The sequence below is a fragment of the Zea mays genome, chromosome 3 (assembly GCF_902167145.1).
Source record: "Zea mays cultivar B73 chromosome 3, Zm-B73-REFERENCE-NAM-5.0, whole genome shotgun sequence".
Lineage (NCBI taxonomy): Eukaryota > Viridiplantae > Streptophyta > Magnoliopsida > Poales > Poaceae > Zea > Zea mays.
In genome coordinates this window covers 161,765,092-161,836,489 of record NC_050098.1, presented here as the reverse complement: position 1 = coordinate 161,836,489, position 71,398 = coordinate 161,765,092, and the positions used below count along the sequence as shown (strand labels likewise).

At 48.9% G+C, this 71,398-nt stretch overlaps 3 protein-coding genes and 2 pseudogenes across 3 annotated transcripts; 3 read left to right on the top strand and 2 right to left on the bottom strand.

Moving 5' to 3' along the window:
• Positions 1–29,090: 29,090 nt before the first annotated feature.
• LOC103650841 (uncharacterized) lies at positions 29,091–32,147 on the bottom strand. The gene is made up of 2 exons (XM_008676431.2): positions 30,196–32,147; positions 29,091–29,131 (listed from the first exon to the last, which is right to left on the bottom strand). The coding sequence occupies exons 1-2, from the start codon at positions 30,528–30,530 to the stop codon at positions 29,110–29,112; spliced, it is 357 nt and encodes a 118-aa protein (XP_008674653.1). The 5' UTR covers positions 30,531–32,147; the 3' UTR covers positions 29,091–29,109.
• Positions 32,148–34,123: 1,976 nt separating this feature from the next.
• LOC103650840 (uncharacterized) lies at positions 34,124–35,863 on the bottom strand. The gene is made up of 2 exons (XM_008676426.3): positions 35,244–35,863; positions 34,124–34,179 (listed from the first exon to the last, which is right to left on the bottom strand). Exons 1-2 carry the CDS (start codon positions 35,576–35,578, stop codon positions 34,158–34,160), a joined length of 357 nt encoding a protein of 118 aa, XP_008674648.1. The 5' UTR covers positions 35,579–35,863; the 3' UTR covers positions 34,124–34,157.
• A 4,612-nt stretch (positions 35,864–40,475) lies between these two features.
• Positions 40,476–42,596, top strand: LOC103650839 (40S ribosomal protein S7). The gene is made up of 6 exons (XM_008676424.4): positions 40,476–40,540; positions 40,667–40,906; positions 41,040–41,113; positions 41,217–41,340; positions 41,901–42,083; positions 42,287–42,596. Exons 2-6 carry the CDS (start codon positions 40,832–40,834, stop codon positions 42,407–42,409), a joined length of 579 nt encoding a protein of 192 aa, XP_008674646.1. The 5' UTR covers positions 40,476–40,540; positions 40,667–40,831; the 3' UTR covers positions 42,410–42,596.
• LOC115101001 (nucleobase-ascorbate transporter pseudogene) lies at positions 43,861–46,243 on the top strand (annotated as a pseudogene).
• On the top strand, positions 46,360–46,542 carry LOC111591248 (uncharacterized; annotated as a pseudogene).
• The last annotated feature ends 24,856 nt before the right edge of the window (positions 46,543–71,398 follow it).

Sequence of the window (71,398 nt, the reverse complement as noted above, 5' to 3'; positions counted from 1 at the left end):
TTGTCCCTGGACCCAGATGTCGGGGCTCAGTATCCTTGTACGTGCCCCCCTTGAGCTATAAAAGGGAGGGCACACGGCGTTACAGGGCAGACCCAACTTAGGCTCAAGCTCACTTAGACTCTCAAGCTCTCAAGCTTAATAGATCACAAAGTGGAGTAGGGTATTACGCTCCGGCGCCCTGAACCACTCTAAATCCTTGTGTGTTCTTGTGTTCTTCCCGTTTCTACCTAACAGGCAAAACGCTTAGACCCCTCCTCATCTTAGGATTTAGGGCGGGTGCGTTCCGCCACCCGGCCGGAGAATTCCCTCTTCGACATTTGGTGTGCCAGGTAGGGGGATTAGGCTTTAGGTTTTTGCTTGATTTTTTGCTCGTCGCCATGGTCCACATCGTCGAGCACCAAGATTTCATGCCCGAGGACTTCATGCTGGAGGAGGAGGCTGCCTCTTCCACACCACGGGCTACCAACCTCACTACGCCTGGTGCTGCTGCTGTGCACTCTACACGGCAGCATACTCCCGCACAAAAGTCCAGGGCGTCTAGGGCAGCGCCTGGGGCGCTGTCTGCGGCCAGAGAGCTGCTGCGCCACCCTCCTAGCTCCACGGCCTCGCCGGGGGCCATGAAGCAGTGGCGGGACAATGTCAACCGTCTGCTCGGCATGGCGCATTCTGGCTCAGCCAGGTCCAGGCCTCGGTCGTCCCGGCGCCAACACGAGGCGTCGGCGTCAGTGCGCTCCCCCTTGGTGAGGGCCGCACCGACTGAGGACCTGCGGGCGGAGCTCAACCGCCGGCGTGCGGGAGAGGACACTCCAGTCTCTCTGGGAGGTCTAATGACCTGCAGACAGAACTCAACCGCAGGCGTGTCGGTGAGGATGCCCGCGTCTCTCTAGAGAGGGCGTGTGAACGCCGACAAAACGTCGAGGGTCGCAACCTCGACTACGACTTCGCTGCGGTTGCACCGCAGATTCCAACGGCGCCCGGATCCAGGCGGGTGTCCCGTTGGCCGGCGTGGGCTGCGCCGCACTGGCGGATCATCTCCGCGCGGCAACCTGGCCATCCAAGTTCCGACCACACCTACCGGAGAAGTATGACGGTACGACAAATCTGTCGGAATTCTTGCAGGTTTACGTCACCGCCATTACAACAGCCGGTGGAGACACCACCGTAATGGCGACATACTTCCATGTTGCCTTGTCTGGGCTAGCCCGGACTTGGCTCATGAACCTTGCCCCAGGATCAATCTACTCCTGGGAAGAGCTCTGCGCGAGGTTCATAGCGAACTTCGCCAGCGCTTATCAGCAGCATGGCGTGGAGGCCCATCTCCACGTAGTGAGGCAGGAGCCTGGAGAAACTCTCTGGGCGTTTATCTCCCGCTTCACCAAGGTACGAGGCACTATTCCTCATATTTCAGATGCTTCCATCATCACCGCTTTTCGCCAGGGAGTGCGTGATGAAAAGATGTTGGAGAAGTTAGCCACGCACGATGTGGAAACTGTCACCACACTCTTCGCTCTGGCCGACAAGTGTGTCAGGGCTGCCGAGGGCCGGGCATCGCACTCGGCACCACAGACCGGGGTCACCCAGACGGGTGGATCGGGTGCCGTCTCCCAAGACAGCAAAAAGAAGAAGAAGAAGAACCGTGGCCACGAGAAGCCGTGGACTGCCGCTCCGATCATCGCAGCGGCAGCCGGGGGCCGGAGCGAGCATAGTAAGCGCCCCCGGCCGCAGGGTGTAAACAGCGGCACATGCCCTGTGCACCCCAACAGTCGCCACAGCGCCTCAGAGTGCCGCGAGATAATCAAGCTCACGAAGCACGTCAGCGAGCGGCGCGAGCAGTCCTCCAAGGATGGCTCCCCACCCCGTCGCTGGCCTGGCAAAGAGAGGGTCGACGACGGCGAGGTAGCCGCGGGGGAACGAGAGCTCGGGTATCAGTCACCCGAGGGGGACCTCAAGGACGTCTTCACTGGAGACTCCGATTCCGGTTACGACGACGACCGCCGCAAGGAGTTGTACGTGATGTACGACGGGAGCTGGGAGCTCACCTCCCGCAGGAACGTCAAGTCCCTGCGTCGAGAGGTCCTTTCGGCGGTCCCGGGGGTCCGGAAGGTTGCTCCGCATCAGCGGTGGAGGAGCACCACTATCTCCTTCGGGGCATCCGACTGCCTCGAAAACATGGCAGGGGCCGGTGTACTACCGCTCATCACCGCTCCTGTCATCGCCAACATGCGGCTGCACCATGTTCTGCTTGATGGATGGGCCGGCCTCAACGTCATCAGTCATGCTGCATTCAAGCAGCTGCAGATCCCAGGGTCCTGGCTGGGACCCTCTCGCCGATTCTCTGGAGTGGGCCTACAACCGGTGTATCCCCTTGGGAGCATCACACTCCCGGTTACATTCGGGACCGAGGAGAACTTCCGCACGGAGAACGTCGTGTTCGACATCACGGAGGTTAACCTCCCCTTCAACGCCATCATCAGCAGGTTGGCGCTGTACCGGTTCATGGCCATTGCCCATTACGGGTATTTGGTCCTCAAGATGTTTTCATCGGCCGGGGTCCTCACCGTGCAGGGCGACCGCGCCGCTGCGCTTGCAGCTGAGGAAAAGCTGCACGCCCTAGCGGCAGAAGCTGCTCGCCCAGACGACGGAGGGAGGAACCCCCCGACCTCTGGTACCAAGGCGCCTACCAAGGTGCCAAAGGTGCGGCCATCTGGAGCGGACGTTGTCCCCGTCAAGGCCGTCCAGCTCAGCGCGGGTTCCTCCCAGACCACTCGTATTGCGGGTGATCTGGAGGAAAATTAGGAACTCGCGCTCGTCGCCTTCCTCCAGGCAAATGCCGACGTGTTCGCATGGGAGCCGTCGCAGATGCCTAGGATCCCCAGGGAGGTGATCGAGCACCATCTGAAGATCAACCCTGACGCCAGGCCGGTGAGTCAGAAGCCTCGCAGACAGTCCGTCGAGCGGCAGGACTTCATCCGAAAGGAGGTCCGGAAGCTACTAGACACCGGCTTTATCGAAGAGGTCCATCACCCAGTGTGGCTGGCCAACCCAGTCATCGTCCCCAAGGCGAATGGGAAGCTTCGGATGTGCATTGACTACACCAGCCTTAACAAGGCTTGTCCCAAAGACCCGTATCCACTTCCGTGAATAGATCAAATCGTGGATTCCACCTCCGGGTGCGACCTTTTATCTTTCTTAGATGCTTACTCTGGTTTCCATCAAATCCAGATGTCTAGGGAAGATAGGAAGCATATCGCTTTTGTCACAGTGGATAGGCTTTACTGCTATGTCCTGATGCCCTACGATCTAAAAAACGCCTTGCCAACATTTGTGCGGGTGATGAGTAAGACTTTCGGGGACCTGATCAGGGACAAGGTGGAAGTATACGTCGATGACATCGTAGTCAAGTCCTAGAGAGGGTTGACCTTAGTGGAAGACTTGACCCTGGTTTTCGACAGGCTGCGGGCAACCCGCACAAAGCTGAACCCGGACAAGTGCGTCTTTGGTGTCTCCGCAGGGAAGTTACTGGGGTTCCTGGTTTCGTACCGGGGCATTGAGGCAAACCCGGAGAAAATCAAGGCGATTGAAACAATGCGGCCCCCGGCCCATATCAAGGACGTCCAGAAGCTTGCAGGTTCATTAGCCGCCCTTAGCCGCTTCATTTCGAGGCTGGCTAAGAGGGCGCTGCCCTTCTTCAAGCTGTTACAGAAGTCCGGTCCATTCTCTTGAACCGAAGAGGCAGAACAAGCCTTCAAAGAGTTGAAGCAGCACCTAGTGTCCCTACCAGTTCTGGTAGCCCCAGAGCCCGGGGAGCCGCTGTATTTATACATCGCCGCGGCTGTAGAAGCGGTGAGCATGGTGCTAGTCGTCGAGAGGATGGCACAAGAAGACCGGGAACCTGAGGGCTCGGGACCGGCTACAGGGTTCCGGACCATTCAGAAGCCGGTCTACTACGTCAGCGAGGTCCTCCACGAGGCAAAGACCAGGTACCTTGAGACGCATAAGCTTCTCTATGATGTGCTTGTTGCGTCCAGGAAGTTGCGCCACTATTTCCAGGCACACAGGGTCGTGGTGGTGACCTCCTTTCCATTGAGGGCCATCCTCCACAACTCTAACGCCACAGGCAACATCGCTAAGTGGGCAGCAGAGCTCGCTGAGTTCCAACTGGACTTCTAGCCTTGCCACGCCATCAAGAGCCAGGTCCTGGCTGACTTCATCGTGGAGTGGACGCGTGGGGGTCCGAACCCCGACTCGGGCCCCACACCTGTGGAGCCCAGGGATCCGGTCTTCACCGAGCCCCACTGGACACTCTTCTTCGACGGATTCGCCTGTCAGCAAGTTAGCGGAGCTGGAGTGGTCCTCATCGACCCAAGCGAAGATCAAGTGAAGTACATGGTGCACCTTGAGTTCAAGGCCACCAATAACATGGCGGAGTACGAAGCACTGATCTTCGGCTTCTCGGCGGCCCTATCCCTAGGGATCCGCCAGCTTCTGCTGAAGGGGGACTCCTAGCTGATCATCAAACAAGTCCATGGGGAGTGTAGATGCAACGAGCCCAGGCTCGCAGCGTACCTACTCCATGTGAGGAAGGTGGAAAAGGACTTCACTGCCCTGGAACTGCAACACGTTCCTCGGGCTGATAACTCGGCGGCAGATGACCTCTCCGTGAGGGCATCAACTTGGGCACCCGTGCCTGAGGGCATCTTAGAAAGACGGCTACTAAGACCCACCGCCCAGCCGGCCGAGCTGAGCGAAGGGGGTGAGACTAGCACCTCGAAGCTGGCGGTCCCGGTGGCGTCCCATCTACAGAGCCCACCGAAGGCCGTTTGTGCTATAGGAAATCTTGCCAGTCCCTTAGTGCCACAGTCAATATCTCAGAGTGGTTCTGATGCATGGATCTCCGAGATCTGGGACTACTTGAAGGAAAATATCCTTCCTGAAGACCATGTGTCCACAGAGTGCATAGTGCGGTTGGCTAAACGCTACGCGGTGGTGGAAGGGGATCTCTACCACCATGGCGCCAACGACATTCTCATGTAGTGCATTACCCAGGAGGAGGGCCATGAGTTACTCACGGAGATCCATGGAGGAGAGTGCGGAAGTCATTCATCATCCCGCACATTGGTCGGTAAGGCCTTCCGGCATGGCTTTTACTGGCCAACAGCTCTCCAGGATGCAACTGAGATGGTAAAGTCCTGCAAGGCGTGCCAATTCCACGCAAATCAGATACACACACCAGCTCAGGCTCTACAGATGATTCCACCCTCCTGGCCATTCGCCGTATGGGGGGTGGATATCCTGGGACCATTCCCCAGGGCCATCGATGGGTACTGGTTCCTCTTCGTCGCCATCGACAAGTTCACAAAGTGGCTGGAGGCCACCCCTGTGGTCAATATCACCTAGGGTGCTGCTGTCGCTTTCCTCAAGTCGATCGTCTGTAGATTTGGGGTCCCAAGCCGTATCATTATGGACAACGGGACCCAGTTTACAAGTCGGATCTTCCAAGAGTATTGCGAGGACATCGGCACCCAGCTCTACTTTGCGTCCGTGGCTCATCTAAGGAGCAACGGCCAAGTGGAGAGGGCAAACGAAGAAATCCTCAGGGGACTCAAGACACGCACCTACGACTGCTTGAAAAAGCATGGTGCAAATTGGGTCAACGAGCTTCCGTCCATGCTGTGGGGGAATCGAACCACACCCAGCCGAGCTACAGGGGAGACCCCGTTCTTCCTGGTCTACAGGGCCAAAGCCTGCCTTCCCCCAGAAATCCTTATGGGCTCCCCACGGGTCTAGGCTTTCGATGAGTCTATGCAGGAACACCTACGACGAGAGGACGTGGACTTCATCGATGAGCGCAGATGGCAAGCAGCAATCCGAAATGCACGGTACAACCAAGCGCTCAGGCGTTACCACCAGCGGTTCGTGCATAGTAGGGAGCTCCGGGTCGGGGACCTAGTCCTAAGGCGAGTACTGAACTGAGAAGGGCTCCACAAACTCTCCCCCAGCTGGGAAGGACCCTTCAAGGTGACGGAAATATGCCGACCCAGGTGTGTCCGCCTTGCTACGACTTAAGGAGAGCCTCTTCCCAATCCTTGGAACATAGAGCACCTCCGTAAGTTTTTCCCATAGAAGCAAGCCTGGGGATTCAGTTTTCTTCCTTTGTAACTAGGTGGTGCATATATGTACGCCAGCCCGACGAGGTCCGCCCTCATAAACCAGGTCTGTTGGCCTACACTCATGAATATCAAGTTATAAAGAAAAGATTCACCCCCAGATTTGCTTTTGTGATGGCCTTATTTTGCTTCAGTTTACGAGCATCATTTTTTGTCTAACCCACCCATACAGTTCCCACCCATACTGGTATAATGACATCCGAATTGAGTAGCCATGCCTGCAGTTTGGGACCCCTCGGTAAGGGGGGGTCCGGCAGCCTGGGGGACAGTTCTAGAGAACGGGTGCTTGTCTCCTGGGGTGGTCCGGAGATGTGTAGCCGCTTAGCTTGGTTTCGTACCCTAAACCTGCACGCTCCACCACTCTATGACTGGTACCCTAGTATTTGGAACTATAGTCATGTGCGCCCGGCAACCTGGGGTTCGGTTCTAGAGAACGGACACACGTCCCCTAGGGTGGTCCGGAGCTGTGTAGCCGCTTAGCCAGGTCCCGTACCCTAAGCCTACACGCTCCGCCACTCTGCGACGGGTGCCCTAGTATTTGGAGCTGTGATCCAGGGGGTCTAGACACACAGATTGACTCCTCGGTCTAAATCCTGCGGGTCCTGTCGCGTGAATCAAAGGATAAAAGATACCAGTTAGTGGGTCCTATGGGTGCACTAATAAAGCTTCCTAGCCAGGGCTGTGTGCAGATCCAGGTCCCAGTCGAGACTACATCCTGGGGGCCAAGTCACCAATTATTTCTTAAAGTATACTAGCATCCAGCCTCGACACGAAGAGCCTACACCCCAGGGGGGCCAAGTACCAGGGAGAAGTTGGTAACGACGCACACAGCAAAGCAAAGACAAGTAGCATACAGATAAGTTCTGTCACTGTTAAATTAGTACTCCCCAAAAGTATCTTACAAAACCAGGAAATATTACAAGCCGCACCCCAGCGGAACCCTTGCCCTGTTTCTGCGGATCTAGCTACTAATCATCGGCAGGATCCCGCTGGAAGCGCTCGACCACCACCTCCACAACATCTTGTATGCCCTCCTGGGCGGCGTCTTCGGTATCGGCCACCGGACCGGCGATCACCAGCTCCAAGGAGATGGCCGGGTTGTGGCTCCGGAAGCACGTCAAGATATACTCGACCACCGCCCGGCAGAGCCTTCCGGCCTCGGCCTCCAGGCAGGCACCAAGGATCTGGTCCAAGCGGCGGAATCCAGCACTGGGAGCGCGTCGGAGATGGACGTCGGTGGCTCCGACACAGGGATGGGGCTCATCCCAAGCGGCACCAGAGCCGTGCTCGCCTCGCCGGCCCATGCGACGATGCGCTGGACCCCGGCGTGCTGCTCCGCCTGGAGACCTTTAAGTGTCTTCTGCATCTCCTCCACCGCCTGGGAGCCCGGCTGCCTGTGCCGCCTGTGCCGCCTCAAACTGGCGGACCCGCTCTTCCAGCGCCCGCTCCTTCCCCTCCACCTCGACCTCATGATCAGCCAGCAGCTTCTCCCGCCTTTCAAGCATCTCCTCCCTGAAGGTGAGGTCCTTCTCCTACCAGTCGAGATCCGTTGCCCGCTTATCTAGGGAGGCATCCTTTTCCTTGAGGTTCTCCTCGGCCAGGGCAAGGTTGCTGGCCCTGTCATCCAGCTCCTGCTGTAGCCTCTACAGGCTCTTCACAGCCGCGGTCTGCTGGGCCCGCTGCTCCTCCAATATTTTGTTGAGGGCACTCACCTTCGCCTGGAGCTCCTCTATGCCTTCCTGCAGCTGGTCCAAGTGCTCCTCGTTCTTGGCCAGCCTCTTCTCCTTCAGGGCCACCTCCAGCTCTCGGGCAAACAGCTTCTAGAGGTCCTTCCTGTAGTCCTTACGGTCCCGCTCAAGCTCGGACCGCTCGGAGACGAACTGGCGGGACGCTGCCTTGGTGCGCTCCTCTAGCTGGGTACGCCAGTCACTAAGGCGCTAGTGTTCAGCCTCGAGCGCCTCCCAGTCCCGCAGAATCGCCGCTTCAGTCTCGTGAAGAGCCTGATGGGCGCGAGACAACACCCGGGGGAGGGGAACCGGTGCTGCTTCTGGCTCAGGGCCGGACCAGAGCCGCCGCCCAAAAATCACCTCTGTCTCCTCCGGAGTGGGCGGCAGGATGGAGCTGGACGCACCCCCCGCGTCGGCCTCGATGGTGGGGGCGGGCGCAGCAGGGGCCTCCTCTGGTGTTGCCGACGGTGTACTCGATGACATCGCCATCGTTGAGGCTGTGGTAGCCATCGGGATAGTGGGGACCTCTCCCGCCGCTACTGCACCGCTTGACATTGGAGCCGCTCTGGCCGGACCCCTAGTAGGAGCCTGGGGACCCGGTGGCGCTGTCTCGGTGGTAGCGGCCGAGGGCGGGGGAGGCACGACCTTGGGGCACAGGGGGAGGAAGCCCTAACGAACAAGGGATGGGTTAAGACCTGTCGGCATGTGAAATAGACTAATCAAAAAGAAAGGGGCTCCACTCACTTGGGGCTCTAGACCTTCCAGCGACCCTGGAAGTGGGGCGACCGTAGTTTCTACTGCTGCTGCTGTTGCTGCTGCTGCTGGTACACCTAGGGGAGACCATCCCTAGGTGCTGTTGGCGGCGACGAGCCCGACGGTGGTGGTGGTTGTGGTGGCAGCAGACCCAATGGCTGTGGTGGCGGAGGACTGGCGCGCCTCTGCGTGCCCTGGGCCTGGGAGCCAGACTCCTCGGCCCCGCTAGCAGTCCTTTAAAGCTTTTGGGAGCCGGCCTCCTCGGCCCCAGCGGGGGGGGGGGGGGGGGGGTCCAAAACAAACGATCCGTCGGCACGATGCACCCGACGTCTCCTCTCCTCCTCCGACATCCCAGCGTCGCCTGGGGCGGAGGAGCTACTTGTAGCCCCTTTGCCCTTGTCCAAGGGGCGGGGGCATGAGAAGCTCCGGTAGGGGCGCTGGGGGCCATGTCGGCAGTCTGGGGCCCCCCAACCAGCGCATCGAAGATTTGGATCCCGCGATGGGGGTTCCGGCCACCGGTCTGGCGAACCGCGACGCCGCACTCGTTGAGGGTCGATAGCGTGGCCAAATTCACCGACCTCAACCCTGCATTGTCGCAGAGTGCTGGGATGCCCTCGGGGAGGATTAGAGACTTAGGGACGAAGGACTCACCTGTAATCCCCTTTACTAGAACCTCCAATTCCTCCCAGGACAGGTCGGTCCCCGGCCCGCGTTGGATCCGGCTGATGTCGTTTGAGCCAGTGAACCAGCAACATAGACGCGCCCTCTGCTGCAGCGGCGTGATCCGGCGCTTCAGAAAGTCACCGACCACGTGCATCGACGTCAGGCCGCCCGGCGCCAAGCTCTTGATCCTATCCAATACGAGCTGGAGCTCTGGTGCCAGGGATGGCTTGGTCCTCCACTGCTTCCGGTCGACTCTTGGCACGTCGCTCGGTAGGGCGAGGCGGTCGTTGGCCTCCGCACTGGCAATCACCTAGTCGCTGCGCCAGTTCTCCCACCTTGTGCCGCTAAGGGAGGGGATGTAGGTGCCGACCGAATCCGACCTTGTCTGAAAGTAGTAGGCGTCGAGGTGGTCCTTCGCCTTCCCCAACTTCACCAGCACAAAGAAATGGCGGAAGAGGGAGGTGCAGGGCGCCACCCCCACGAACATCTCGCACAGGTGGGCAAAGATGGCCACCTGGAGGATGGAGTGGGGGTGAGGTGCTGAAGCTGGAGGCCGAACTCCTCCAACAACATCAGGAAGAAAGGCGGGATCGGCAGCGCCAACCCGCAGGAGATGTAAGAGGTGAACAAAACGAACTCCCCGGCGGCGAGGTCACCGAGAAGGAGGGCGCCAGCGCGGATCCTCCCGGCGAGCGCCAGCGCACTCCATCCAAGCAGGTGGCGCACCACATCGAGCATCGCCTCGGTCTAGAAGCGGTCAGGTTGGCCAAGCAAAGTCATGGCGTCGGCAATGGTGCTGGTATGGCACAGAAAGCTCGAAGGCGAAAGGGCGCAGCGAGAGGAGAAAATGCGAAAGCGTAACTGCTGCACGCGGGGTGAATCCCTTTTCAAGGAAGACTCTCCCGCTTGCGCCCATCTCGCCCAAGCGCACACCAAAGCAACCCAGCCTCTGACACGGGGCCCAGGCCCACAAGTCATACAGCTGGTGTGCGGGTCTCTGAGTGCTGAGAAGGCGAACCGCCACGTGAGAAGCGAACCGCCGCCCGTAGTAGTGCGCCTCTCCATCTCCACCGGAAGCAAAGGCCCAGTCTCTGACATGGGGGCCCGGGCCCATGAGTCATCCTCCTTGGGCGCCGGTTCCTGGGTGCTGGGAAGTCGAGCCACCACTCACGCCAGTACTGCGCTGCCTCGGGGCCACCGCAGAAGACAGAGAAGGTAATTTTTTCAAACCAATGCAGCGGTATCGAGGCGCCTCGCGCGTCGCCCGGTGAAACCATCATGCGTGGGGGTCGCGGGTCAGTCAGCCACGGGGACAGACGTGGAAGTTGGCGTGACCGAAGGCGGTCTGGCAGGGATTACGTCAGCGAACGTACAGAAGTGGCGCGCCAATCGCCAACCAAGCTTTGGCCCCACCTGCAGGCTCGTATCCTCCCCTGAGGTGGGCCCAAGGGCCACTGTCGGTACCCTGAAACAGGGGTCCCCTTTACTACAGTGTGAAGGCACGGTGCCCACGCGACTATCTCTAGTGGCGTGGAGAACAGCACCCGTCGCCACCACGTGGACGGCTCCAAGGCCACCACATGGCCAGAGAAGACAATATCCTCCGAGGTATCAACGGCGGGTCTGGACCCCCATGAGAAAGTGTCGCCCCATGCATATACGGACCGGACCTCGGGGCAGGGTCCGAACCTCTGCGGGTACAGACCGGACCCCCGGGACGGGTCCCAGATCTCTCTGTGTGGGGTCCGGGCCACCCTCAGTAGAGTCCCGAGATTCTGGGACAAAGAGTACCCGGACCTTACTCAAGGCCAGGCGGGGGTCCGGAGCTGACACGTGTCCGGACCATACCGTGTACGCTTCTGCTCCTCGCCCAGGCGGAGACCCGATGCTGCCATGTGGCCCACTGCCCGTGGCGTAAGCCAGCGGGCGGAGCCTCACGTAAGGCCTCTGGGCCGCGCATCCTCTGCATTTATTGCGGATATGGCGCGTCGCCTATCAAACTGGTAGGCGATGTGCCGCCTGAGCATTTAATGAGCCCTGTCACTCCACTGGCAGGCGATGTGCCGCCTCAGCATTAAATGTGCCCTGTCCACTCCACTGACGGGCGACGACCAAACCATCCTGCAGGCGGCGTGCCTGTCCATTCCGTTGGCAGGCAGTACGCCCGTGCTGTGGCATACACTGTGCTCATCATGGCTCGCACGTTACCGAGGAAACAACTGCGAGATATTAACACTGTATGCGCTACGGGCATGATGGCGCTCGGAGTTTGCCCTGGCGTTACAGGCATTAGTTGCTTCCTTCCATTTGTCCCTGGACCCAGATGTTGGGGCTCAGTATCCTTGTATGTGCCCCTCTTGAGCTATAAAAGGGAGGGCACACGGCGTTACAGAGCAGACCCAACTTAGGCTCAAGCTCACTTAGACTCTCAAGCTCTCAAGCTCAATACATCACACAGTGGAGTAGGGTATTACGCTCCGACGACCCGAACCACTCTAAATCCTTGTGTGTTCTTGTGTTCTTCCCGTTTCCACCTAACAGGCAAAACCCTTAGGCCCCTCCTCATCTTAGGATTTAGGGCGGGTGCGTTCCGCCACCCGGCCGGAGAATTCCCTCTCCGACACCGGTGGTTTGCCTAATGGGATGGAAAGTAAAGGAGTGCGTTTAGAAATGCGGGGATAGCGTAAGGGGATCTTACTAAACTTCTTGCGCTCATGGCGCTTAGAAGTGACAGACGGTGTGTCGGAGCCGGAGGTGGATGGCGACAAAGAGTTGGTCTCGTAGTAGACCACTTTCTTCATCTTCTTTTTCTTGTCGCCACTCCGATGCGACTTCTGAGGAGGTGATCCCTCCTTTAGCTTATTGCCGGACTCTCTCGATGGAGTCTTCCCGTGGCTTGTGGCCTTCTCGCCGATTTCCATCTCCTTCTTGGCGTGATCTCCCGACATCACTTCGAGTTGTTAGACTCTAATGAAGCACCGGGCTTTGATACCAATTGAAATTCGCCTAGAGGGGGGTGGATAGGCGGAAACTAAAAGTTACAACTTTAAAGCACAACTACAAGCCGGGGTAAGCGTTAGAATAAAACCGAGTCCGAAAGAGAGGGAAAACAAATCAACCAAGAAATAAAGCAGATGAACACGATGATTTGTTTTACCGAGGTCCGGTTCTAAAGAACCTAGTCCCCGTTGAGGTGGTCACAAAGACCGGGTCTCTTTCAACCCTTTCCCTCTCTCAAACGGTCACTTAGACCGAGTGAGCTTTCTCCTTAATCAAATGGGTCACTTAGACCCTACAAAGACCACCACAACTTGGTGTATTTTGCTTTGATTACAAGTTGCTTGAGAACAAGAATGGAGGAATAAGAAAAGTGATCCAAGAACAAGAGCTCAAAGAACACGAGCAAACCTCTCTCTAGTCACTATTTGTTTGGAGTGGACTTGGGACTTGGAGAGGCTTTGATTCTATTGTATTTGTGTCTTGTATTGATTGCACTAGCTCTTGTATTGAATGTGTAGTCTGAAAAACTTGGATGGCTTGAGTTGTGGTGGTTAGGGGGTATTTATAGCCCCAACCACCAAAACAGCCGTTGGGGAGGGCTGTTGTCGATGGGCGCACCGGACAGTCCGGTGTCGCACCGGACAGGCACTGTTCACTGTCTGGTGCACCTTCTGGCACTGCTCTGACTCTGCGCGCATTGTTTATGTTGTCAGCCGACCGTTGGAGTCGACCGTTGCTCCGCTTGGCACATCGGATAGTTCGGTGGCACACCGGACAGTCCGGTGAATTATAGCGGAGAGCGGCCTCAGAAAACCGAAGGTGAAGAGTTGGAGTTGATCGACCCTGGTGCACCGGACAGTCCGGTGCGCCAGACCAGGGTTCTCTTCGGTTTCTTTTGCTCCTTTCTTTTGAACCCTAACTTGTATCCTTTTATTGGTTTGTGTTGAACCTTTAGCACCTATAGAACATATAATCTAGAGCAAACTAGTTAGTTCAATTATTTGTGTTGGGTATTTCAACCACCAAAATCATTTAGGAAAAGGTTTGACCCTATTTCCCTTTCAACACTATCTTGGAACGGGGCTTGTAGTCCTTCCCCTTCCTCAGTTTGAGGATTTGTCGAAAGCTCTTAATGATAAGAGCCATCCCCTTGTTGTTAAGCTTGGAGGCGTCGATTGGGAGTCTAGTTGGTGTAGACTCTTCCTTCTTTTCTTTCGTTGCTTTGAATTCAATGGGTTGCACCTGGGGTGTGGAGGTGGCACCTTGCTCCAAGTTGACAATGTGTTTGGAGTCTTTGATCATAAGTTCAAAGCTCACAAACTTGCCAATAATCTCATCGGGGGACATTTGTTTGTATCTAGGATCTCCATGGATTAGTTGAACTTGAGTAGGATTACAAAAAACGAGAGATCTTAGAATAACCTTGACCATTTCATGGTCATCCCATTTGGTGCTCCCGAGGTTGCGCACTTGGTTGACCATCGTCTTGAGTCGGTTGTACATTGCTTGTGACTCCTCTCCTTTGTTGAGGACGAATCGACCGAGTTCTCCCTCGATCGTCTCACGCTTGGTGATTTTGGTCACCTCGTCCCCTTCGTGCGTCGTCTTGAGGACATCCCAAATTTCTTTGGCATTTTTCAACCCTTGCACCTTATTATACTCCTCTCAACACAAGGAAGCAAGGAGAATAGAAGTTGCTTGGAAGTTAAAATGCCTAATTTGGGCGGTCTCATCCGAGTCGTAGTCCTCGTTGCCCACCTGTGGTGCCTGCGCTCCCAACTCAACAATATCCCAAATGCTTTCATGGAATGAGGTTAGATGGTGCCTCATTTTGTCAGTCCACATACAATAATCCTCACCATCAAAGTATGGTGGTTTGCTTAGGGGTACCGAAAGTAAGGGAGCGTGTTTAGGAATGCGAGGATAGCGTAGAGACATCTTACTATACTTCTTGCGCTCTTGGCGCTTCGAAGTAGTAGACTCGGCGCCGGATGTGGAAGGTGATGAAGGGTCAGTCTCGTAGTAGACCACCTTCTTCATTTTCTTTTTCTTCTTGTCACCCTTCCTATGTGACTTGATGGAGGAAGTGGATTCCTCCTTGTACTTGTCACCAGACTCTCTTGATGGAGTCCGTTCATTGTTCTTCCTTCCCGGGCCTTCGGCCTTGTCGCCGGTGACTATCTCCCTCTTGGCGTGATCTCCCGACATCACTTCGAGTTGTTAGACTCTTAATGAAGCATCAGGCTCCGATACCAATTGAAAGTCGCCTAGAGGGGGGTGAATTGGTGAAAGCTGAAAATTATAAACTTTAAACACACATTAAGGTCGGGGTTAGCGTTAGAATTAAATCGGAGTACGAAAGAAAGTTATCCTTGCTTAGAGTTGCTCAATCAATGAGGATAAGGTTCGGGAGCAAACTCAAAACAATGTGAGCAAGAGAACTTTTAGAGAGATGAAAGAAAGGGAAACAAATCAAGTGTAGATCAACACAAATGAACACGGTGATTTGTTTACCGAGGTTCGGTTCCAAAGAACCTAGTCCCCGTTGAGGAGGCCACAAAGGCCAGGTCTTTTCCAACCCTTTCCCTCTCTCAATCGGTCACACAGACCGGTCGAGGCTTCTCCTTAATCACTTTGGGTCACTAAGACCCCGCAAGGATCACCACACACTTAGGTGTCTCTTGCTAGCTTTACAAAGCACTTAGAGAATAAGAATGAGAAGGAGAAAGCAATCCAAGCAATAAGAGCAACAAAAGAACACAAAACACCCTCTCTCAAGTCGCTAAGCAATTGAGTTGATTTGTAGGATTGGAGAGGATTTGATCTATTGATTATGTCTTGGAGTGTAGTCTTTTGCTCTTGCAATGAATGTGAAGTTCAGAAAACTTGGATTACTTGAATGGAGTTGGTTGGGGGGTATTTATAGCCCCAACCACTATTCTAGCGGTTGCTGTCGATGGCGCGCCGGACAGTCCGGTGGTGCACTGGACATGGCACTGTTCAGTGTCCAATGCGTGTCACGTCTGCTGTCCGTTGGGGTTTGGAGAGGTTGACCATTGAACTCCTATGTCTTCTAGCTGCACCGGACAGTCTGGTGGCACACTGAACATGTCTGGTGCGTTCTAACTTCCTGCTCTGACTTCTGACCACGCACTGTTCACTTTTGCAGTTGACCATTGCATGCAGGTGACCGTTGCTCCGTTGGCTCACCGGACAGTCCGGTGAATTATAGTGGAGCGCCTCTGAGAAAACCCGAGAGTGACCAGTTCGTTGGTGCCTTGACCTAGGCACCGGACGGTGTCCGGTGCGCCACTAGCAGCACCAATACTAGTCATTGCTCCAAACTTGGTTGAGTCCCCAACTTAATTTCTTTCTTGGTTTATGTTGAATCTTATGCACCTGAGATAAATGTCATCTAAGCAAACTAGTTAGTTCACATGGTTTGTGATGGACGTCAAACACCAAAATTGATTATAGGAAATGTTTTAAGCTCATTTCCCTTTCAGGCCCTGCTGTCCTTTGATATCTCAAGGGTAGGGCCTCATAGGGGATATATGTTTTCTACAAGAAAGAGAGAGAGAGAGAGAGAGATTGGCTCGCATGGGTTGTCATGGTCGGTCCTCTGTAGGGTCGTGCGTAGCCGTAATCTTGGTATGGCGTATCATCTTGCTCGGTTGTCACAAGACGTCCTATAGCTAGTCTGTTGTTGTCAACTCCATAGTGGTGCGCGGCGGGTCCCATGGGCCAGTCCCACAGAGCGGTCGTGTGTGGTGTGGTTCTGCTGTTGTTATGGGCCCACATCACACCCTGGTGTGTGTAGGCATACAACCTATGGTGCACCTGTTACGTTCTTCCAGGAATGTGGGTCACTGTAGAGACTCCGATGCTGAGGCCCTTATCACCGAGGTTGACTTGGCCCCATGAATCAGTGAGGGTATATCGGTGAGCGCATGCAGGTGTAACACCCCAGGCTTTAAGGAACAAAGCCAGGTGCATCTCATACATGCGCCAAGAAGACAACATATATAATAACAGAGTGTATAGAGATAAATGTCACAATAATCAGAGTATTTATTACATAGCGGAAGTCTTATTACAAAATTAAAGAATAAATATAAAACGAACTAAGGATCGTCCTTGGCGCAGAAGTCAACTAGGGAAACGCCACCTAGATCAGATCAAACTCCTCGCTTCGTGGCTCCTCCTGAACCACCTGTTCTTCTCCTGTGGGGGGGGGTGTGAGACAGCAAGGGTGAGCTCACACATGATCATCGCTCAACAAGTTGTGGGGAATAATGTGACATGAACTCGCTAAAGGTGGGAGCTCATGTGAAGTGTAAGGCTGATCAATGATAGGGGTTAAAGCTGAGCATTGCTTTTAAGTAGTTGGTCAAAATTTTATTAGCAGTTACTAAGTGTAAGTAACTACCAAACCTTAAACAAAGTAATAGAACAAAATTAATAATAAACCCATGCATATGCACATGACAAAATTGAATTTAAGTTCCATAATTTAATCATCAGAGAATCCTGAGCTGCTCATGACCGTGAGCTCGGCTAGTATACCAGTTTTACACTCTGCAGAGGTTGTACCCTTTACCCACAAGTCATGTTACCCATCTGCCAAGGGGTCGCGACTCCCATACACCTCTACCTAGGAAGCGCGGCAGGGCAACACTATGAGGCCTTTACAAAGTTCCACTAGCTTCCGAAAACCCGCTACAGTTTATGGGAAGAGCACTTGCAAGAATCCCCCGTTTGACCGCCATCGCAGCTAAATCAACCCGAGAACCTCCTTGCATGCAACTCCCCTACTGCCCTTGCCCCTTCGGGTAAGGTAGTCTTCCACTAGATTTCCTAATTAGTCAGCCAAGGGCGTCCCATTAAACCCTTGTGGTGGCACGTGTTTCTCAAGTTAAGCTCTATGTTCCAATTAACATTAATGAACTTGACATGAACATAAATAGAATAACAAGAATAATTGGAACATAGATATAATAAATGATTATCCCAAAACCATGTAAAGCAATAGCAAACTACCCAAGTGATTCAGGGGTAAACAAGGTAATGAGATAAACAATCTAGGGTGACCTATCGGGTCCCATCAAAATTAACCTATGCATGAATAAGTGACATTAAAGAACATTATTGGGTAAAAAGTGGTCAAGGGCACAACTTGCCTTCAATGAGCTCCTGCTCAGCTACTTCTATCTGCTGCTCACCAGGATCCTCAGTCACGGGCTCTTCTACTCGCCACAATACAAACAAGCATAGTGTATATAGAGAAATTAACATCACACCAAGCATATAAACAAAATACACAGTAATAACCTACACATTAAAATAAAATCCTAGGAACAGGAATCATAATTTTTGGAGTTATAGATTTTAAGATATGAATTTTCATAGGTTTTATATGCTTGGAATAGGATTAAATGAGAATTAAATTTTCTTACTGTTTTCATGACAGAACAGATATTCTAAGTGATAGAGAATAAAATTAAAAAAATTAGAAAGTTGAATGGCTCAATTTGGACCAAGTACGGATTTTCTATTGATTTATCAAGTTCTAGTAATTATTTTTATATTAAAAACCTATTTTCCAATTTATTTATTCAGTTTTGAACTGCACTGGATTGGGCCTCAATATCTGAGAACAGCAGGGGGCTCGGGGTAAAAATCTGTAGACACAGAGTGCAGTGGAGGTGGATGGCAGGTTGGTTTCTCATAAGCACAGGGGTTCTTTTGTAATACGCGCAAGCCGAAGGGGTATCCGTCTACGTGGGCCGTCTGATCGGCAATCGATGCGCCAGATTAGATCCCAGACTTTACGAATCAGTATGCAATCTAGGCCCTCGGTTTTGGATCTGATGACCTAGGTTTCAAATAGAAAGATCTAGTCGTAGCCACAGGATCTGGGATCCACGGTCCAGATGCACCATGCGCGAAAGGTTACGCGGGCTCTAATCCAGGCCGTCCCTACGAAGATCAACGGCTAACGCAGGTTCTTCTCCACACCAGCGTCACACGGCAGCGCCGCTCCCTTCCTCGACGGACCATCGCCGTGGCGAGGGTGATCAAGGCCTAGGTGCCCCCATACCTCGGTACAATAAGGTCTACGCGTAAACACGAACACGACGAACAACATGAAGGGCATCATACCGGTGATAACGTCGTGGAGCAGTCCGTCCGCGGTGCAGGCAGGGTTCACGGCGGAGCGCCAACTCCAGTGCGAAATCGCCACACGAGCCGATCCTAATCCCGTTCGAGGATGCAACGAATAGATTTCGCCAGCGATGATGACCCCTCAGACCCGACGAATGGCGTGATCACAGCCCTACCCTAGTGGTTCTTCTACCTCTCGGCGATGGTGGCGGTGTTGTGACTGGGTTGGCGCGGACTCAATAGGGTAGGGCAAGGGAATTGGCGAACGCTTGGTTTGTATAGCCTACGAATCCGGTCTCCGTGCGAGATACGCGGCGTGCGGCCGGAATTAGCGGCATGGTTGAACAGCGCCGCGGCCGGTGGAGGTCCGAGGATGCGGGCGATTCTGTTGAAGGAGCTGCTACGCAGACTGGCAAGGAGGGCCCACCTGTAAGTGCTTGGTTCGACGCGCACACGAAGATCCGTGTTGGCTGGTGCGGCGGGTTAGTGGGCTGCGCAGGGAATGCTAGTGGGCCGGCTCCTGTGGATTGAGCCCAAGACAATGTTTTCTGTTTTTCTTTCTCTTTTCTTTTTCCTGTTTTGTTTTCTTTTTATTCTTTTAGATTTCAAATTTGAAATTCCATTCTAGTGGCAAATTCATCCTCAATTTTTTATATTGTGCCATTAAAGTACTGACTTTAAAGATACTTATTTTTATGTATATATATTTTCTATAAATTCTATACTCTTTCCCTTTCTTTTCTATATTCTCATGGTTTTATTTTCAAGTTAGGGTTTAAACTCTGTGGATCCATTGATACGCCATTAATGACACATTTAATCTATTAACCACAAATGCACAAACAAGCAAAACTCAGCATGATGCAAGATTTATTTTGGTGTCCTTGGTCATTTACTCCCTCTTTATATGGTGGTTACCATGTGATAATGAGTACGGGGTAAAAGCATGGAATGAGATCTGCTCTCTTCATATTAAATACAAATTGGGTATTACAGCAGGGGTGTTACGTCGCGTCAGCTAGAGACCTTTGGGTACCGTATCTACGGTTCGAACGCGACTTGGCGATGTTGCGTCTTATTGTGGCTGCTGCGGGCTGGCAGCGTGAGCCTATGTCCTTTCTTGTGGATCAACTTGGCGGGTACTTTGTTGTTCACCCCGCCTTGTGGACTTGCTCGGCGGATACTTGGCTGCTCACCCTGGCTCATAGACTTGCTCGACGGGGATTTGTTCGCTCGCCACGTCTCGCATTTTTGCTCGGCTTAAACTATCTCATCGATAACATTGTAGTATAGATTATTCCGCTAGTTATCTAAGGTATCAAATAAAAAATAGAGGTATTTAATTTTCTTCATATTATCATATACTATTAGAGAATGTAATTGTATTACTTAGACACCACATCATGTGTACATATAGGCACCCCGTACAGCAGGCCCATGGGCCGGAATGTGTTTACATTCTAATACTCCCCCTTAGTTGGAACTTGGAGCACTGTGAACATTCAGACTATTCCTAAACTCGATGAAGACCGAAGTCGGAAGGCCCTTGGTGAATATGTCAGCGTACTAAGATGTTGTGGGCACATGCAGAACACGGACCTCTCCAAGGGCGACACGGTCATGCACGAAGCGTAGATCAATCTCCACATGCTTGGTCCGCTGATGCTGAACAGGGTTGGTAGACAAGTAAATAGCACTGACATTATCACAGTACACAACGGTGGCTCGACGAAGAGGGCAATGGAGCTCATGAAGGAGTTGGCGCAACCAACACACCTCTGCAACTCCATTGGCGACAGCGCGATACTCGGCCTCAGCACTGGATCGAGAGGCAGTAGGCTAACGCTTCGACGACCAGGAGGTCAGATTATCACCCAAGAACACACCGTAGTCAGACATGGAGCGACGAGTGTCGGGACATCCAGCCCAATCATGTAACACCCTGAATTTGAGAGGTAAAATTTTCTTTCTCCAACACTCACCAAATTCGGGTGTTACCTTTCTTTTCCCATTTCTTTTCGCTATACCTTGCCCCTTTTCAAAATTCTAACGAGAGTTAACTCGATATCTTGTGTAAGTAAACCCTGGGTGTAAGCATTATGGTTGTTGCATCATGTCGGACCATGTTTTTTTGCTTGTGGTTGAGTGATTTCGCGAGGAAGTATTTTTGGGTGGAGATTAGGGCAAAAAAAGGAAAATAGAAAACTCCCCCCCCCAAAAACTCTCCCTTTCCCTTTTCTCCCCCTGGCGGCCCACCTGGCGCGCCTGCCCTCCCCGGCCCAGTCCTGCGGCGGCCTAGCCGTGGCCTCCTTTCCCTCTATCCCCCTCTCGTCTTGGACCAGCCGAGTTGCCGCGCGGCCCAGCGCCACGCGCTTCACCCCCCCTCGCGGCCCACCTGGCCAGTGCCCCGCGCGACCTAGCCGCTCTCTCCCCGCGCGCGACCCAGCCTCCTCCCAGGCACGGCACAAAAGCCAGGCGTCCTTGGCCCATCCCCTGCGCACGGCACGACACATAAGCCAGGCGCGGGTGCATGGTCGACGCAGCCGCCATGCGTTCCGGCTGCCGTTTCTTCAACCACCGCCCGTGAATCTCGCGCCCACGACGAGAGAATTGCCCACGATCTCGCTGTGCTGTGCTAATCTGCCCGGAAACAATCCCATTCGAGTCGCAAGCGTTTTACCCTCTTCCCCAAACCGCATGGTGCCGAGCTTCGAGACCGTTCCCTACCAGAGCTCGCCGGACGTGCTACGTTTGCATCCCGTCCCCGTCGAGGTGAATCCTCCCCATCCCTTCCCTTTCCCCTCCCTCCCTCTGCGTGGTCGACGCAGCCTGGCGTGCTGCTCGGCCCGTGTCTGCTCGCAGCACGCGCGGCGCGGTTGCTCGCGGAGGCCCCGGCGACCCTATGTGGCCTGCTTGTGGCGTCCCCGGCGCGGCTGCTCGCGTCAGCCCCATGTGGCCTGCTCATGGCACGGCTCCCTGGCTCGGCACGACCCCCTGCTGCCTGCGCGCGCGTCCAAAGTTCCGGCACGGTGCGGCCGACCCCGGCGCGGTCCTGGCTCGCGGCCAGTGCCCCCGGCGCGGCGTGGCTCGCGGCCAGCGCCCCCAACGCGGTCCTGGCTCACGGCTAGCGCCCCCAGCGCGGTCCTGGCTCGCGGCCAGTGCCCCGGTGCTGCGTGGCTCGCGACCAGCGCTCTCGGCGCGTCCATGGCGCTCGGCTAGCCCGCTTGCGCTGCCTGCTCAGCTAGCTCGCCTGCGGCATGAGCGCGGCTAGCGTGGCAGCCTGCTCGCTCACCCGTATGGCGCATATCGGCACACATGCTTTACTTTCCTTTGTGTGCATATTGTCGCGCGGCGACACCCCGCACCACTTAAAAGTGCTCGTACTAATTAAATTGTGTCAGGTAGCGACATGTTAACTAAGCGTGGAATTAATTGTGATTAGACGGTAACTTTACTTACGCCTACAGTAGGTGTCTGTTAGTATAACTATATTAAATTAGGTGGTTTAGTTCATTCTTTCACTTAGCATGAGTATAATGAGTCATCGATCGTAATATGGTTATGTTATTCTTGCTTCTCATACGGTCGTAAGCGCTAGCTAGGTGTCGGGCGCATGATTATTGGATTCACCTCTTTGTATGGTGTACTGTTTACTTTCTGATTCGAGATGTGCTTGTATGGTTGTGCTCGCATAGATAACGGTCTGATTGCAGAGTCCGAAGAGATCGCAGGAGAAGACCCTGAGCAGCAGTCGGTTGGTGGAGACAAGTGTCCCTTGACCCATCTATGTCCTATACATTCTATAATTCACTTTCCGCATTTACACAGTTTATACCTAAGGATTGACTAGCTTTTGTTATCATGTCCTTGCTTACCTATTTGGGTTGGGCTATTTTGGTTTAGCTTCATGCTAGTGCTTCACATTAATCAATGAACATGGTGAGATTTATCTATGATACGCTGTTTCCCTTTTTATTATGATGATATACTTGTGGCATTTAAGGGGACTCGAGCGGTTTCTCGAGTGTCTCTCCGTAAGGACCTGTTCGTTGGATGACCACCCGGTAAAACAGTGCAACCATAAGGGTGGTATGGGACGCCTTTAGCTTAATAATTAGAGGAACTGGGGTGTAGTTCGCTTCGCCGTCGTGCCGTTAATGAGGCTCGGTGTATGCGGCTCGCTCTGCCAAGGTTGGTTTGCCCATTGGGGAGGAGTGCGGTACATTTAGGAATCCTAACGGGGGGCTACATCCTCGGGGAATCTTTGTAAAGGCTTCATAGTGATACCCTGCCAGGCCACGTAGGTAGTGGTCAATGGGGAGTAGTTCTCTCTAGGCAGAAAGGGAATCACAGCTTCTGGGTAAAGTGCGCAATCTCTACAGAGTGTTATGAAACTGATATATCAGTTGTGCTCGCGGTTATGAGCGGCCAAGGAAGCTCCATATGAAGACAGATCTACTGTAGTGCATAGGCAATGTCAGGACGAGTGAAGGTGAGATACTGAAGAGCACCTACTATACTGCGAAATTGTGTTGGGTCAGCCACCGGAACACCATCTGTAGGTAACTTGGCGTGGGTATCTTTATTAGAGAATGTAATTGAATTACTTAGACACCACAACATATATACATATAGGCGCCCCGCACAGCAGGCCCATGGGCCGGCGCCCCGCACAGCAGGCCCATGGGCCGGAATGTGTTTACATTCTAACATATATACATACTCCCACAAAAAGAAGTCATAGCGCGCGTGGGTCTGGGATTTGGACGTTGTTGCCCCTAGTAATTGCACAAAAAAAGATGCATTTAAGAGGAATCGAACTTGAGACCTCCAGTCTAGAATGCTTTGGAGCTGCTGCAACAACCAATCAAGCCTGATTGTTTTAGTGACGTTAATGCACCCATATCCCTATTTAATAGGAGCAAACAGGGAAAACTCTATAATAATTAATTACTCCTTGGTATGCACAATCATGTCCTAAACGACTACCTTTACTGCACTGGAGGGAGTATATCCCTGCAAGTATAACTTAATGGACAAAAGGGGCGGGGCATATTTTTCCCTCTACGAGACTGTCTCTAGCACCAATACTATCTTCCATTCATTTTTTATTTTAAACTTTAATATATAATCTGTACAATCTATAATATAAAATAAGTTTTACACCATTGTATACATTAGGGATGAAAACGGAAACGATATTTTTCGGATACCGAAAATCGTTTTCGAAGTTTTACCGAAATTTAGATCTAAACGGAAACGGAAACGGTTACCGAAAATACGGAAACGGAATCGGTAGAAAAAATCGGAATCGAAAAGGGAAACGGTTTAGGCTTTTTTTCGACCGTTTCTGGAAATTACCGTTTTTATCCGGTATTTTACCGTCGGTAATAAATTCGGTATTTTTTCAGAAAAATATTAAATATGAACTGACCTTTATAAATTCATAATAAATTTATCTTAGCTTAGAAAAAATGTAAAACTAATTTTATTATTTTTCTAAAATCAAGATCTATCTAATGATATATAGTTTAGAATCGTTTGAAACTTTTATAAATCTTATTTATGTTTTCTTATCTATTATTAGTCTTGATACATATATTCATAATTTGCACGAGAACTTAAGAAGGACTAAGAGGACATTAATTATATTGACTATGCCAAGTAGTAGGGGTACAAATAGAATGTCAGTGTCATATCACTATACATATCTTGATTCTACTTTATTTAAATGCATAATATTGATTTTATTATTGTATACTTCTTACCTTATATATTTATTTGTGACCTCCTACCTTATATATTATTACTAATTTTATATGAATGTATGACTTGCGTGATTTTTTGAAGTCGATTGAGGGTACATGTTAAAGTTTTTATCGATCGAATTTTAGATTCCGATCGTAACCAGTGTAATTTTCGTACCGAACTTTCGTTTCCGATGTTTCCGAATTACCGATATCGTTTTCGTTTCCGGAGTTACCATTTTCGATATCGTTTCCGAGGAAAAATATGAAAACGAAAATGGTTTTAATGTATAGTGTTTACTGATCGTTTCCGACCGTTTTCAATCCTAATATACATGCCGGACAGCGGGAGACAGCCTCAGGCTCCGCCCCTTCTCGAACGGCTTGGTTTCCGCGGTTCGGCTGCGATCGATTCTCTCGCGACGAAGTACGTACGACTCTTGAGTCTTGACAGGGAAAAATGGGCTGCGCTCCTAATTAGTTTCCTAGGCCGCCGTTTCTTTGAAGCCCACGGGTGCTGTATTTGATCATTCGAATTGAAAAACAAATTTTAACATAAAAGTTAGATAAAATATAACAAATCAGTCAATGAACTAAACAGACCCTTATTTCTCTTTTCTTTTCCCTCCCTCCTTTCTAAATTCTATTCCTTCTCATTATTAATCATGATACTCTGTAATCTTACCCATTTGTTTTGCGAGTAAGAAAGAGACTTCTTCATCCCTTCCCCTATCTTATTCCTCTTTCTGTTTGTCATGTTCCTTTATTTTAATTTTGTATTTCCATTCTTTTTCCTTTTTTAATATAAGTTCCCTTCTAATTGTTCTGTGAATGATCGAACATCTTTATTGTATGTATCTATTTAGCACGACTGAATAGATTTCTCCGTGAGTACATTTGTTTTTTTTTCAGAATACATGTTATCTATTATATGTTGTCTAAACAAACCCATAATTGAGTGTCCAAAATCATTTCTTCCGTGGAACATTTCCCCCTTCGATTTCTTTATTTTGTTAAAGTTTCCCTGTTCATATTCTGTTATGCATTTCTAATGCCATGAAAAATGTTCTGTCGGCGGTGGAACATTTGTATTCGAACGTTGAACATTATTCTATTTTGAAGCAGAAACATTTCCCTTTAAAACCGCAATACCCTTATTAAAAACATGAATATATATGTATAAATGGCAGACTATTTTTCTCATGGAGTTGGCATATACTTCTCTTCCCTTTTCTCTTTTTTATATGACCACATAATTTATTACTCCATCCGTCCTAATTTATAATCCGTTTGACATTTTTGGATCAAGTTTGGCCGGCTCGCCTTACTCAAAATTTTTGAAAAATGGAAACTTCAAAGCTAAAATTAAAGCATATTATATGCTAAACAATACCACAGTAAAAAATTATAATAATTATCAATTTTTTGAATAAGACGAGTCGGTCAAACATAGGATAAAAAAGTCAAACAAATTATAAATTAAAACAGAGGGAGTATTTATTTATTATATAAGACATGTGTTCTTTTTATATGGCCGCATATTTTTTAATTTTTTTGAGGCAAACCACATATTTTTTAATTATGTTATGTATGGTCGTGTAGATGGATTTCCCCTAGTCACAAACTCATTCACTTTATTTGAGCCCAACCACAATGTGATAATTACACATCACTTGAGTGTGCATTTTTAAAAGGGGTTATAGCGTTAAATTAGGACTCTTATAGCCGCAAAAGGTCACTTATGGCATTAGGACTCCGTGACAATAATATGGTACTGCCAGTTTTTTCCTTTCCTAAATTTAGATTATTTTTTCACGAAAGCAAAACATACCAATACGTTTTATTTATAAATGTAAATTAATATCAGGTATAGTATATATACAGGGTGGATATTCTTTCCTGTATATGGTTAGAAATTTATAAAACCAAGCCCAACACTACTGAAAGGGCCCATCACCGCTTAAAGGAGAAGTGTCATAATCGGTGAAAACATAAATCGTCTACGACACAAATCCTTCTATTTCCCTTTGTACCGAGTACCGACTCACCTTATTCCTTGTCTAATCGCACGCCAATTAATCTCCTTTGTGTAACAGTAGTAAACACGGCTCACATATTGATTTCTCGTGTTCTAATAGGGTGTGATTGGTTCGCTTCCTGGCTTTCACGAGTCTGCAGGGGCGGACCTACATAACTCTATATAAGTACTCCCACCGTTTCTTTTTATTAGTCGTTGGATAGTGCAAAATTGCACTATCCAGCGACTAATAAAAAGAAACGGATGGAGTATCTATTTAATCTAGTATAAAATAGTTAAGATAAAAATAAAAGAAGGAAATTTAGTAGGTTTAGCCCGGGTTATAATAAAATTCTGGATCTGCCCGCGAGTCTTGTTGAATGCACGCAAAGGTCTAGTTTTAGTTAATCATTGGTTCATTTGGACTTGATTGTAGTGAGCCAGTGCGTGGTTGCATATAACAGAACGTGTTCTAGAGAAAAGTTCATAAATAAACCTTTAAATATTATATATGACATGTCTAGTTTTAAACACACGGACCCATGCAGGTGCAGCACCTGGACTCGGAAACAAAATCAGAAAAAAAAAAGAAGAATCCATCGATTGGGGTGGAATCGGATTTGGACTCAAAAGAGCAAGAAGACGCACCACGTTGTTGATATATAGCCAGCCCGGTGATGGAGATGTTAGCCTATTCGAAGCTTTAATATGTACTGTTTTATAGTGTTTTGTTTCTAAAAATTACAAATTGTTTTATAGTGTTTTGTTTCTATAAATTACAAATGCAGCAGTCTAAAAAATCGGCTTTAATATTGTCGGGGACCATAATTAGGGGTACCCTCAAGTCTCCTAATTCTCAGCTGTTAACCCCCATCAGCATAAAGCTGCAAAGGCCTGATGGATGTGATTTAGTCAGGGATCGGTCCATTCGAGGGACTCGATCACGCCTCGCCCGAGCCTAGCCTCGGACAAGGGCAGCCGACCCCGGAGGATCTCCGTCTCGCCCGAGGCCCCCCTCCAGCGACGAACATACTTACGGCTCGCCCGAGGCCCTGTCTTCGCCAAGAAGCAACCCTGACCAAATCGTCGCGCCAACCGACCAGATCGCAGGAGCATTTAATGCAAAGGTGGCCTGACACCTTTATCCTGACACGCGTCCTCCAGTCGACAGAGCCGAAGTGACCGCAGTCACTTCGCCGCTCCACTGACCGGCCTGACAGAAGGACAGCGCCGCTTGCGCCGCTCCGACTGCTGTGCCACTCGACAGAGTGAGGCTGACAGGCAGTCAGGCCCGACCTCAGACACCATAGGAAACTCCGCTTCGCCCGACCCAGGGCTCGGACTCAGGCTCAGCCCCGGAAGACGACGAACTCCGCTCCGCCCGACCTAGGGCTCGGACTCGGGCTCAGCCCCGAAAGACGACGAACTCCGCTCCGCCCGACCTAGGGCTCGGACTTGGGCTCAGCCCCAGAAGACGACAAACTCCGCTCCATCCGACCCAGGGCTCGGACTTGGGCTCAGCCCCAGAAGATGGCGAACTCCGCTTCGCCCGACCCCAGGGCTCGGACTCAGCCCTGGCCTCAGCCGACGGTCTCCGCCTCTGTCACACCCGGATTTTAGGGGTCCAAAGCCCGGGCGCGAACATAATCACCAGGTGTGTTGGGACCAAGTCTCACACATATGATGATTCATGGCACAGGATCAAATGTCACATCTTTACTATATAATCGGAGTTTTGTACAAAATAAATAAATAAATACATTATATGGAGACAACGGTCCAGCAACCCAAAGTTGACTGGGAGACGACGACCTAGACCTCTCACGAACTCGTCACAGCATCCTCCAAGCGCCTCATCCTGTGGTACCTGCTCTTGACCTGTGGGGGGTGTGAGACAGCAAGAGTGAGCTCACATACGTTCATCGCTCAACAAGTTGTGGGGAATAATGTGCATGAACTCGCCAAAGGTGGGAGCTCACGTGAAGTGTAAGGCTTACCAAAGAGGATGGTTAGAGCTGAGCATTGCTTTTAAAGTTGGTCAAAATTTTATTAGCAATTACTAAGTATAAGTAAATACCAACCCAATTAAATAGTAGAACAAAAGTAACATCATCACCTGCGATGCAATGCATATGACAAATTGAATTTAGTTCCATAAGTTAATCATGTGAGGGTCCGAGCTGCTCATGACCGTGAGCACGGCTAGTATACCAGTTTTACACTCTGCAGAGGCTGCGCATCTTTATCCACAAGTCATGTTACCCATCTGCCAAGGGATCGCGACTTCCCATACACCTCTACCGAGGAGGCGAGGCAGGGTAACACTACGAGGCCTTTACAAAGTTCCACTAGCTTCAGAAAACCCGCTACAGTTTATAGGAAGCTCCAATGCAGGAATCCCTTGCAGGACCGCCATCGCAGCAAAATCCTCCCGAGGGCCTCCCTACACTGACCACTCCCGTACTGCCCTTGCCCCTTTCGGGTAAGGTAGTCTTCCACTAGCTTTCCTAATTAATCGGCCAAGGGCGTCCCATTAAACCCTTGTGGTAGCACTGTTTTCCCGGGTGGTTCTCCATGTTCCAATTAACATAATGATCTTATCATGAACAGTGATAATAAACAGATAATAAAAGTGTGATCATGAATAATGTATCTTCATACCCAAAACCACATAAAGCACTAGCAAGTACTACCCAAAAAGTTCAGTGGTAAACAAGGTATAAAGATAATCAAACTAGGGTAACCTATTGGGTCCCATCAAAATTAACCTATGCAGATCATTATGATTAATTAGAACATGAGTGGGTAAAAAGAAGTGATCAAGGGCACAACTTGCCTGAGACTTGAGATTCCAGGTATCAACTTGCTCTTCAGATGACACGTGACCTCGCTCTAGTCGTAGCAATACAAACAAACAGTGTATAGGCAAAATTAACATCACACCAGACATAAGAACAAACTGCATAATAAGATTCTATGCGTTGCTACAAGATCGTAGAAACAAGAACTGCTAAATTCGAAGCTACGGTTATTAAGTTATGAATTTTCGAAATTATTTAGTGCTTAGAATAGATTAATCCTAATGAACAATTTTAACTTAAGTTTCATGGCTAAATAGTGTTACTAGTTGATAGACAATATTAAAACAAAATTATTGCAACTAGAATGGGTCAATTCGGAGCTAAAATAGATTTTCTAGAAATTACACAAGTTCTAGAATTATTTTTGTGCTAGAAAAGTATTTTCTATATTGTTTTTCCTATTTTCTTAAGTCACTGGACTGAGCGCATAAAATCCAGAGAGCTCGGGGGCTAATCCACAATTTATCCCGAGACTCAGTTTTCCCCCGCACGGGACGGCGGGTTGATTCAGATAATTCACGGGGTCGTTTACGCAAAATGCCCAGGTCGAAGGGGTATGGGCCAATCGTGGCTGTTCGATCAATGGTGGGCGGTATGGATTAGATCCATAGACGTCAGAACCTGTAATTCTACGCGAACCCTTGGATTACCGATCAAGGGCCAGAATCTGCCCACGACAACCTCCAATCCGACCCGTTCGCCAAAGATCCAGCGGTGGACAACCCACATCTAATCCCCACCGTGTATAACCCATCCATCGCGCCAAAGATCATCTTCCTCCTATCAGCCGGAACGCAGCTGCGCGCAGGCCCTCCCGCGGTGGACCTCCATTGTGCCATGGGAGAGAGGCTCTCGGCCACCATGCCGGAGCTGCACATCATGAGCTGAGCCGCTCCAGTGAGGGAGGGCCCCACGGCCTTCTTCCCCAACACGCCCAACCAAAAGCCACTACGGCGGCGGCCAGCTCCGGTACGGAGAAGCCATGGCCGAGAACACATTCTGCCACAATCCACAGCCCACGACGCTGGACATACTCCATCGAAACGAACGAAGCTACGGGCGGCGGAGAGGAGAACGAACCCAAAACGAACTTACCCGAGGAATTTGGGGATGCGGCGCGGTCCGTCCATGACACGGGGCGGATTGCACGGTGATGTCGACCCCATTGAGGATTCATCCCATCTCCCCCGGTTGACCACGATCTTCTTCGCGGGAACCAGACGGAGCAGTACGTTGTATTCAAGTATAGGCTCACTGACCTTTACAAGCTCGCCGGAGGGGATGGTCATCAGCGCGATTTGGCAGGGCGAAGCTCCGGCCTGCACGCCGACGCACGCGGGGGTCTGGTGCATGGTGGATACGGCGAAGCCAAGCGATTCTTCCTCCTTGTGAAGACCGGCAGCAGCCGATCCGGCTCGCCACGGCGCCATGGTTGGCCATACGTGCCGTTTCCACAGCAACAGGCGCCACGCACGGCCCGCGTCAATACTCCACGACTAGCACACAACGCGACCCCTCTCTCTTTCTCTCTCTTCGATGAAGCTCGGTGCGATTTTCCCAATGGCAGCGCGCCCCACATCACCCTGGCGCGAATCACCTGGTGCTGGCGCTCATGGCCGAGGCTCTTGCTATTTATAGAAGAGCAGGCGCAAATTTTACGGAGGGCAAGGAGTAACCGAATCCGCCATTACAGGAGCGACTGCTACGCTAGCAAATCACCGATAGCGATGGCCACTGCGAGATCTCCGTTCCGCGGTTCAGTTGTAGCCATCAGGGGGAAGATGGCTCCTGGCGACAAGGCCCACAAGTCAGCCACCAATGAGGGTGGGGCCACTGGTCAGCGATAATAGGCGCACAGTCACGTGGAGTCATAGGTCGGGTATCCGGGAGACCGTGTGGAGCCACAACGGAGACTGAGGAGTGGGACCCGATGTCATTGGCTGGAGCACCGAGGGTCGAGGTGGGCTGGCTGGTGCGTGAGAGAAACAAGGAAGATGGGCCGAGGATGTGGCATTAGGCCCAAACGCAGGAAAGTGTTTTCCTTTTTTTTATTTCCTATTTTCAAATTCCAATTAGATTTTAAATTCAAACAAAGTTCTAATTTGCACACCAAAAATATATTTCAACATAAATGCAAGGTTCATGTATTAAGTTTATTCATTTGTTTATTACCTTATTTATTTAGGCAATATTTTCAATATGCAACACAAAATATTCATTTTACGAAAGTATTTCGAATGTTTAGTCCATTAGAGGTTCATTCCAAAGCTTCATTATTTATTACTTATTCTATTTTATGAAGAAATATCTTTTAGTATATAATTACTTTTACGAGAAAATACTCTTATTTAGATCTCAGGATTAGATATATGTGTATATATATATATTATCTCTTTCTTTTATTATTTCATGATATATTTTTTTCTACCAAGTTTTTGGGCTTTACAAATCCTACCCCCCTTAAAAATAATCTCGTCCTCAAGATTTGTAAGAAAAGGGATACAGACGGATTGATTTGTAATTCAGTTTTTAATCTATAATTGGTTCAAAAATCCAGGGTCTCATATATATTTTTGTCAATAGTGGGTGATTAGGAGAGCATAGGTATCCAGCTACTTATTAGGTAGGATATAAGAGATGGTTAGGTTAGGGCAAGAATAGCATGGGGTAAGAAAGTTTACGGTGAGAAAAACTCCATGCTGGCTGGTAATGCATCTGAATGTCGAGTTTGACTTCTCTCCTCCCTTGACGAGGTTGATCTTTTCTCCTCGGGTCTTGGTCTCATTGATTCGCGGTGAGTGCATATCATCGGGGTTGGGGAATATGGTTAGGATAGATATGGATGAGATAGACTACATGATGTAGGTCAAAAGTTTGCTTGATGTTAGGTGGGGATAAATAGATTATACAATCCATCATGACTCTATTGGTTGGGTTAGATCTCATGCATGTGGCTGAGTTGGTCTAAGGCACTAGTTTAGTTTCAAGTGCATGAAGGGTATGGCCTTATCTTTTGTACCAGCATTAAGTAACTTACTCTAAATTAGATCATACTAGATTAGATAAAATCTAGATTAGGTTGGATATGACTAGATTAGACTGGTTAAGATCTATTTAATTTGCATTAGATCATGGTTGTTAAACTAGGGTGGATAAGTATGCTTATTAGGATAAGATGGATCAATAAAGATAAGATGGAATCTTTTGAGGTTAGTAAGATCTATTAGGATATGATAGAATCTTTTTTTTTGGAATAAGATGGATCTATTAAGATAAGAAAAAATATTGTAAGATAAGATGGATCTATTAAAATAAGAGAGAATCTTTTAAGATAAGAGAGAATCTTTTAAGATAAGAGAGATCTATATGAAATAGATAATCTAAGTTGTTTAGTTATCTTATGAATTCTATTTATGTTTATATGTATATGCAGATGTAATTATGGACATCACTCCACAACCCATCACACTCAATCAAAGATCCAAATCATACAATCATAAGAACAAGCACTCAAGCATATAGATATCTTAAAAAAATAGTTTTATTTTTGTTCCTAAGAGTAGGTCTCCTATTCCTAAAGGTCACTTTAGGTACAGGATTTCAAAGTGTGAAATCCACATTTGTCTTTAGAAGTGAAAAGGTAAGAATAATCAGAGTAAAGCGGAAATAGATAAGGAAAGATTAAGAAAAGTTTAGAAAAGAATCAGAGTAGCAAAGGTAAGTAAATAAAAGTTGTCCAATTCTATCTAGGTTTCGTCCTACAGTCAACATTCCTCTGATACCACTTCTGTCACACCCGGATTTTAGGGGTCCAAGGCCCGGGCGCGAACATAATCACTAGGTGTGCTGGGACCAAGTCTCACACATATGATGATTCATGGCACAGGATCAAATGTCACATCTTTACTATATAATCGGAGTTTTGTACAAAATAAATAAATAAATACATTATATGGAGACAACGGTCCAGCAACCCAAAGTTGACTGGGAGACGACGACCTAGACCTCTCACGAACTCGTCACAACATCCTCCAAGCGCCTCATCCTGTGGTACCTGCTCTTGACCTGTGGGGGGTGTGAGACAGCAAGAGTGAGCTCACATACGTTCATCGCTCAACAAGTTGTGGGGAATAATGTGCATGAACTCGCCAAAGGTGGGAGCTCACGTGAAGTGTAAGGCTTACCAAAGAGGATGGTTAGAGCTGAGCATTGCTTTTAAAGTTGGTCAAAATTTTATTAGCAATTACTAAGTATAAGTAAATACCAACCCAATTAAATAGTAGAACAAAAGTAACATCATCACCTGCGATGCAATGCATATGACAAATTGAATTTAGTTCCATAAGTTAATCATGTGAGGGTCCGAGCTGCTCATGACCGTGAGCACGGCTAGTATACCAGTTTTACACTCTGCAGAGGCTGCGCATCTTTACCCACAAGTCATGTTACCCATCTGCCAAGGGATCGCGACTTCCCATACACCTCTACCGAGGAGGCGAGGCTGGGTAACACTACGAGGCCTTTACAAAGTTCCACTAGCTTCAGAAAACCCGCTACAGTTTATAGGAAGCTCCAATGCAGGAATCCCTTGCAGGACCGCCATCGCAGCAAAATCCTCCCGAGGGCCTCCCTACACTGACCACTCCCGTACTGCCCTTGCCCCTTTCGGGTAAGGTAGTCTTCCACTAGCTTTCCTAATTAATCGGCCAAGGGCGTCCCATTAAACCCTTGTGGTAGCACTGTTTTCCCGGGTGGTTCTCCATGTTCCAATTAACATAATGATCTTATCATGAACAGTGATAATAAACAGATAATAAAAGTGTGATCATGAATAATGTATCTTCATACCCAAAACCACATAAAGCACTAGCAAGTACTACCCAAAAAGTTCAGTGGTAAACAAGGTATAAAGATAATCAAACTAGGGTAACCTATTGGGTCCCATCAAAATTAACCTATGCAGATCATTATGATTAATTAGAACATGAGTGGGTAAAAAGAAGTGATCAAGGGCACAACTTGCCTGAGACTTGAGATTCCAGGTATCAACTTGCTCTTCAGATGACACGTGACCTCGCTCTAGTCGTAGCAATACAAACAAACAGTGTATAGGCAAAATTAACATCACACCAGACATAAGAACAAACTGCATAATAAGATTCTATGCGTTGCTACAAGATCGTAGAAACAAGAACTGCTAAATTCGAAGCTACGGTTATTAAGTTATGAATTTTCGAAATTATTTAGTGCTTAGAATAGATTAATCCTAATGAACAATTTTAACTTAAGTTTCATGGCTAAATAGTGTTACTAGTTGATAGACAATATTAAAACAAAATTATTGCAACTAGAATGGGTCAATTCGGAGCTAAAATAGATTTTCTAGAAATTACACAAGTTCTAGAATTATTTTTGTGCTAGAAAAGTATTTTCTATATTGTTTTTCCTATTTTCTTAAGTCACTGGACTGAGCGCATAAAATCCAGAGAGCTCGGGGGCTAATCCACAATTTATCCCGAGACTTAGTTTTCCCCCGCACGGGACGGCGGGTTGATTCAGATAATTCACGGGGTCGTTTACGCAAAATGCCCAGGTCGAAGGGGTATGGGCCAATCGTGGCCGTTCGATCAATGGTGGGCGGTATGGATTAGATCCATAGACGTCAGAACCTGTAATTCTACGCGAACCCTTGGATTACCGATCAAGGGCCAGAATCTGCCCACGACAACCTCCAATCCGACCCGTTCGCCAAAGATCCAGCGGTGGACAACCCACATCTAATCCCCACCGTGTATAACCCATCCAACGCGCCAAAGATCATCTTCCTCCTATCAGCCGGAACGCAGCTGCGCGCAGGCCCTCCCGCGGTGGACCTCCATTGTGCCATGGGAGAGAGGCTCTCGGCCACCATGCCGGAGCTGCACATCATGAGCTGAGCCGCTCCAGCGAGGGAGGGCCCCACGGCCTTCTTCCCCAACACGCCCAACCAAAAGCCACTACGGCGGCGGCCAGCTCCGGTACGGAGAAGCCATGGTCGAGAACACATTCTGCCACAATCCACAGCCCACGACGCTGGACATACTCCATCGAAACGAACGAAGCTACGGGCGGCGGAGAGGAGAACGAACCCAAAACGAACTTACCCGAGGAATTTGGGGATGCGGCGCGGTCCGTCCATGACACGGGGCGGATTGCACGGTGATGTCGACCCCATTGAGGATTCATCCCATCTCCCCCGGTTGACCACGATCTTCTTCGCGGGAACCAGACGGAGCAGTACGTTGTATTCAAGTATAGGCTCACTGACCTTTACAAGCTCGCCGGAGGGGATGGTCATCAGCGCGATTTGGCAGGGCGAAGCTCTGGCCTGCACGCCGACGCACGCGGGGGTCTGGTGCATGGTGGATACGGCGAAGCCAAGCGATTCTTCCTCCTTGTGAAGACCGGCAGCAGCCGATCCGGCTCGCCACGGCGCCATGGTTGGCCATACGTGCCGTTTCCACAGCAACAGGCGCCACGCACGGCCCGCGTCAATACTCCACGGCTAGCACACAACGCGACCCCTCTCTCTTTCTCTCTCTTCGATGAAGCTCGGTGCGATTTTCCCAATGGCAGCGCGCCCCACATCACCCTGGCGCGAATCACCTGGTGCTGGCGCTCATGGCCGAGGCTCTTGCTATTTATAGAAGAGCAGGCGCAAATTTTACGGAGGGCAAGGGGTAACCGAATCCGCCATTACAGGAGCGACTGCTACGCTAGCAAATCACCGATAGCGATGGCCACGGCGAGATCTCCGTTCCGCGGTTCAGTTGTAGCCATCAGGGGGAAGATGGCTCCTGGCGACAAGGCCCACAAGTCAGCCACCAATGAGGGTGGGGCCACTGGTCAGCGATAATAGGCGCACAGTCACGTGGAGTCATAGGTCGGGTATCCGGGAGACCGTGTGGAGCCACAACGGAGACTGAGGAGTGGGACCCGATGTCATTGGCTGGAGCACCGAGGGTCGAGGTGGGCTGGCTGGTGCGTGAGAGAAACAAGGAAGATGGGCCGAGGATGTGGCATTAGGCCCAAACGCAGGAAAGTGTTTTCCTTTTTTTATTTCCTATTTTCAAATTCCAATTAGATTTTAAATTCAAACAAAGTTCTAATTTGCACACCAAAAATATATTTCAACATAAATGCAAGGTTCATGTATTAAGTTTATTCATTTGTTTATTACCTTATTTATTTAGGCAATGTTTTCAATATGCAACACAAAATATTCATTTTACGAAAGTATTTCGAATGTTTAGTCCATTAGAGGTTCATTCCAAAGCTTCATTATTTATTACTTATTCTATTTTATGAAGAAATATCTTTTAGTATATAATTACTTTTACGAGAAAATACTCTTATTTAGATCTCAGGATTAGATATATGTGTATATATATATATTATCTCTTTCTTTTATTATTTCATGATATATTTTTTTCTACCAAGTTTTTGGGCTTTACAGCCTCGCCCGACCCAGGGGCTCGGACTCGACCACGGCCACGGAAGACAGACTCGACCTCGACCTCGACCTCGGAGGAGCCTCCACATCGCCCAACCTAGGGCGCGGACCGACCACGTCGACAGGAGGCGCCATCATTACCCTACCCCAAGCTGACTCAGGCTATGGGGAAGAAGACCGGCGTCCCATCTGGCTCGCTCCGCTAGATAGGCAATGATGGCGCCCCGCACGCTCTGTGACGACGGCGGCTCTCAGCCCCCTTACGGAAGCAAGAGGACGTCAGCAAGGACTCGACAGCCCCGACAGCTGTCCTTCCGCTAGGCTCCAGCGCTCCTCCGACGGCCACGACACCACACGAACCGGGTGCCAAAACCTCTCCGGCTGCCACGACGGCATGTACTTACGGCGCTAGCTCTCCTCCGCTAGACACGTAGCACTCTGCTACACCCCCATTGTATACCTGGATCCTCTCCTTACGCCTATAAAAGGAAGGACCAGGGCCCTCTTACAGAGGGTTGGCCGTGCGGGGAAGAGGACGGGACAGGCGCTCGCGTGAGGCCGCTCGCTGCCCCTCCCGCGTGGACGCTTGTAACCCCCTACTGCAAGCGCACCCGACCTGGGCGCGGGACGAACACGAAGGCCGTGGGATTTCCACCTCTCTCACGCCCGTCTCCGGCTGCCTTTCTTCCTCCCTTCGCGCTCGGCCTCGCGCCGACCCATCTAGGCTGGGGCACGCAGCGACATTTCACTCGTCGACCCAGGGACCCCCCGGTCTCGAAACGCCGACAAATATGAAGCGAACAGTCTAGGATACGTGAGAATTGAGAAGGTAGGTTTCTCTCAAACTCAGGCTGAGATCATATTCTTTATTTATAAATTAAGTTTTGTTAAGATTGTTTAGGCTACTAAGTTTGGTGTGGAAGAATTGATATAAAATGTTAGATCATTAAAAAACAGTTCATGTTACATTTTTCATGAAGCTCTATTTACTCTCAATGCTTAAATAAAATTTAACTGTGTAAATGTTTTTCTTTTTTTATAGTACTCCGTTTATTTTTCCCTTAGGTCTTAGTAAAATCTAATAGTCTATATATATATATATATATAACTTTATAATTTATAGACCCTCGCAACCAACAGTAAAGACTTATTTTGATTCTATTCTTTTAATAAAATAGAAAATAGATAGGTAGATAAATAAAAACCTGTTCTGTCTCCTCTATATTTTTAGCAAGTTTTCTCTGTGCTGTCGCTCACTGGCCACTCCGTTTAATCCTAAGGCCCAGTACAAACGTGGGCCAAGGCCCATATAACTTCTGGGCCTTACGTTACAGTTACAGCTATGCAGTGCGTGCTCACTTGCACTTACATTTAGGAGCAATCATCAGCCAACAGTGGTTCACTTGTGTCACTGTCAGAACAAGAACAACCGAGATAAAGAAAAATATATGAAACGCCATCGCGAGTTCGTCAGACGAGATGGCCATCGCTTTCCTGCTGTTTAAACGTCACTTCCTCTCTCCTGCTGCTATAAAATATTATGCTGTGGATCCTATTAAATTTCAGGCTCGTATCTATCTATCTATCTATCTATCTATCTTGGCATACGTAGCAGATAAGGCTGACTCCAACAAGGTCCTCTAAAGGATCCTCTACCCTAAATATAGAGGACCAAACAGTAATCTATGCTCTCCAGCAGCTATAGATGTCCAAACGGGCTACCCAGCACGGATCTGGCCCGAACCCGTTTCGGCCCGGTACGAATAGGGCCGGGCCAGGCACGACCCGTTGATGCTTCGAGCCGGGTCGGGCTGGCCCACGTGCCTAGGGACATACCCAAACCCGGCACGCACAGGGAAAAATCGTGCCGGGCCGGCCCGTTGGCCCGGTGGACCTCAACGTACCGGGCCGGCCACTGGCTCGAACCAACAATAGAGCGGTATATAAATACATACATTTAACAGAATTAATCATATATATTAACATATTATTTACATATATTAAGACAACAAAATATTTATGTATGCATTTTATATTTATGTATGCATTTTATATATGTTTGGCCGCGTATTTAGTATTTATATATTATAAGAGAATTAAATGTATTTACATATTTAGTATTTACATAAATATGCGGGCCGACGTCGGGCCAACCCATTTATCGGGCCGGGCCGGGCCAAAGCACGCGGGCCACCGTATTTGCCCATACCCGGCCCACTAAACGGGCCGTGCCGGCCCGGGCACGTAACCGACCGTGCCGGGCCGTGTTTGGACCGGGCTAAATTCGTGTCGTGCCACGGGCTAAACGGGCGGCCCGCACTGTTTGGACATCTATACCAGCAGCGTCCTCTAAACGGTCCTCTAAATTTAGAGGACGCTGCTAAATTCTCTCTATATAGAGTTTCTCTAAATGGTCCTCTATCCATTTGAATACTTTAAATAACTGGTTTAACAAAACTAAAATATGTACACTATACTTGAGAGTATAACAAATACGTATGTAAAAAAATAAAATAAGAAATGTCTCTAATATATGTATTTGAGTATAGATGACGTGATTTAGAGGACGTTGTTGGAGAAGAAAGAGATATAGAGGATGAAAACTTTTAGAGAAGACTATAAAAGACGGATATAGAGGATAGATATAGAGGACGTTGCTGGAGACAGCCTAAGAATTGATTTCTTTTTCTATTACGGGTGATTGTTGGCCGTAGCGGACCTAGATTTTTTTTATATAATGTGCCATAATAGTTTTTTCGCGTAAAGAAGTTGAAACCTCAAGTCCTCAATGATATAAAAGGATTAGTGTTCTATGAAGCATGAGCAAGAGAAGAGACGCTAGCATATTTATATCCACATATTACCGTGAAAAATGATTTTGCAGTTCTCACGTTCAATTGTAACTACCAACTAAGCATGTGTGCTACAGACCCGCAGATAAATTTCAAATTTAGCTAAGGGTCTGTTCGATTCTTGGGGATTGGCCACCCGGAATTATTACTAGCCAGATTGCTTGTCTAATTTATATAAGGTTTGGTTAGCTGAACGATTCTGGGATGAATTCCGGCGCAAACGAACAGGCCCTAATGCATTTTGATCTGATCTTCGGAATTTCACCACATTATTCAATAGTAATAAGCTTTATACCACTCCTGCTATAATTGCACCTGTTGGCTCAACACACATTTAACCACGCAGAGACCACAATGACGCAGTAGCTTAGGAACCGTGAGTTGAGGAGTGCTCAACTGGAAGGCCAGTGTCGCGGGCGACGGCCCACTGGCCAGCGGGCAAGTGGGGCCATGGGGAGGCTGCCAGGCAGGGCCACCGGCCACACGGGAAACCGGGGTGACCTATTGCCTGACCGCTGGCTGTGGCCAACGCTAGGGCATGCAGCGGCGGCGAGCGCTAGGGCGGCGTCGGCGAGCACAGTGGCAGACCCAGGACAATTTTTTTACATGTAATCTCTATCTCTTCTCTACTACTAATTAAGTATCTATTGTAGGCATTCACAGCCAACCGTGGTGCACGTTCTGCCACATCCAGAGCGTCCAACCCGCATCCAACGCCCCTGCCGCATCCCACGTCTCTCCCGCACTCGTCCCTGCGCATCCGCTTCCCTGCCGCAGCCCCCGCGATCCCTTCCCACGCATGGCGTTCCTGCCGCAGCCCCGCTGCCCGCTCGAGGAACGATCACACGCAGACACGCTGAACGCTTCCGCGGTGTCACCACCTTCCGCCCTCCGCTGCCCGCTCGCCTCCGAGCCCGAAAGGCAAAACCTCCTCGCTCCTGCCCCCCTCCTCGCGGCGTCGGTCAAACCCTAGCACACCGTACGCGCAGGCCTGCCCGCCCGCTCCCATTCCCCACCCCCACCCATGGCGGCGCTCTCCGCGCCCCTCCGCGCCATCGCCGCCGGATCCCGCGTCGCCGCGTCCGACCCCGTCAAGGTACACACCCTCGTGCTTGGTTGATTGCAACGCCCTCATCCTCATCCCTGACGAAATGACCTATGATTCCTAGCACACTGCAGTGCCCCCACTGATGCGATTTGGCTGTCATGCTTGTACTTGTAGGTCTCGTGTGTGAGGAGCACTGGCTCAGCTCACTTCGGCTGCGCCTCCATCGATCTGCCCTCGCGTTCTATGGTTATCATCTCCCCTTGCGCTGGTTGCTGATCCGTGCTCTACTTATCGAATCTCCTCCTTGGCCGCAGGGTCCGGTGGCGAAGGGAAGGCAAGATGTACACCGCGAGGAAGAAGATCCAGAAGGAGAAGGGCCTTGAGCCCTCCGAGTTCGAGGACTCCGTTGCCCAGGTGAGCATAGCGCCAACCCACCTCCTCTCTCCTCCTTTTACTGCGTTTATTTTCCTTGAACTGCTGCTCTGTTTGTTTGTGGTTGCCAATGTGTCGGGGTTGTGATGTGCTTTTTGACTTGTTGTACCTGTAGGCTTTCTTTGATTTGGAGAATGGGAACCAGGAGCTCAAGAGCGACCTCAAGGACCTGTACATCAACAATGCTATGTATGCATAACGTTTCTTTCTATCTTCTATCGCCTGTTGAGATGTAGTAGCATGTGGTGCATGGTTGTGACATTTGGTGAGGATGTTTGTTGTGACTTTGCAGCCAGATGGATGTTACCGGGAGCAGGAAGGCTGTTGTCATCCACGTCCCATACCGCCTGCGCAAGGCCTTTAGGAAGATCCATGTCAGACTCGTCAGGGAGCTGGAGAAGAAATTCAGCGGCAAGGTGATTTTCTCTTTTTTGTTTTTTCTACTGTTGTTCGTGGTTTAGGTTTATATGCTGATTGTAGCTACTACATAAACCTGAACGGGGTAATGCATTTAGTGGGCATGAGATTACATAGATTTATGCAACTTATGTTGATTATCATGATTAGGAGATGTAGCATCAAAGTTTCCATTCTATTGTAATTCTATTACACTAGCGTAAAATTGGTTGTCATGAACATGTCACGATTGATTGTCAATATCCATTTGATTCATCACTTTTTTGGATTTTCAGAAACTTCTGACCCCACATTACCAATTGTAGTTTTCATACATGTTATTGTTAGGCATGCCTACTTGTACTACATATGCTGCTTCTTTTTGTTTTGTTAGTGCTTAGTGTCTGTGTGATATAGATATGTCTTTTGTCATAATATGCATCTTGTTATGAGTCTGGTTCTTATGGTGATTTTTGTACCCAGCATATGTTTAGAATTTTTTGGCTGAACAGTCTTGTTTGGTATATAATATTAGAGTCAAGTTTGCAAGAATGCTTATCATGCGTTTTACCTGGCACAGGATGTGGTAATTGTTGCTACAAGGAGGATCGTGAGGCCACCCAAGAAGGGTTCAGCTGTTGTGCGCCCTCGCACCAGGACTCTCACTGCTGTTCACGATGGCATCTTGGAGGATGTTGTCTACCCAGCCGAGATTGTGGGGAAGCGTGTCAGATACCGTCTGGATGGTTCCAAGATTATCAAGGTAGATGCTTCCATCCTCCCTTCATGTCCTACTGAGGAACTGAAGGATGCCACTGGCATCTCTACTGAACTGTATTCACTTGTATAAAAACATCTAAAATTTTGCCTTGACTTTTGTTACCTAGAATTGCTTGGATACATTTATGGTTTCATGGCTAACATCATGCAGCAAGTTACTTAACCTTTTCTTGTAATGTCATTCAGATTTTCTTGGACCCAAAGGAGAGGAACAACACCGAATACAAGCTGGAGACCTGCACTGCAGTCTACCGCAGGCTGTGTGGGAAAGATGTGGTCTTTGAGTACCCTATGACCGAAAATGCATAAATATGATGCCCTTTGGATATCTCCTCTATTTCGTTGATTCTGGATGTTATGTTGGGTCTCCTTATGTACTTCAAAAACCATAGTTTTGATGCTAAAGTTGTTGCCTAGGAATTTGGTACTGGGAAGTGGCAGTGGACGTGAACAATGTTAAGTTTTGAGCATTTAAATTAAACCTTCGCCCTGATAACTTGTTGCGAGTTATTTAATTTCTTGCTGTGTTCGATGCCTGTCAGTCTGTTAGACTGATTATTTTATTTGGCATAGCTTGAAGGAGTGCAATCAACAGTCAACTACAGTTGTCGCAGTTGTAACCTGGATTTTTCTTGTTCATTTAATGTCAAATATTACTTACGTTTGAATTTTAGTTGAAGAAATTTCCCCTATCAGGAAACTTAGTTGTGTTGCAATGTCATTATTTATTACAATTTGCAACTTTATAATCAGCAAATTAGTTATACCTCTTAAATAGCTATTAGTTAGCTGCTCTGATCCATATAAAATCAATTACAACCTCATTGGCATTGCTTTAATACAATCTATATTAATTCCACTTGTTCTGATTTTGTTTTGTTCAGTTAACTCCAATAATTCTTGTGTATTTTAATGTTTCATAGGTTTTTGGCATGTCATCCCTCCTCATATTTTCACCTCAAGAACTTGACTATCTAATATGTGGCCAACAAGAAATTTGGGAGGTAATGTTATGCACTCTTTATCTACGTTATTATATGTAAAATTGTGGCACTAAATAAACCTTGGAATCTGTAGTCTAGAATACCTGGTGCAGTTACATGGATGTTAGGATATAAGATTGCTATAGTTTTATCCAAGGTGATTTTGTACTTAGATTTTATAGCGAATCCAAGTTACATGTAGAAGATAATACAAGGGAACCCTAAACACCTTTCTTAGTTAATAGGAGTGGATGATCACAATGTCCTACTCTAGCACGGTGACGGGGGCATCACAATGTCCTACTCTAGCGCGCAGCTCGCAGAGGGCATGTGGCCACAGTTCACTAGCCGTTGAAGAACGTGAGTTCACGGTTGCCTTGACCGGTCGGGGCATGTGGCTCATGGAGGCGCAGGCTACGTGGATCGTCAGGGAGCAGGCCGCTCTTTATGAGGGAAAAGTTTGGTAGGAAGGCTTCCGTAGTTTATCAACTAAGGGAAAATAATTATCCGTATTTGATATGTGATTCTTTGACTTTTTGATTTGATGTCAATCTAATTATAACTGTTGTGATAACTATTGACATATTTTTCTTTTTCCAATTGCAGCACTACTAATATTTTATGGCATGCAACATTAGCTGTCAATAACTGGTTCACTTGTCTTTGTTCCTTTGATACTCGTACCTGCAATGGGTGGTTCTGATGTATGAAGCTTTCCTTCTTTTCTTAATTGCACTTATTTACACTGAAAACCACCTTCAAATGATGAATTCATTTAATGTGGCAGGAGGATACCGCAACAGTCATCTCCACCATGTTATTAGTCTCTGGTCTTACTACAATACTACATACTTTTTTGGGTTCTCGACTTCCACTGATTCAAGGAAGCTCCTTTGTATATTTGGCTCCAGCGTTGGTAATTGCAAACTCCGAGGAGTTCAGAAATCTTACTGACAATGTATGATTCATCCCAGAGCCCATGTTACTTTACCTGCACCTTTTGTCCTGCATCATATGGGATTTCTGAGAGATTCAAATGGGGTGACATCATGTAGTATGTCAAGCTCAACTTATTGTTGGATATAAATGCCAGTGCATTTAGGATCCAATTTGGGGTCTGTTTGAAAAGGGGAGATCCATCGAAGCTAAATCACTTGGAGGATTCCTGGGACAATCTCTTCTTTTTGTCTACCAGGTGTTCAGATAATGGTGCAGAGTGCAGACAATGGAACTTGAGATAACTTTGGTGTCTGGCCTTAGAAGTTGATAGTAATTTCTTATAAACCTTGCAAATTGACATGATAGCATAGAAGGAAGTAAACAAAAGAGCTCTTTCATAAAGTATATGTGCTGTGAGCTAAATTAGTAAATTTTGACATATATTCCAAGCTCTTTTGTACCCATGAATGGAGTCAATTGGCGGTTGAATTTGCCTGCCCTCATCTATTGTCAGGGTGACACTAACCTCATGTGTATGCAGACTACCAAATACCCATGAACCACTGTCTCTCACAGAAGGGCATCAGTTTAGAAACTTTTTTCATCTTTACTCCCTAAATCCCTAATGATCCTGGTTCTATTATAAGGATACAAAGGAGATCTGCTTTGACCTACATAGCAGCCAAGATCTTCATGTAACGATGTGTTGATGTTGATCCAATTCCCGTTGATATTTCCTTCGTAGTATGCGAGGTTTTGTTCTGGAATGGCCTGAGCTTGCATTGAACTATGTTTAACATTCAGTCAAACCTGTCATCAGGATTTAGCATTGTAGGTTGTGGGAAAGCATTCCACTTTTATTAATCCAAACATTCCTCAGTTAACTTAAATGTGTTTCGTTTGATATGCAGAAATTCAAGCACATAATGAGGGAACTACAGGGGGCTATACTTGTTGGTTCAGTATTCCAGATAATATTAGGATACACTGGTCTTATTTCACTGTTTCTGAGGTATGTCCAGAAACACAAATGCAGAACTCTACAATCTAGAATACACCTCACAGAAACTGAATATGTTCAATCCCTGACTTCACAGGTTAATAAATCCAGTAGTGGTGGCACCAACTATTGTTGCAGTGGGTTTGGCATTTTTAGTTATGGTTTCCCTCAGGCTTGCAGCTGTGTAGAAATCAGCATGCCCCTCATTCTGTTGGTTCTTCTGTGCACTCTGGTATATCCTTGCAGCTCTCTTTTGATGAACAAAACTTAATCAGATCTTGTCGTTTTGTCTCCTTGCCTGTGTTTTCTTAATACCTATTTGTATTTAAATCATTTTGACTGGGCATGTCCCCCCTCACTTGTATCGCTTTATATCTTACTAACTAATGTCATCTTCTCCTTCTTTGGTATGATGCGACTTCTATACTACAATTATGTCCCATCATTTTTTATGAAGTGCGGACTTCCTAAAGCTGAGCTCCTTGCCTGTAGGTAAAATCGGAGCTCTCCTAGCATCTATACCTCTTGCCTTGGCCGCCTCTGTTCTGTGCTTCACCTGGGCGCTAATTGTCGCGCTTGGTATGTCCACATTGCGATACACCCAAGCAGCAAGCTCCAGGAACATGATAATAGTTGGATTTACCCTGTTCATCTCCTTGTCGATACCCGCATACTTTCAGCAGTATGAACCCAGCTCCAACCTAATCTTGCCCAGCTATCTTCTTTCATATGCTGCAGCGTCAAGTGGACCAGTTCACACAGCCAGCAGCGGGGTGAGCTCTGCTGCCTTCCTTACCCGTGCAGCTAGAATGTGTTCCCATCAATCGAATTACTGACAGTCTAAATTGTCCTGCAGCTGAACTATGCATTGAACGCGCTCCTATCCATCGACGTTGTGGTGGCTCTCCTTGTCGCGTTGATCCTTGACAACACAGTGCCAGGCAGCAGACAAGAGCGCGGTGTGTACATTTAGACAGATCCCAAATCCCTCGAGGTGGATCCTGCGACATTGGAACCCTACTGATTGCCGGAGAAAGTTTCGTGCTGGTTCAGGTGGGCAAAGTGTGTCAAGGTTTTGCTCTTTCTCACACAACATTGAATTATCTCAAACTCATAGCAGGGTACTTTATTCACCTCATAACCATTAGTGTTCATCCAAAAAATAAAAAAATAGGGGAACACACCTGAGGAATGTAGTGTTGTTGTAACACTACCTATTTGCTACTGTCGAGCAATGTAGTGCTGTTGTAACACTGAGGATGTTGTCTTATTTCTGTCTAACACGATAGGAAGCTACACGTAGTGCAACGCTCCCACATACCACCACCTCGGGTCTCATACATTTCTCAGCCTTTTAGCTAAGGTGTAATATTTGTGCTTATCAGTTTAATATCTGATATGTGAACCATATGTTCACTCTAATATTAAATTTATTTTTTATTTTATGGATATTAAATATGTTTGTGTGTCGTCGCAACGCACGGGCATTCACCTAGTGCCCTATATAATTTGCTACCACACACATCTAATTTCCATCTTCTCGGTACATGATTAGAAATTAACAAAAATGCCATATAATACGTTTAATTCAACAAATTCGGTTGCTAGTTACATAAATTTATTTCTTTTAGCCTGAATGCTACAGAGTAGTTTTTTAAACCAAATTGTAGGGTAGTCGGAGGCTTATGCAAAACACTACCTAGGTCTGCCCCTGGGCGAGCACTAGGGAGGCGGCACAAGCTATGGTCGGGGGCGCGGATGAGAGCAAGTTTAATAATATAGATGACCGCTAACAGTAAGGATTCTTGTATCCTGTCATTTAGCCTATAAATATATATATTCACTATTAATGTTGGATCATACATATCTCTCTCATAAAGCTTCTGGTTCTTGTGTCCAAGTCGGCTATAAATTTACAGCCCACTTCTCTCATCTTCTCTCTCCTTCACCTTAGCATTTAGCCAACTTAATTATAGCATCTTATTAGAAATAAATATCTAAGGACAAGATGCTTAACACAAACTGTGATCAAACCACATGACTCTCATTTTTAGAAAGGCCTGATGAATGTAAGGGACCTTTTATTGGCATGTGGGTCCTTTATAGTTAAGGATGGATCACAAGCTAGGTTACGGGACAACACCTGGGTACACCAACAGCCTCTAAGTGAGTTGTATTCTAATCATTACCAGGTTGTACGCCACTCGCATGATACAATTAAGACAATTATGTCTACAACACCGTTGAATATCTCTTGTCGTCGAGCGTTGGTGGGTGATAAACTCATTGGATGATTACTCAAGTCAACTTAACAAACGAAAGAAACACATTCTCTTGGAATATACATAAGTGTGGAAAATTCACTGCTCACTCGATGTACCAGGCAATGATGTACCAAGATGTTCCTTTCAATCATAAACTGATTTGTAATTTGAAAGTACCTCTAAAAATTTAAATATTCTTGTGGTGTCTTCAACGAGGTGTGATCTTAATGAAGGATAACTTAGCAAAAAGAAACTGAAATGGAAGTAGATTATGTTGTTTCTATGATTGTAATGAAACTATTCAACATGTTCTTTTTTACTATCATTGTCGGAGAGGAAATTCTCCGGCCGGGTGGCGGAATGCACCCGCCCTAAATCCTAAGATGAGGAGGGGCCTAAGCGTTTTGCTTGTTAGTTGGAAAAATAGGGAGAACACATGAACACACAAGGATTTAGAGTGGTTCGGGCCGCCGGAGCGTAACACCCTACTCCACTGTGTGATGTATTGAGCTTGTATGAACTTGTGAGCGTCTAAGTGTGCCTCTTGTGGGTGTTTTTTCCCTCTGTTGTAACGTTGTATGCCTCCCCTTTTATAGCTAAGGAGGGCACGTACATAGGTACTGAGCCCTAACATGTGGGCCCAGGAACATAACAGATGTAATACTTGGAGCAACCAATGTTTGTTGCTGGAGCAATCTTCTTGCACCCTAACATCCGAGATCTGCGTAGTATCGGCGTGCAGGGGAAGCGTCCCTGGCACCGTATAAGTGATGATGGACACAGTGCACCTCGCAGCACGGGCGTACTGTTTGACAATGGACTGGACAGGCACGCCGCCTGCAGGATGGCCTGGACGCCGCCTTCCAGCCGAGTGGACAGAACACATTAAATGCCGAGGGGGCACATCGCTTGTCAGCGGGATAGACAGGTGGCGTGTTCCCTCCGCAATAAATGCAGTGGTAGCGCGGCCCAGAGGCCTTACGTCAGGCTCCGCCCGCTGGCTTACGTCACGGGCGATAGGTCACGTGGCAGCATCGGGCCTTCGCCTGAGCAGGGAGCGGAAGTGCACAGGTCGAAGTCCGGACACGCGTCAGCACCGGACCCTTGCCTGTCCATGACATAGGCCAGGGTATCCCCTGTTTCGAGACCTTGCTGTAGGTGGCCCGGACCTCACTCAGAGGGGTTCGAATCCCACAAGGGGTCCGACTTGCTTACTTGGGAGTCCCGGACCGTACTCGGAGGTCCGGGTTGAGTGTACAGGGGGTCCGGTGCTCTCTCGTGGAGGTCCAGACCCACTGATGGCATCCTAGAGTATATCTCCTCTTCTGGTCACGTGGTGTCCTTGGGACCGCTCATGTGATGGAGTCGGGTGCTGTTCACCATGCGGCCAGAGATAGCTGCACACGCACCGTGTCTTCATACTGTAGTAAGGGGTACCCCTGATTCAGGGTACCGACAATGGCCCCCGGGCCCGCCTCAGGGGAGGGAACGAGCTTGCAGGTGGGGCCAAAGTTTGATTGGCGATTGGCTCGCTGCTTCTGTGTGCTCGCTGTCGTAATTACCGCCGGTCCACCTTCGGTCACGCCAACTATCACGCCTGTCCTCACGGCTGACTGACCCATCACCTTCGCACTTAATGGCTTTGTTGGGCCATGCGCGGGGTGCCTCGAGACCGCTACATTGGTTTTGAAAATTTAACTTCTCCGCCTTCTGCAGCGGCCCCGAGGAGGCGCGGTACTGGCGCGAGTGGCGGTTCGGCTTCTTTGTACCCAGGAACCGGCGCCTAAGGAGAGTGACTCGTGGGCCGGGGCCCCCGTGTCAGTCTGGGCTGTTGGTTTCAACGGAGGCGAAGAGGAACACTACCGCAGGCGGTGGCGTATTCCTTACACGGCAGACTGGTTCGCTGCTTTCGGTGGAGGTGAAGGGACGCACCACCACAGGCGGTGGCGTGCTCCTCATGCGACGGTTCGCCTTCTCCGCATACGGAGGCCGACGCCCAAGGAGTATGACTCGTGGGCCCGAGCCCCCGTGCCAGAGACTGGGTCACCTTGGTGCACATCGAGCGAGGTCTTCTGCGACGCTGCGTCCGTGGGGGAATCCTTCTTTAAAAAGGGACTCCCCCGAGCGTGGTAGCCATTCTCATCGCTCGCAGCGCCATTTTGCCCCCGAGCTCTCCGCACTCTTATGTCATTGTAGCTGCCATGGCCTTGCTAGACCCTCCCAAGCGCCTCCAGCCCGAGGTGGCACTCAACTTAGTGCGCAACCCGCTCAGATGGGGTGTGCTGGCGTTTGCTGGAAGGACCCATATCGGTGTCGCTCCTTACGGTGACCTCACCGCCGGGGAGTTTGCGTTCTTCGTTTCCAAACTCCCTAGCGGGTTGGCGCTGCCGATCCTGTCTTTCTTCGTGCTGCTGCTAGAGGGGCTTGGCTCTAGCCTCTACACGTTACGCCCTGCTTCATCCTTCAGGCGACCATCATTGCCTACCTCCGCGGGATGTCCGTGGAGGCGACGCTCCTTCCCACTTCTTCCTCCAGCATTCGGGGGGAAGGATGATCACCAGCCTCGTGAAGGTGGACATCGGGTTGAGCCACGGTTCCATCCCTCGCGCCCCGACTCTTTGGGGTGGGAAGCAAGCCGTGCTGGGGTTCCATCTCTTTGGCTTTGATGGCTTCGGTGCCACCTCCAACGCCGCCTCCCGCCGCCAAGCAGAGCGTGGCTGCCCGTCCACCGCACGGGCGACGGTCGCACCGTGCGCAGGTCCACCGCATCCGCTGCACCCCCTGCACCGCTGGCCACCGCAGGACACGCTGCTCCAACGCCGCCCGGGGGGTCGTACAAGACGTCGTACGCCGTGGGGGTGGCGGCCGCGTTCTTGGATGGTCTTGTCCTCACCCCCGTAGGAGGACGGGGGCGAGGGCCTCCTCGCCATGGCGCACACGCTGAGGTGGTCGCCACCGCTGGCGAGTCGCTGGTGCAGAGGTGGTCACCGCCGCTGGTGCAGAGGTGGTCGCCGCCGCTGGCAAGCTGCTCGGAGCTAGCCTTCAACGCGACCCTGTTGGTGCAGAGTAGTCCATACCTGTAGAGTAGGGATGGAGCTAGGACTCTGCTTGAAGGCGGATGTAATAACTTTGCTTTTTGTAAGGAACTTTTGAGTACTATTTATCAAGCAGTATTAGCACTTATCTGTGTACCACTTGTCTCTGTTGTGTGTGGTGTTACCGACTCCTCCTTGGTACCTGGCCCCCGTGGGATGTAGGCTCGACGTGTCGAGACTGGATGCTAGCATACCTAAAAGAGTTGGGAACGACCCCCAGGAGGCAGCCTCGACTGGGACCTGGACCTGAACACAACTTCGGCTAGGGAGCGTCAGTAGTACACCCATAGGACCCATCGTCTGACATTAGCCATCCTTTGATACATGCACGAGACCTGCAGGTTTTAGTCTAGGAAGCCAAGTTGTGTGTCTGGACCCCTGGATGGTGGTTCTAGATACTAGGGCACTTGTCGCAGAGTGGTGGAGCGTGCAGGCTCACGGTACGGGACCAGGTTGAGCGGCTACACGGCTCCGGACCACCCCAGGAGACAAGTGTCCATTCTCTAGGGCCGGATCCCAGGTTGTCGGACCCACAGGACTATAGCTCCAAATACTAAGGTGCCCGCCACAGAGTGGTGCAGTGTGCAGGCTTTTAGGTACGGAACCAGGCTAAGCGGCCACACTGCTCCGGACCACCCCATGGAACGAGCTCCTGTTCTTTAGAACCGGTCCCCAGGCTACCGTACCCCCTGCTTTCGTAGAGGGGTCCTAAACTGCAAGCCTGGCTACACAATTCGGATGTCATCATGCCAGGACAGATAGGAACTATACGGGTGGGTTAGATAAAAATAATATCCGGGAACTGCAAGATAAAACCACGGGGGCAGGAGGATAAAACTGTCATAGGAGCACATCTGAGGGGGTAAATCTTCTCTTTATAACTTCGACATGCATGGGTGCAGGCCAATAGGCCGGGTTTATGAGGGCGGACCTCACCGGGCTGGCGTACACGTATGCGCAACCTAGTTACAAAAGGCAGAAAAACTCAACCCCTCAGACTTGCTCCTATGGATAGAACTTACAGAGATGCTCCAGAGGTTAGGAAGAGGTGCTCCAGCTGTAGCAAGGTGGTTACCCCGGGGTCAGCACATTTCCAACACCTTGAATGGTTCCTCCTAGCTGGGGGAGCATTTACGGAACCCTCCTTGGTTCAGTACTCGCCATAGGGCTAGGTCCCGACCTAGGGTTCCCATCTGCGTTCACTGTTAGAGTCCACGTCCTTACGCTGCAGCCGTTTCTGCATAGACTTATCAAAAGACTAGACCTGTGGGGAGTCCAGAAGGGTTTCAGGGGGAAGGCAGGCTTCGGCCCCGTAGACCGGGGAGTACGGGGTCCCTCGGTGGGCCGTCTAGTTGTCGCCACCGGAGTTAGAGTCTCCGGTGATGACATCCTTCAGGACCCCCTCGGGTGACTGATACCCGAGGTCCCGTTCAGCCGCAGCCACCTCGCCGTCGTCGACCCTTTTCTTGCTAGGTCGACGACGAGGTGGGGAGCTGTCCCTGGAAGACTGCTCGCGCCGCTCGCTGACGCGTTTCACGAGGTCGATGATCTCGCGACACTCCGTGGTGGTATGGCGACTGTTGGGGTGTACAGGGCATGAGCCACTATTACCCCTCTGCGGCTGTGGGTGTTTGTTGCGGTCGCCCCGTCCCCCAGTCGCAGCTACGACGACCAGAGCGGTTGACCGCGGCTTCTCGTGGCCATGGCCCTTCTTTTTCTTTTTACCGTCCCGGGGGACGGCACCCGAGCCACCCAACTGGGCATCCCCGGTTTGTGGGGCCGAGTGCCATGCCTGGCCCTCGGCGGCTCTAGCGCACTTGTCGGCCAGAGCGAAGAGTGTGGAGACAGTCTCCATGTCATGCGTGGCCAACTTCTCCAACATTTTGTCATCACGTACTCCCTGACAGAAGGTCGTGATGATGGAAGCGTCGGAAATGCGAGGTATAGTACCTCGCACCTTGGTGAAGCGAGAGATAAGCATCCGGAGAGGCTCCTCGGGTTCCTGCCTCACTGCATGGAGGCGGGCCTCCACGCCATACTGTTGGTAAGCGCTGGCGAAGTTCGCTGTGAACCGCGCGCAGAGCTCTTCCCAGGAATAGATTGATCCTGGGGCAAGATTCATGAGCTAAGTCCGGGCAGGCCCAGACAAGGCGACATGAAAATATGTCGCCATCACAACGGTGTTTCCACCTAATGCTGTGATAGTGGTGTCGTATACCTGCAGAAATTCCGACGGATTTGATGTACCGTCGTACTTTTCCGGCAGGTGTGGCCGGAACTTGGATGGCCAGGACGCCGTGCGGAGATGATCCGCGAGGGTGGTGCAGCCCACGCCGGTCAAGGGGACACCCGTTTGGAACCGGGCGCCCACTGGGGTTTGAGGTGCTACCGCAACGAAGTCTTGATTGAGGTTGCGACCTTCGATGTTTTGTCGGCGTGTGGGGGACAGATATCCCCCGGGTCCACCAGAAGGATAAGAGACCTCACGAGAGGCCCGTGGGCCCAATAATTCGCAAGGTCATCCCTTCGTGGGCCTGGGGAGGAACGTCTAGTGAAGCGGATTGACACAAGACTGGATCGACGCAAGCCTAGACGACCCGATGAATTCGAGGAGTGATCACAACAGTGACCCGACCTTCCCGCGCAGGGGCCTCATACATCGGAACCGAGCGAGGATGGGTCGGCTGAATTATAGGAAGATAGACTCAGTCAGTTCACTATTACTTAGGCACACGTCGTTATCATATCCGCGTGTAACACCCCACGGTCGAGTATATAAGGCCTAGGGGGCACCCCTTCAAAAATATAGACCTCACTACTTAGCCACCCACCCGGTTCTCTACGTTTCCAACACTAGAAAGCCTCCTTGTAACCCACCACATAAAGTACTCTTGTCAGGACGTAGGGTGTTACGCATCTCAAAGTGGCCCGAACCTGTACACAACTGTCCACTATCTCTCGTGCATCTAGCACGAACCATCGAGCTACAGTCGGTAACACCGTCCTACTCCAAAAAGCACCTTGAGGGGCAACCCCGGGTGTGCGGTCAGACCCAAAACACCAACAGCTGGCACGCCAGGTAGGGGGTGTGTCACTGATCCAAGCTAGCTCAGTGGCCTTCACCTTCCAGCACAAGATCATCCTCCGTCCCGGGTCCGTGTTCTGCTTTGGAACTATTTCATCTGTAGCAGATGAAGAGGGAACTCTGCATCGCATCGCGGATCCACGAGAAAGAAAGTCTTCCTCAAAGATCTCCAAGAAAAGCGAAGCGAAGCAGGAAGAAGCGCAACCTCCAGCGCTCCGAGAAAAGACCACCTTCAGCAAGCTAGGAGCCGGGGGTCCGTCTACCCGGAGAACTCCGCTGTCCACCTCTCCGACGGAAAAATGGACACGGATCACAAGGAAAAAGGAAGCGAATGAGGCAAAGGATCGTCAAGCTGCTATTTCTGTGCCTCCGTCCTCAAAGGAGGGCAGAAAGAGAATCGTCGCGACAACTGTTCCATTCTACCCCGACATCCTCTTCATCGGGGGAAGAGTGGAATCAAATCCTATCTCCGACGATGAACCGACTGCACCAGGAGAAGAACCTCTTCAGCGGGAATTTCGCCGGCGGAGGAACTGACGCCGAAATATTCGGCGACATCATGAAGCCGGAGAACGGGATCCGGCGCAGCCCGTATCACGAGACGAGGTCTCAGAAGTGGGAGAAACTCCAGAAGAATGGGTCCTCAGAGAAAGAAGGAACTCTCGACGACGTGACCGTCGACAGGCACAAGAGCAGGCTGAGCAAGAAACAAGGCAACGTCGAGAGAATCCACTCTTCGGACACAACCTGAACCCCGACTTCGCCCGAGCCATGAACACGCCGAGTGAAGTTGGTGGAGTATTGGCTCGGATAGCCGATGGCCTCCCCGGACTCCAGATGCCGAGGGAAATCAACGACTGTTCACTCGAGCAGCCAACCACCTTCTACCACTCGCTCATCCGCCGAGCGATCTACGACACACCATCAACAGTCGTCGGGACGCATGGAGCTCCATCAACGCTTCGCACGAACGACGACACGAGAACAAGATTCGCCGCCGAGAGGAATATGACCGGGATCACGACATCCCGGCACGGAGTCAGGCCACCAGAACTGAGTCGGCAACGGCTTCGACTGGTGGCACCACCCGGGGACGGTCGAGGCACCACGACAACCACTCCCCTCCCCGGGACAGACATCATCATCGACGACAAGAGGACACATGTGGAGTATCGGCGCTTACTCCATGCCTCCGGGCCATTCAGTGGCCCCCTAACTTCAAGGTCTCCAACGTTGACAAATATGAGCCCAAGCAGGATCCGGGAGGCTGGCTGGCCATCTACACCATTACCGACCGAGCCGCTGGGGCGACCAAAGATGTGATGAACGCGTACTTGCCTATCGTCCTTGGGCAAGACGCGCTGCAATGGCTGCGACACCTACCCCGACACTGCATCGACGACTGGAGCGACTTCAGTCGGTGCTTCACCACCAACTTCCAATCTCTCTCCGACAAACCGGCGCAACCATGGGACCTCAAATCCATCAAACGCCGAGGGGACGAAACTCTCCGGTCGTACCTCAAAAGGTTTCAGACCATGAGAAATCGTATCCCCGAGGTCGCGGAACCAGCAGTGATCGAGGACTTCTACCGGGGATCCAATGACTCGGCCTTCGTCCGAGCCATACTACAGAAGGCACCGACCACTTCTGAGCAGCTATTCCGGGAAGCCGACCTCTACATCACCGCCGATGAACGAGCTCAAGACCTCATCGGAGGAGCAAAGCCTGCACCGGCAGCACCGCGACGCGACATGAACAAGCAACCCGACAAACGCTGGGAGAAGAGGCCTCGTGAAGAGGTCCACACCGCCGGACCGCCCGCCTCTCGCGCCCGAGGAGGACCTCGCGGAGGCGAGCGCACGCTAGACGACATCCTCGACGCCCAGTGTCCGTACCACAAGGACATGCGCCACACCCTCCGGAACTGCAGAGACTTCAAGCATTCCGTGGGGAATGGCCGACCCTTCCAACCTCTACCTCCTCCCCAACCGCGAGGAGGACCAGGAGAACCTCGACAACCCCAGCAGCAGGAGGAGGGAGGAGGTGGAGCCTTCCCATGCGTTGACAGAGAAGTCAACGTCATCTTCGGCGGACACGGGTCACAAGAAAGCAAGAGACAACAAAAGCTCAACGATCGTCAGATACTGGTGGCGGCCACCGGTCCTCCTGCCCCGTACCAATGGTCTGAGCACCCGATCACCTTCACCCGGGCAGATCAGTGGCTCAACTTCGACCACCCAGGCAAGTACCCGCTCCTCGTCGATCCGGTGATCCGAGAGAGCAGGGTAAAGAAGGTATTAGTGGACGGGGAAGCAGCATCAACGTCACCTTCCCCCAGATGCTCCAAGGCTTGGGAGTCCCCCTCAAAGAGCTCCACGAGTCGGACACACCCTTCTTCGGCATCGTGCCGACTGAAGGAGAATATCCGTTGGGCCACATCTACATGCCGGTCACCTTCGGAACTTCAGAAAACTACAGAACCGAGTTCCTGAGGTTCGAGGTGGCAAACTTCGACTGCGGATACAACACCATCATCGGGAGGCCTGGATTGGTGAAGTTCATGGCCATTCCACATTATACATATATGATATTGAAGATGCCAGGACCACAAGGAATCATAACTGTGCGTGCTGACTTCCAAGGCGCCACAGAATGTTTCCGAGTGGCCATTCAGGCGGCCCTCGCCACCAAACCATCGGCGACTTCTTATACGCAGGCGAACTCAAAGCCTGAGGAAGACCTCGTGGTACCCGCGAATGAAGCTCAAGTCGTGACCTCTATACGACCGACTAAAGAAACCAAGAGTATCAATCTTGGGTTCACCGACGAACGCAAAACAGCTATCATCAGTTCTAGCCTGGATGACAAATAGGAAGGCGCGCTCGTCCAGTTTTTGCAAGATAACCGAGACGTATTTGCATGGCAACCTGTGGATATGCCGGGAGTCTCGAGAGAACTGGCCGAGCACAAATTGAAGGTCTACCCCCAGGCGAGGCCGATCCGACAAAAATTACGTCGCTTCACGCCCGACAAGAGAGAAGCCATCTGTGCTGAGCTAGCTCGCTTGGTCGCGGCCGGATTCATTAGAGAGGTGTTACATCCTGAGTGGTTAGCTAACCCTGTTCTTGTACTCAAAAAGAATAAAGTGGATTGGCGCATGTGCGTCGACTATACGGATCTCAACAAACACTGTCCGAAGGATCCCTACGGACTTCCTAGAATAGACCAGGTGGTGGACTCGACCGCCGGATGTTCTGTGTTGTCTTTCTTGGATTGCTACTCCGGGTATCATCAAATTAGCTTGGCAAAAGAATACGAGGAAAAAACAGCATTCATCACCCTGTTTGGAGCTTTATGTTATACCTCCATGCCGTTCGGCCTCAAAAACGCTGGAGCGACTTACCAGAGGGCTATTCAGACATGCTTAGCCGATCACTGGGGCAAGCGTGTGGAAGCTTACGTGGATGATGTGGTAATTAAGATAGAGAACTCAGAAAAAATTTCATTGAAGATTTACAGCTGGTCTTCAACAGTCTATGGCGATATCGATGGAAGCTTAATCCCGAAAAATGTGTCTTCGGAGTACCAGCAGGAAAGTTGCTCGGGTTTATTGTCAGCCACCGGGGAATTGAGGCCAATCCAGAAAAGATCGAGGCTATCATGAGAATGGAAGCGCCACGATCACAGAAGAAAGTACAAAGACTTACCAGATGCATGGCAGCTCTAAGCAGATTCATATCAAGGCTGGGAGAAAAAGGCTTACCGTTCTATAAGTTGCTCAAGAAGGTAGACAAATTCCAGTGGACTTTAGAAGCACAGGAAGCTCTAGATGCACTAAAGAAATTCTTGACAACACCGCCAGTGCTAAAACCACCGTGTCGAGCCACGCCGATTCAACCGGCTGAAGATCTGCTATTATACATCTCTTGCACGACTCACGTGGTGAGCACCGCGTTGGTAGTCGAGTGAGCAGAAGAGGGACATGCATACCCAGTACAACATCCTGTCTATTTCATCAGTGAAGTCCTGGGTCCCTCGAAGAAGAAATACCCTCAAGTTCAGAAATTATTATATGCAGTACTTCTAACTGCACGCAAGCTTCGTCACTACTTCGACGACCACAAAGTCATAGTAGTCACTGGATTTTTGATAGGGGATATTCTCCACAATAAAGAAGCCATCAGAAGAATAGCCAAGTGGGCCTGTGAACTGGGATCTCATGACATTGAATTTCGACCTCGCACCGCAATCAAAACTCAAGCACTGGTTGACTTCGTATCAGAGTGAACCGAACAACAAGTGCCAGATAACCCGGAAACAGCAGAAGTATGGCGAATGTATTTTGATGGCTCGTTAAAACTGCAGGGGGGCAGATGCAGGGATCCTCTTCATTGCACCCGGAGGTGAACAACTCAAATATGCTCTTCAATTGTTATTCCCAGCATCCAATAATGCAGCAGAATACGAAGCTTTGATTCATGGACTGAACATTGCCATATCACTGGGCATCAAGAGACTGATGGTATATGGAGATTCTCTGGTGGTCGTAAGTCAGATAAATAAAGAATGGGATTGCTCGAATGATTCCATGGGAAAATACTGTACTGCTGTCCGAAAACTAGAAGACAAATTTGAGGGTCTGGAATTTCATCATGTGGAGAGAGACCGCAACACGACAGCTGATGCATTGTCCAAGCTAGGATCCAGTCGGACTCAGGTCCCACCTGGAGTTTTTGTCCAAGAAGTACTGCACCCGAGCATTTCACTAGATCGGGTAGAGGAATGCAATACTCTGAGCCAACCAGAGTCAGATTCTAATGACTGGAGGGAGCCGATCATCAGGTACATAAAGAATGAGGAGGAACCAGAGGACAAAAATGCAGCCGAACGCATTGCGAGGCAGTCAGCTCATTATACTCTCATTGGGGAAACACTATACAGAAGGGGCGCATCAGGAGTCCTCATGAAATGCATTATCTCGACTACTGGGAAACAACTTCTGGATGAGGTCCATGCTGGGCAATGCGGGATACACGCACCATCCAGGACCTTGGTTGGGAAGGTCTTCAGGTCGGGTTTCTATTGGCCAACAGCAAAGAGTGAGCAGCCGAGTTAGTCCAGAGGTGCGAAGCTTGCCAGTACTTGTCAAAACAGCAGCATCTACCTGCGCAACAACTACAAACCATACATGTAACCTGGTCGTTCGCATGCTGGGGACTAGATATGATTGGACCCTTCAAGAAAGCTCAAGGAGGATACACTCATGTACTGGTTGCTATCGATAAATTCACTAAATGGATAGAGTTCAAACCCATTGCTTCTCTAACTTTAGCTAAGGCAGTAGAATTCATACAAGACATAATATTCAGGTTCGGAATATTGAATAGCATTATAACCGACCTGGGATCCAATTTCACAAGCTCAGTTCTTTGATTTCTGCGAACAAAAAACATTCAGATCAAATATGCCTCGGTGGCGCACCCAAGAGCCAACGGGCAGGTAGAAAGAGCCAACGGGATGATATTGGAGGCGCTTAGAAAGAAAGTCTTCGACAAGAATGAAAAGTTCGCAGGAAAGTGGATCAGAGAGCTGCCTTATGTTGTTTGGAGCCTGAGAACTCAACCTAGCCGGGCTTTGCATGGAAACACTCCTTTCTTTGTGGTCTATGGTTCAGAAGCAGTGCTACATGCTGATCTCAAGTTTGGGGCACCAAGGTTAATCTTTGAAAACATAGCAGAAGCTGAGGCTACTAGACTGGAGGATGTTGATGTACTAGAAGAGGAACGATTGAATACAGTGATTCAGTCGACCCGGTATCAGCAAACTCTGAGGCGCTATCATGACAAGGCCATACGACATCGATCCTTCACAGTGGGAGACCTCGTCCTCCGCCGAATTCTAACGGGGGAGGGACGGCACAAATTATCACCACTATGGGAAGGACCATTCATAGTAGCAGAAGTCACTCGGCCTGGATCATATCGTCTCACTCAAATGAACGGCACAGAAATTGGGAACTCATGGAACATAGAACATCTCAGGAAGTTTTACCCCTAGCTATATTTCAAAAGCTATTGGGACGGCATTGTATTCTATAAACTAGGAAATATATCATCAATAAAAAGACTTCAAAGGCACTCAAATTGTTTACTGTCAACCTGCATGCTTACTTAACTCAGGGTGACCACTATACCCTACTAACGGAGCAATCAACTTAAGTCAGCAATGACTTAATGCGGTGTGACATGCTCATGCTTACTTAACTCAGGGTGACCACTATACCCTACTAACGGAGCAATCGACTTAAGTCGGCAACGAGTTAAGGCGGTGTGACATGCTCATGCTTACTTAACTCAGGGTGACCACTATACCCTACTAACGGAGCAATCGACTTAAGTCGGCAACGACTTAAGGCAGTGTGACATGCTCACGCTTACTTAACTCAGGGTGACCACTATACCCTACTAACGAAGCAATCCACTTAAGTTGGCAACGACTTAAGACGGTGTGACACTCACGCTTACTTAACTCAGGGTGACCACTATACCCTACTAAAGGAGCAATCGATTTAAGTCGACAACGACATAAGGTGGTGTGAGTCTGTGACATGCTCACGCTTACTTAACTCAGGGAGACCACTATAAGTCGCGAAATATAAAGAAATTTCAAAACCATCACACTACATTTACTTCTGCAATTGTAGATACCGTTGGATTATAACAACGGGAAAACAATAACGACATTCAGTACTGAAAAGTGTTTTCTAACGAAATATCCGAACACACTAACCATGTATACAAAGGATTCAGTGTTTCTATTTGGCAATGTTCTTATCAAGAGCGACCGACGAAGAGGGGTGACTCGAAGAATCAGGAGCGGCATTCACGTCCGCCACTATGTCGTCAGGAACAACCACGTCGGGTCTCCTCATCAGGATTCGCCCCACGCGAACGGCTTTGTCCATAGCTCTGTCACGCTGGGCCCTCAGAGTAGCGGAAGTGTCTTCAACAGCCTTGACAGCCAACCGAGCAGCTTCTAGCTCCTGGACGATTGATCTCTTAGAAGCGCGCAGATCCTTGATGATAGTATCCTTGCTCGACACCAATTGCCTAAGGCGAATCATATCATCCATGGACTCTTGCAGCTTATAACGATGATTATCCAAGTCTTCCATGGTGAAGCGATGGCTCCTCTCCAAGATGGTCAACGAGTTGCTGGCGTCGCGGTATAACTTGTCGAGGTTGTCACGAGAAGTTGCAAGGGCACGTTTCTCCTCCTGCAGACAAGAATCAACTCCCCAACATTAAGCAAGCATTAAGAACACAACAGATAAGGGCAAGTAAAAGTTTAATTCATTGGCCACCTTTTCAGAGTCAAGCTGAGCATTGAGAGTGGAGTTCAGCATGTTGGCATCATTCAGAGAAGCAGAAACCTGGGCCAAATCCGTCTGACCTTGAGAATATTTTTCTTCAAGATTAGAATACCACCGGGCCATATCTATCAAGAAACAGTCAAGCAAGGGTGTTCAGCTAAAAAGCAGATCAGTCAAGTAGCCAAAGAAGAAACAAAGGGCACTAACCAGCATTTGCCATCTCCAAATCAGATACCCGCCGCTGAAGCAGCACTGGATTCCAATGCGTTAGAGACAGAGCTCTTTCCGGGACAGAAGCACCCTACGACCTCAACTGACCAGCCATTTCGTCAACCAATGCCTGACGTTAAAAACAAATGAGTGTAAGAACAGTATCACACCCGGGGTATAGTCAGATCAAGAAAAACCAAATTACCTAGAGGTTGGAGAAGAGCGAAGGAACCCCCAAATCGTGGGAAGTCAGTTGATAGCTCGATGAAGGATCACCAACCAGAGCAATCCGCAATGCATCAGCGGGGACCAATTCAGTGTCATCAGCAGAAATCAAAATTCTGTCATCAGGAGCGCCGACCTCTAAGGTGACTTCCTGACCTGAAGCTCGTGCTGCTGCCATGTAACCAGAATGCGGAGGAGAAGACCCTACGTGAACATCCATGGAAGTAGGAGAGGAAGAACCAACTCGGACACTCTCGGGGGCTGGGTCATAGCTCGCGCTACCCATCCGAGCCGGATCATCTCCGGCAACACCCTCGGGGGCTGGGTAAACGCTAGCGCCATCCTTGAGGACCGAGCCCTCTGTAACAGCCACCTCTAAGGCTGAAGGACCTTCAACCACTTCCATGGGAACAGAGCAATCCAGACCAGCCTTCTGACTCTTAAGACCACGCTCCAAGGTCGATGAGGCACGAGACGCCGCTCGGGATAACTCCAACCTGGCATCAGGCACATCAACACAAATTTCCATCATCCCACCATCTGCCGGCTCCGAAACAGATCTTCAGGGACCATATCTTCGAGAGTCTGATCAAAATTTGCCAGAGACAATTCTTGCAGACCAACGAGGGCAGACAAAGCTGGAGAAGGAACACCACTACTCTCCCTGCTGGCTATGTAGCGCCGGTTGTTCTTCCGAATTAAAGGGATTTCCTCCTCCTCTTCCTCATCTTCATCAATAATGCGGACGGTACACCCATTGGGACCAACTTTGGCCGGATTACACCCATTGGGTTCAACATCATCAAGGTCACACCCATTGGGTTCAGCATCAGTCGGGTCACACCCATTGGGATCAGCTTCAGCAAAAACCGGCACTAGCACTTCCTCAGCAGTAGGAGCAGAAGGGTCGGCATCCTGATTAAAGCATGACACTTGACGAAGACGTCTCTTTTTTTCTTCCCCTCAGCAGGAGAAGTTGGATGATTGGTTCGGCGAGGACGCTTCGGACGAATACTATCAGACCTTTGAGTATCCAAAGCTTTGCCAGACTCGGGGATGGGTGCTACAACCAGTGTTTCAGCAGGGGCTGCATCAGAGGAATCTTCAGCCAACATGTCCAGCATGGCACTTATTTCTGTGTCACTCGGATTCAAAGGCACCTCGAAATGAACCTGCCTCTCGTCGTCGGGGATTTTGCCAAGTGAAGCAACCAAAGCCTCAACCTCTTCAGGAGAAGGTCGCACTCTAAGGCCCAAACCGCTATCACCAGTAGGAGGATTTGACACAAAACTGATGAAGGCCTTAGAAGGAGGCAGATTCCAGGCTGAGTATGCAACAGGAGCACCGATATTAGACACCTTGCCTCTGAGTATCATCTCAAGCCGGCTCACCAAATCCACAGCAGGAATCCTTCTATTGGTAACCCGGGTTGAATCAGCAAGGCCTCGATACAGATAAGCTAGATACGCTCTATCTTTTAGTGGCTGAATGTTCTTGAAAACAAAATCGGCAACCACAGCCTCGGCAGTTAGACCCTTCTCCTTCAACAATCCAACCTCGGCAAGCAGAGACCCCACCTCAGCTACCTCCAGGTCTGTGGGGGATTCAGTCCAACTCGGAGTGCGAACATCTGGTTGTCTCCCTGACCGGGGGGGAGGGAATTCCCGTGATTCTCCATGATAAACCATTCCAGGCGCCATCCTTTGATGCTGTCCTTGAGTGGGATGTCGAGGTACTCGATTTTCCTCCCACGACGCATCTCCAAACTTGCACCCCCACAAACTGGTGCTGTCCCCCGGCCATCCCAGGCCGACAGTGATATAAATACTTCCATAAGCCAAAGTGTGGCAGAATACCAAGGAAGGCTTCACACAAATGAACAAAAATGGAAACTTGCGGAATGGAATTGGGATTCAAATGGGTTAAATTCAAGTGATAGAAATAAAGGAGACCGCGGAAGAAAGGAGAAATAGGAAGAGCAAGGCTGCGGATGAGAAAAGGAATGTAAATGACGGATTCGTGAGTGTCTTCTGTCAGAACAGTGACCCCACGACAAATCCGCCAAGAACAGAGTTCCTTCGGAGGAAGAACTCCGATGGATACAAGGTGGAGAAGGTCGGATTCAGAAACAACAGACATGTGGTTACCTGCAAAAGGCAACTGGCTGTTGGGATCGATGGGAGGAATGATTGTGACAGATGAACTCTGAGTCTTCCGCTTGGGCGCCATCTCAATCTTGCTGGCGAGCGGAGCAGAAGCAATATCGCAAGAGAGCAGAGAAGATCTGGATGCAGAAAAGCAAAACTAGGGCTCAGAATGCAGAGGCATGCGACAGTGCAGTACATATGGGGTTTTCCTAGGCCAGACGCCATTTCTAAAAAGTGCCCAGTCATCACCCAGCTGTTATTTCTAAAACGCTGGCGTGCCATGTCATCACTCGGCCGTTATTTCCAAAATGGCCGACGGGGCCCAATATAACTCAGCTGCTATTTCTAAAAACGCTGATGTTACCAGACTTCACTCGGCCACTGTTTCCAAAGTGGCTGACGTGGTCCGTTGTCACTCGGCTGTTACTTCTAAAATACCGACATTGCCAGTAATCACTCGACTGTTATTCCTAAAGCGGCGACGTGGCTCCAAAGGACTCGGTTGTTACTTCTAAAACACCGACATCGCTAGTAACCGCTCGGTCATTATTTCTAAAACACCGATGTTGGGTCTATGCTTCGTCGCCGAAGGTCTCTAAGGAAGAAGCGGCTTTCGGCTGAAGCTGCTTGTGAAAGGTAGCCGAAGCTTCCTCTTCATGAAGCTTCGGTATTACAAACCGACTTAAAGATAGAATGACCTTTTAGTCCATAAAGGTCTGAGTCAATGTTGTAAACTTTTATAAAGGGCATACTTGTAATTTCTCACAGGCTGCGTCCTGTGCCTATAAATAGTGAACAATATTCCTTTACTGTTCACGCATTCTGAGAATTGCAGTCGCATCTTTCGGAATTCTACCTTTGCCAAGGCAGAGGTATTATTGTATTCAATGATTCAATATACTAAGTAAATATAATGTAATTCGTCCATGATTTATTTACCCCTTTTATACCCTTTATTTTATGTTGTTTTTTAATATCTATTGAAATTTTATTACGAAGACTTGAGCTTCGTAATTATATTTTCATTTACCTTCGTCCAAGGCTCATTATCCTCAAAGGAATAATGTTTCATGGACGAAGGACGTTAACATTTAACATTTTATGTTGCCTTGTACTTAAGACAGAGCTTCTGAGAACAAGTCCCCAACATTGGCGCCCACCTCCGGTGAACTCACTTCCACTTTTTGAGCTGATGGCTTCGTTCAACGATCAAGATGGAGCTGCTTCGGACCCGAAGCTGGTGCTCCCGATTACAGGTGGTTCGTCCTCAGAGCCAGCCAACAAGAAACAGAAGAAAGAGGCAAAGAGAAGGGTACAACATGTTGGGGTGCAAGGGCCCTTCATCAAGTCAAGATGGTCTCACATTCCTATTACCTTCTCCCAAGAGGACCTTCAGCTCAAGGATTACCCACATAATGATGCCATGGTTATCTCTTGTGTTATCAAAGGATTTCTGGTCCATAATGTCTTGGTTGACACAGGTAGTGCAGCTGATATCATATTTGCTAAGGCCTTCAGACAAATGCAAGAGCCAGAAGATAAGATTCATGACGCTACACATCCTCTTTGTGGCTTCGGAGGAAGACAGATTGTAGCACTGGGCAAGATCACCATGTCAGTGACCTTCGGGTTCATTAACAACACTAGAACTGAGCAAGTTGTGTTTGACATTGTTGACATGGAATACCCTTACAATGCAATTATTGGTCGTGGCACCCTCAATGCTTTCGAAGCAATTCTTCATCCTGCTTATCTCTGCATGAAGATACCTTCGGATCAAGGACCCATCGCTATTCATGGAAGTCAGGAAGCTGCCAGAAGGGCCGAAGGAAACTGGACCGACTCAAAAGCAATCCATAACATAGATGGAGCTGAAGCTTGTGAACAGTACAAATTCAGAAGGGAGAAAGCAGCTTCAGCAGATCAGCCGAAGCCCATGCTCTTATGTGAGGACATAGCAGAGCAGAAGGTGCTGTTGGGCTCTCAATTATCCGAAGAACAAGAGAAAACCTTGATAAGGTTTTTGTTTCACAACAAAGATGTTTTTGCATGGTCAGCCAATGATCTCTGCGGAGTTAATAGGGATGTTATTGAGCACTCGCTCAATGTTGATCCATCCTTCAGGCCCAGAAAGCAGAGGCTTCGGAAAATGTCAGATGATAAGGCCGAAGGTGCTCGTAACGAAGTCAAAAGACTCCTCAGTGCAGGAGTTATCAGAGAAGTAAAGTACCCAGAATGGCTAGCTAACACTGTTATGGTAAAAAAGGCCAATGGCAAGTGGCGAATGTGTATCGATTTTACAGATCTTAACAAGGCTTGTCCGAAGGATGAATTCCCATTGCCGAGGATAGACTCTTTAGTTGATGCAGCAGCTTCTTCAGAGCTCATGAGTCTGTTAGACTGTTATTCAGGCTACCACCAAATCTGGATGAAGAAGGAAGATGAGCTGAAGACTAGTTTCATAACTCCAAGTGGCACATATTGCTATCTTCGGATGCCTGAGGGGCTCAAAAACGCTGGAGGAAGTTTCAGCAGAATGACTGCGAAGGTTCTCCAGTCTCAGATAGGCAGAAATGTGCTAACTTATGTTGATGACATCATTGTAAAAAGCACAAAACAGGAGAATCATATTGCTGATTTGCAGGAGACCTTTGCCAGTTTCAGACAAGCTGGTTTAAAGTTGAATCCAGAAAAATGCGTCTTCGGAGTAAAGAAGGGGAAATTTCTTGGGTGTTTGGTTTCAACAAAGGGAATTGAAGCTAATCCAAGTAAAATTGAAGCTATACTTCGGATGGAACCACCAACTACAAAAAAGGGGGCTCAAAGATTGACAGGAAGGTTGGCATCTCTCAATAGATTCATATCCAGATCAGCAGAGAGAAACTTACCATTCTTCGAAGTGCTGAAGTCAGCCGAAGTCTTTCAATGGGGACCAATTCAGCAGAAGGCCTTTGAAGAGCTGAAACAGTATTTGATAGATCTAACAACATTAACTCCACCGACGCCAGGGGCTCCTTTGTTATTATATGTGGCAGCTTCGCACTCAGCGGTAAGTGCAGCGCTTGTCCAGGAGAAGTTTGATGGTCAAGTTAAGAGGCAGGCCCCAATATATTTTGTATCCGAGGTTCTTAGTTTATCAAAGAAAAATTATACAGAGTTGGAGAAGGTACTGTATGCTGTCTTGATGGCCTCCAGGAAGCTTCGGCATTATTTTCAAGCTTACAACATAATTGTTCCTTCTTCACAACCTCTGAAGGATATTATGAGGAACCGAGAAGCTACTGGAAGGATTGGAAAATGGGCTGCAGAGCTCAACGAATTTTGTATTGAATATGTTCATAGATCTTCGATTCAGTCCTAGGCGTTAGCAGACTTCATTGCTGACTGGACGCCAGGGGCTCAGGAGGAAGAAACAAATAAAGACGCCGAAGCATGGACAGTGTTTTGTGATGGGTCTTGGGGAACCTTCGGAGCGGGAGCGGCTGCTGTGTTGGTTTCACCTTCCAAAGTTAAAACTTGCTATGCGGTAAAACTTGATTTTAGTTGCACAAATAACATCGCCGAGTACGAAGCCCTGCTTTTGGGTCTTCAGAAGCTAAAAGCAATGGGAATCAGAAGGGCCATGCTTAAAACTGATTCCCAGGTTGTTTCGGGTCATATTGACAAGAGTTGCAAGGCTAAAGATCCGAAGCTTGAAAAATATCTGGATATGGTTCGAAGAGTTGAAGCTTCCTTCGAAGGATTTTCTGTTAAAAATATCCCTCGAGGACAAAATGAGCATGCTGATTTGCTAGCTAAGTCAGCAGCACAGGGGCTGCCCTTACCTTCGGATGTGTTCTTCGAAACAATAAAAGCACCTTCGGTGGAACTTCTTGAAAGAGCAGTCCTCAATATATCTCCTGTTTATAGTGAAGACTGGAGAACTGAGATCATCTCTTACCTTCAGGGTAAATTCCTTTCAGATGACGAAACTTATAACAGGAGGATAGAGGCAAGAGCTCCTCCATATGTCATGATAGAAGGGGAGTTGTACAAGCATGGAGTTTGTGCTCCATTACTCAAGTGTTTATCTAGAGCCGAAGGCATAGAGTTGATGAAAGAAATACATGCAGGCCTGTGTGGATCTCACATTGGATCTAGGCCGTTACATGGAAAAGTTTTCCGTCAGGGGTTTTATTGGCCGAAGGCAGCTTCGGATGCGGCAGAATTAGTTCAAAAGTGCGAAGGTTGTCAGAAATGTGCAAGAGATCAAAAACAACCTTCGTCCTTGACACAGCTCATACAACCCACCTGGCCATTGCAAAGGTGGGGCCTTGACTTGTTGGGTCCATTACCACCGGCCCAAGGGAACTTAAGATATGTTGTAGTGGCTGTGGAATATTTTTCCAAATGGATTGAAGCAAAGCCTTTAGCCACAATAACTTCGGCCACCATTCAAAAGTTTTTCTGGCAGAATATTGTTTGTCGTTTCGGGGTACCAAAGGCCATCACTGTGGATAATGGAACACAGTTTGACTCCGAAGCTTTCAGGGATTTCTGTGATCAAATTGGTACGAAGATCCATTTTGCATCAGTCAGGCATCCGGAGTCAAACGGACTCGTTGAAAGAGCCAATGACATTATAATGACAGGAATAATGAAGTTAATCTTCAATCAACCCAAGGGAAATTGGCCAGATCAGTTAACCAAAGTGGTGTGGAGCCACAATACAACAACATCAAGGTCTACAGGCTTTACTCCATTCAAGTTATTATTCGGTGACGAAGCAATAACTCCGGAGGAAGCTAAAACCGGATCAATAAGAGTAGTAGCTTCGGCAGAATCAGGTTCCGAAGCTGCTTATTCTGTGGAAAAAGATGCTTTAGAAGGGATCAGGCTGCAAGCCGTGGAGAACATCAATAAATATCAAGCCGAAACAATAAAATGGCGAGATAGAAAGGTTCGGCTAAAGAATATTGAGCCAGGACACTTGGTGCTTCGGAGAGTGGCTAACCCAGAAACAGTGGGCAAGTTGCAGTTGAAATGGGATGGACCTTTCTTGGTAGCATCTTCGTCAAGACCCGGTTCATACAGATTGAAGGATATGGACGGCAACGACATTCCTAGATCTTGGAATGCGGATGAGCTTCGGCGATATTATGTATAGCTCGATGTAATTTTTCATATTTTTTTTTATTTTTTTTTCTTTCATGGCACCCTTTTCCTTTCTGAAGGGGGAGAAAGGTTTTTAATGGGGCCATCACATGTAATTTCCTTTTTTAGTTCTATAAGAGCAAAATCCCCCAAGGAATGTAAATGTAAAAGCTGAGAACGCACCATCGAGTGCCGAAAAGTAAAAAGTGACGAAGCTCCAAAGTCGTTCCTAAGGGAATGCAGAGCTTACAGCGAAAAGTCAACGCTGATTCCGCCAAAAGTAAAGGCGAAGAAGCTCCAAAGACGTTCCTAAGGGAATGCAGAGCTTACAGCGAAAAGTCAACGCTGATTCCGCCAAAAGTAAAGGCGAAGAAGCTCCAAAGTCGTTCCTAAGGGAATGCAGAGCTAAGGTGTGATTGTTTCTAAGGAAATAATAGCCATGAGTATGGCTTCGGATATGTGTTTGGACATTCATTTGCACATCACATTACATCATAGCATTTGCATTCATAAAACATTCATCCAGGCATATGTAGGATAATCATCATCATGACATAAGTGGTTGCTTCGGCAAAAAGAAAAAAAAGGGGGAAAAAGAAAGAAAGAGCTTCATGTACAAAAAGGAGAACTTCGGAAAGAAGGGAAATGCTGTTTTCTATGCTTCGCTGCGTACGAAAAGAAGGGAAGGTGTTTTTTTTCGCCTTCGGCTCAAAAAAGAAAAATTTCGTCCACATCAAAGCACTTCTCATACATCAATGGAAGGATAAGGATGTATTACAAGGTATGAACAGAATTCATTAAAGACAAGTTTTAGTTACATTTATAAAAGTTATCTCAAAAGTTTCTCAAGTACTGTCTACAGTCTACTATTTAATCTCCAAGGAGCTTCGACTTTGGCGTCACTTTCTAATTATCAGCTTCGGCTTCGTCATCCTACATGAATAAGGTTGTTGGAAGTCAAAACCGAGCTTGAAGGTAGAGGTAAGCGCAAGGTATAATTTCTTACTGGTTCAAGATGACTCCGAGCTTCGTCTCCAGCCTTTTCTCGCCCACCTTTTGTCCATATCATTTTTACAAATCTATTAGAGATACTTCGGGCGAGATCAGGAATGTCATCTAGGATTGATGGTGATAAAGTGAAATTTGGCCTATTGACAATCTTCCCATGATCGCAGCCAGCTTTTAGGAAAGCTGCAGCAGTGCCCCGAGAAGCCACCCAGGCACAGAAGTCACCGTGCCTAGCTATGACTTCGTCGAGCTCGTCAATCTCACCCTCAATATGTTCGAAGGTCTTCGGTAGATCTTCAGCTGAGGGGGTGAATTTTTCACTGCTGGCTCCAACTGAGTGGAAATTTTTTCTTAATCGTTGAATGCATTTGTTGCTAAATTCCAAACATTTTTCTTGAAGGCTCGTCAATAGTTTTCTCAAATCTGAATTTTGTTGAGCTTCGGCTTCAAGTTTTGCATTAAGATCTTGCTTTTCTCGTTCGAACTGCTCAGATTGGCGGAGAAGCTTCGTGTTCAGTTCTGTTATTTTTGCTTCAGCTTCCGCCAATAAACCTTCGGTTGCCTGGAGCTCAAAGTTCTTTTTCTCAATAGCATCTGAGTGCTCCTTTATTTTGCTTTCCAAATTTTCAATTATAACTTCGTGTTTCTTATCTTCAAAATCTTGCTGCATTTTCAAGGCTTTGCTCAATAGCATACTCTGCACGAAAACAACCTTCGTCAGACATGTTTTCATTTTTAGAAACAATAAAAGTTAAGGGAAAAGTAGTTCACCTTGAAATTGGAGTAAAATAAACTACCAACGATATGTTGTCGTCGGTAGCGGCTGATGTCTGTTTCTAGCTTCGGAAAACCGATACTCTTTGACAGAGTACCGATAATTTTGGCTCCAGTTTGATCTCGAATACAATCTAATTTTTCATCATCAATGCCTCCGAAGAGGAGTGCTCCAGGTTTGTATCCGCAGGATTTGGCATACTCTTTAAGTTCTTCTATTTCAGCTTTTGACAGTTTTTCTCCAACCAAATTCTGGAACATGAAGGCTTCGTTTTCTGAAGCTTCATCAACAATTTCCTTCCCTTTCTCCGACGCTGCGGTCGCGGCCTCTTCGGCGGCGGTGGTAGCTTCTTCTGCAGCCATGTCTAGCAGTATTTTGTCAATGTGCTCGATTGTGCTCTCTAGGTTCAAATCTTCAGCTGAGGCAGCTTCGGCGGCTGCGACCTCCGAAGGTGTAATTTCAATATTTGCCCCTTCCGCAACCGCTGGTGTTTTCTGAGCTACAGCTCTTGGCGGTGTCTTGTCAATTACCTCTGTCACAGTGATAATTCTTTGTCTCTTTGCTTTGATTGTTTTCTTCGATTTTTCGGGCTCCTTGTCCTTCTGAAAAAAACTTTGTCAGTTGAGGCCCCAGTGGACTTAGCTTCGCAGGTAAGGATTCAGTCATTACCTTCAGAATTGCCTCCACATCAGTGGCAGAGGGTGATGCGGGGGATTTTTCTTCGTCGGATATTTTTCGTTTCAGAGAAGAAGCTTTCTTTTTCTTTGGAATTTTCTTCTTTGGTGTCTCTTTTTCATCTTCATTTGAGGCTTCGGTTATCCTTTTCCTTTTCTGGCCTCCGGCACCTTTGTTCAGATTTTCATAGTCAGGGTATTCAAAACCCAAGGCGTCCAGCACTCGATTTAGCCTTCGTTTCGGACGGGTGCCGAAGGCTGCGGTCATCAATTGATCTTCTTTTTTGGAATAATTGCCAAGTATTTCATTGCACATTACTTCAATTGTATCTAGCCACTCTTGGCAAGGTGTTTTAAAGTACTTTTTAAACTTGAAATAGTAAGG

Excerpts from the sequence above, each read along its gene's own strand:
- LOC103650841 (XM_008676431.2), bottom strand. The coding sequence starts at position 30,530 with ATGGCGCCGTGGCGAGCCGGATCGGCTGCTGCCGGTCTTCACAAGGAG. Across the intron at positions 29,132-30,195 it reads CGCATCCCCAAATTCCTCGG|AGCGAGGTCACGTGTCATCT; the intron begins GTAAGTTCGTTT and ends TGCTACGACTAG.
- LOC103650840 (XM_008676426.3), bottom strand. The coding sequence starts at position 35,578 with ATGGCGCCGTGGCGAGCCGGATCGGCTGCTGCCGGTCTTCACAAGGAG. Across the intron at positions 34,180-35,243 it reads CGCATCCCCAAATTCCTCGG|AGCGAGGTCACGTGTCATCT; the intron begins GTAAGTTCGTTT and ends TGCTACGACTAG.
- LOC103650839 (XM_008676424.4), top strand. The coding sequence starts at position 40,832 with ATGTACACCGCGAGGAAGAAGATCCAGAAGGAGAAGGGCCTTGAGCCC. Across the intron at positions 41,114-41,216 it reads CTGTACATCAACAATGCTAT|CCAGATGGATGTTACCGGGA; the intron begins GTATGCATAACG and ends GTGACTTTGCAG. Across the intron at positions 41,341-41,900 it reads AGAAGAAATTCAGCGGCAAG|GATGTGGTAATTGTTGCTAC; the intron begins GTGATTTTCTCT and ends TACCTGGCACAG.